The following is a 61501-nucleotide window of genomic DNA, read 5'->3' as shown; positions in this document are numbered from 1 at the left end:
TGTCTACACTTACCTCCAAAGTGATCAGTCCAGCGGGGGTCGATTTATCGCGTCTAGTGAAGACACAATAAATCGACCACCAAGCACTCTCCCGTCAACTCCAGTACTCCACTGGAGCAAGAAGCATAGGCAGAGTCGACAGGGGAGCAGCAGCAGTCGACCTACCACAGTGAAGACACCGCAGTAAGTAGCTCTAAGTACGTCGACTTAAGCTATGCTATTTTTGTAGCTGAAGTTGCTTAACTTAGACCGACTTAACTTCCCTCCTCCTCTCTTTTCCTCCCCCCGCCCCGTAGACCAGGCTTGTGTGTGTGTGTGTGAGAGAGAGAGTTGCTTTGCCCCTTTACGTAGGCTGACACCACTCTAAGTACACTGCCTTCTTAAGTAGATCAACAAGTTGAGACAGCAGCTGCTGCCAGCAAGCTCCCTGCATCCTGAGCCCTGTCCTGTCCTGTCCCCACCCCCTTGCATTGTGGAGATGGGGTCAGGAGTGGGGGGAGAGGGACACCCCGACATCAGCATCCCTCTTCCCCACCCCCTGCGCAGCAAGCAGGAGGCTCTCAGCAGCAGCTCCAAGGCAGAGGACAGGAGCAGCACAAGGCAGTGAGAGGAGGGACACCTGAGCTGGCAATTGATAGCCTGCTGCGTGGCCGTGACACAGGGAATTAGGGGAGCAGGGAGCTGATAGAGGGGCTACTGGTCCACTCTGGTTCCAAGCCCCCACCAGCTAGCTCCAATGGGCTGCTCTTCCTGCAAGCAGTGTACAAAGCAGGCGACTGCCAAACAACGTTATAAGGGAGCACTGCACAACTTTAAACAAGTATGTTCTCTAATTGATCAGCAACATCATCACGTTAACTGGGACAATGTTAAGTGAGGAGTTACTGTATAGCAGTCAATGAAGTCACTTTTAAAAACAAAAATCTTCAATCTATTTCTCATGGTGTCATGTTGCATAACTTTAGAAAATTTCCTGGGCAGGCAAACTGTAAAAATTCTCTAACTGCTGTTGCTGCTTAGCAGAGATTGGATGCTTTCTGGGATTGGGGCCCAGTGCCTTTAATTTACACTCATGATCAGCATTTCACTGTATCGAGTCCTTCGTGCTCATTGGCCTGGGGACTAAGATTCCATCGATTTTGTCTCTTGGTTTAATAATGCAAAATGCTTACAATGAGGATTAACTACACTAATTCTCGCATCAATTCATTTTGTGGAAAGGAACGAATATCCTTTTTATCATGTTGTGTTAGCTATAGCTACAAACCTTAGCGTTTGACTACTCTCAATCTACTTCAGATCTGCCACTGATTACAGTAGTAGGATTACACACAAGTTTAGGATTGAATATGGCCTTTCTGTATCAGCTAAACATTTAGTTCCTGATTTCTGCATTCGCTTAAACCAGTTTCAGGGTAGCAGCCATGTTAGTCTGTATCCGCAAAAAGAAAAGGAGGACTTGTGGCACCTTCGAGACTAACAAATTTATTTGAGCATAAGCTTCCGTGAGCTACAGCTCACTTCATCGGATGCAACTTAAACCAGTGTAACTCCACTGCCATGACATTAGTATAAGTGATATAGGAGTTACTTGTCTGTCTCATTTAAGATACGAGGTAAGGAGAATGATGCAGGGTGGTATTACTGCCTGTTAGGTAGAATAAATAAGATTAACGATTATGTTTAATTCACACACATTCGTGCATCTAAGTTGACAATTTTGGCCCTAGAAGTGTTTTCATTGAGCTTCATAACAAACATCTTTTAAAGAGAAGCTGGAATAGTTCGCACCTCTCTGCTGTTTCATTCTGTCAAAGTCAAAGACCTCTTCCACACTAGTAGGTTGTACTGCTTCCTCTATACATGTACGGTTATATGTCTATGGATAAAATGGTACAAACCTCCATAGTGTGGATGCAGTTATATTAGTATAAACCTGCTTTATCCCAATATAGCTATTCCTATATGGGATGGGAGATAACTACCAGCAGGAGTCTTTTTTTATATATATATGATGGTATAGTAGTGTCCAATCTAGTACTTGGACTGGTATGACTGTAGTGGTTTAAAAAAAAAAAAAAATCCAATCCCTAACAGATACAGTTAGTTATGTTGGTACGACTTCAAGTATAGACCACTCTAAAGTTTACATTGGTTTGCAACAGGGCTGTCAAGTGATTAAAAAAATTAATTGCATGATTAATTGCACTGTTAAACAATAATAGAATACCATTTATTTAAATATTTTGGATGTTTTCTACATTTTCAAATATATTTCAGTTATTACACAGAATATAGAGTGTACAGAGCTCACTTGATATTTTTTATTACAAATATTTGAACTGTAATAAACAAAAGAGATAGCATTCACCTAATACAAGTACTGTAGTGCGATCTCTTTATCATGAAAGTTGAACTTACAAATGTAGAATTATGTACAAAAAAACCCTGCATTCAAAAATAAAACAAAAACACTTTAGAGCCTACAAGTCCCCTCAGTCTTATTTCTTGTTCAGCCAATTGCTCAGACAAACAAGCTTGTTTACACTGGAAGGAGATAATGCTGCCCCCTTCTTATTCACAATGTCACCTGAAAGTGAGAGCAGGTGTTCTCGTGGCACGGTGGTAGTCAGCGTCACAAGATATTTACATGCCAGATGCACTAAAGATTCATATGTCCCTTCATGCTTCAACCACCATTCCAGAAGACATGCGTCCATGCTGATGACGGGTTCTGCTCGATAATGGTCCAAAGCAGTTTGGACCAATGCATGTTCATTTTCATCATCTGAGTCAGGTGCCACCAGCAGAAGGCTGATTTTCTTTTTTGGTGGTTCGTTTTCTGTAGTTTCTGCATCAGAGTGTTGCTCTTTTAAGACTTCTGAACGCATGCTCCACATCTCATCACTCTTGGATTTTAGAAGGCACTTCAGATTCTTTGGGTCAAGTGCTGCAGCTATCTTTAGAAATTTCACATTGATACTTTCTTTGTGTTTTGTCAAATCTGCAGTGAAAGTGTTCTTAAAATGAACATTTGCTGAGTCATCATCCGAGACTGCTATAACATAAAATATATGGGAGAATGCGGGTAAAATAGAGCTGGAGACATACAATTCTCCCCCAAGGAGTTCAGTCACAAATTTAATTAGTGCATTATTTTTTTAATGAGCGTCATCAGCATGGAAGTATGTCCTCTGGAATGGTAGCCAAAGCATGAAGAGGCATATGAATGTTTAGCATATCTGGCACATAAAATACTTTGCAATGCTGCTACAAAAGTCCCATGTGAAAGCCTGTTCTCGCTTTCTGGTGACATTGTAAATAAGAAGTGGACAGCATTATCTCCTGTAAATGTAAACAAATTTGTTTATCTTAGCGATTGGCTGAATGAGAAATAGGACTGAGTGGACTTGTAGTCGCTAAAGTTTTGCTTAGTTATGTTTTTGAGTGCAGTTATGTAACCAAAAAAAAATCTACATTTGTAAGTTGTACTTTCATAATACAGAGATTGCAGTTTAGTACTTGTATGAGGTGAATTTAAAAATACTTTCTTTAATCATTTTTACGATGCAAATATTTTTACAAATAATATAGAGTGAGCAGTGTACACTTTGTATTCTGTGTTGTAATTGAAACCAATATATTTGAAAATGTAGAAAAACATCCAAAGATATTTTAATTTTCATTTGGTATTCTATTGTTTAACAGTGCAATTAAAACTGCAGTTAAGCACAATTAATTTTGTTGAGTTAATCGCATGAGTTAACTGAGATTAATTGACAGCCCTTGGTTGCAGCCATTAGGCTATATCTACACTACAGACTTCTTTGAGCATAGCTATGTCTGTCGGGGTGTGAAGAGGTATGATCCCTGACAGAAGCCCCAAGTTTGGATGCAGTTCACGGAGTGGGAGCTGGTGACAGTTTTACTCTTCTGATCCAAACAGCTTTGCCAGAATAACTGGGTCCATACTAGGAGTATTTTGCCAGGATAGTATACCAGTAAAGTGCTCCTAGTATGGACAGAGCCGAAGAGGAAGATATTGTGCAACCTTTAGGCTCGGGGAAGGGGGAGATGTAAATGAAAGCTTGCACTCTTTAGCCACTGAATCTTACATAAATTTATCAAAAAGTAGTAGGCTGAGGGTCAGAATTTTATGTAAATATAACTTTAAAAGAACATATAAGTGCACTTTCATTAGTACCTTGACTCTAAGACTCTCTAAGCAAAGTACTTTAAAAAAATTTAATAAAATATCTTACAGATTATTAAAACTCAAAACATTAAACCAAGTTCAATTTGCACTAATTATGATGGTTGTTTTCTTTCTCCATTTTTCATGGACAAAGGTAGACAAGTCCGCTCCATTTTATATACAAAAATACACTGTGATTTCCTGTTGTGTTTTGTCTAGACTGTAAGCTACTTTTGGAGCAGGATCTGCCTTATCTTTTGCCTGTTACTGAGCTGAGTGTCTTATTGGTACTTAAGTCCGTTTTCCTTTCAGGTTCTCGAATGTTATCCAAACCTTCCTCCCCTTATCCCCCCAAACAAAAACCTGCTAATAAGAAAACCACAAGATTGTAAACCACTTTAGATGGTAGGTGGTCAGGCTCTTTCAAATGAGGAAACAATCATATTACCACTTCCTGAAAATGCTTCCCTCTGACTGTTGTCAGTAGCTACCGGTGAGGTGCTCTGCTCTGGTTCGATGATAACAGCCAGCTGCATGCGTGTTCCCTGTGTGCTGCCCCAGCTCTGCTCAGATAGCTGACACAGCAGACCCCGAGAACCCCCAAAGACCACAGACTCTAGTAAGGTAGGAAGGCACCCAGCCAGGTTTATTGTCAAACGAAGCACAGTAATAGTTTCCTATAAACTCTACAGGACATACTACGAATATGTGCCCCCTGGCAATGGACACAGCTCAGTCAATGGCGGGACACTCCACTGCCCCCTAGGCTGGACAAAGATATGCACTCCAGGACCTATTTTTATACAGTTGCAGGACAGATTACTCATCCCTACTGACTTATTGAGGTACAGCCCCTTGACTCATTAGGGTGCTGTCTCCCCCTTTGATCGTGTTGGTTCAAACAAACAGATCTGTCCATCATGCTGTCCTTTTGACCCTGTCTTTGGGATGCACCTGGCTGTTCCTTGTTATATCTGTGAAGTGTCCTCGTATTGGGATGTCCAGGTGCCATCTTGGCACACATTCCTCTTATTACTACTTATATCATTAGCGCGTGCTTTCTAGGAGCCCTTTTCTTGCCAAGTTCTGCAATTAGGGCCTGCCTCTGGCTTACAGCCCAGCTTTGCTTAGCAATGCCTGGAAGTACTTTGGTTCAGGCTTTAGGCCTCAGACCAGGCCTCTGATACAAGGGTTTATGTTTCAGGGCCTCTTACTACACTGACAACTGACATACTTCTTCTTATCCAGAGCTTTCTTAAATCAAGCCTCTGGCTTGCTGTCTCTCTGCTAGATGTTTGGTAAGGTAAGGCACCACCTGGATCTTAAAGGGCTTGAGATGATTGTCTTCCAACATATTGATGTTTGTTAGCTTTGTTGTTTCTCTCAACAGCTTTGTGTAAACATGAAACAAAGACTGGTAATTCTGCACCCTGTTCAACTCCACAGCCAAGGTCCTTGAAGAGGAAAGGCAGTGTCCTGTTACCTCTCTCTAGGATCTGACTGGAATGATAAGAAACAGTAATTCTCTTCATCCATTCTAACTCCTGCTGGCCTTTGCAACTGGCCACTCATAGTTGGTAATATTGAAGTCTATTTAAAGATCTAGCAGTGTTAGCAAGGGCAGCTGTCCTGATTGGCTAGTGTCCATAACTTCAGGATGCTGAAGTGGCTGGCCAGCCAATTCTTCATGCTCTTCCCCAAATAGCAGGTCATGGTTGCATCCCACAGTTGATGCCCTGACACCTAAGTGGCTCTTCCACAACCTAGACAGAGTATGTTGCTTTTACTACAGGTAGAGCATATTCAAGTGCTGGTGTTGAAAAACATCTAGGACTTTGAACAAGCGATAGCATAAGGAGTTCTTACATTACAGCTATAGAAGAAGCTAAGAGATCCTTCTCCAGTGCTCTAGTGACCACATTGCAGAGCCAGCAGAGGACAAAATTGGGAAGGCCAAAGGAGAGCAAGTTTTCTGAGAAGGGTGAATGCTAACATGTCAAGTAGGTCCCAAAATACTTCTCTTCCCTCACCCTAAAAATATTAATACCTTTTAAAGTCTGTGAATGAAGATTATCGAGATTAAAAATGTTGCGATAGAATTGATGCTCTGTGTGCAGTGGAATGTAAGAATTTAAGGGGTGACTTGATTACAGTCTGTAAGTATCTATATGGGAAACAAGTTTGATAATGAGCGCTTGAATGCAATGGAGAAAAGTATAACACAATCCAGTGGCTGGAAGTTGAGAGAGACAACCTGGAAATAAGGTAACTTTGTAATGGTGAGAGTAATTGATCATGAGTACAATTTACTAATAGACATGGTGGATACTTCATCACTGACTATTTTTAAATCAACATTGGATGTTTTTCTAAAAGCTCTGCTGTAGGAATTATTTGGGAGAAACTTCTTTGGCAGATGTGATAAATGAAGGGGGGATAGCTCCCTTTGATGGACACCCAGCCAGCCAGTTAGCTGTAAAATCCCTCTTGGTAGCTGTTCTCTTACCTGTAAAGGGTTAAAAAGTCCCCCAGGTTTAAAAAAAAATTGGGAAAGAAGCTGTCCCTTTGTTGTCTGTTGTTCTCTCTGGGCTGAAGAGACGGGGCAGCAGAAATGCTGTGGAATGTAAGTAAATTAGGAATGTTTAGAAAGACGCAATTTAGGTTTATTTCTGTTATTTTTTTAAGGTTTGTGGACTCCTCTGGGCTAACCCCAGATGCTTTTGTTTGCTTGTAACCTTTAAGCTGAACCCCCCAGAAAGCTATTTCGGGTGCTTTAATTTTTGGAATTGCTCTTATTTAAAATCTAGCAAAAACCTAAATTCCAACTGTATTTTCTTTCTTTTTGTTTTTAATAAAATTTACCTTTTTTAAGAAGAGGATTGGATTTGAGGTTTGTGCATATGTTGTTTAATTAGCTGGTGGCAACCGCTAATTTCCTTTGTTTCCTTTCTCAGTTCTTCCCTGGGGGAGGGGGGAGTGAAAGGGCTTGAGGGTACCCCACAGGGAGGAATTTCCAAATGCCCCTCCTGGGCCCAAGGGGGTTTTTTTGCATTAGTGGTGGCAGCGTTTACCAAGCCAAGGTCAGAGGAAAACTGTAACCTTGGGAGTTTAATAGAAGCCTGGAGTGGCAAGTATTAATTTTTAGAATCCTTGTGGGCCCCCACCTTCTGCACTTGAAGTGCCAGAGTGGGGATTTAGCCTTGAAGGTCAGACTAGATCATCACAATGGTCCCTTATGACCTTGGACTTTACGAATCTAAGTTTGTTTACTTGCTGCACCACCTAGTTTCTTGTTCCTGTTCCACACTCATCTCTACTCATTAAATGGAGCATCTGTGTCTGGATGTAGTGCTATGTTAGCTTGCTGTGGGTGAAGCCTACATCTGGATCAAATACGCCTCCCCTTTTAACACACAAGTAAGTTTTTAAGATTATAAGAGAAGGTTTCAGAGGTTTAACTCTTTGGTATTATACTTTGTTTAATATATATATATAGAATATATTTGTGTTTACTCTGAGTTCTGACTCCACTTGTGTGAGTGATGAGGAATTTAACTCTTCTAAAATTCTAGTGTAATTAAGTATTTAACTCTTCACCTGTCCCTCACCTCTTGGCAACAGAGAGCTACAGGGAGATTTCTTCACAAATGATGTATATTAGAGCTATGGTGTTTTCCAGTGTTAGTTAAGTATGAAGGTTTCTTTAAGACAAGATCGGCTGTTTGTTCATGCCTGAATCTAGGTCTGTCAAGTACTTAGACTAAAATTAGGGAGCGGGGATTGTGACGCTCTGGTATGGGAAGACGGGGGTAAAGTAAACTTCCATATTTATGTTCCTGAAGTTTCCTTACGCTGCCAACTGTTTCGTTTATACAGCCAGAATTACACTTAAGAATATGTCCCTTGAATCATTTTGGCTATATGTTTCCTCTGCTTCTGTGGAATCTAAACTTGGGCAAACAGCATTAACTTCTCACTGACTTAACCCACTAACAGGCGTGGTGATCTCCCTTTATTTTTAGAATCGCTTGAGCATAGCTGCTAGTTTTAAAGGGCTCTAAGTTTTTGCATTATCAGTATTAATTACCCCAAAACATTTTTATGGTCCGTTAATGGACAGGGGTTCAATCGTGCAATGGCCATGCCTCTCCAGACCACAGGGCTTACGGAGGGGTCCTCAGGAAGTCACCCTTATAGCAGTCTTCCTCATTTCTTGCAGGGAGACCCCTTTATGGGCCTGGAACAGGAGTGAGGATCTCACTCTGATGCCAACCCTGCTTCCCTCTCTTTGGTCTCATGTGATTATGGTGATTAAATTGCCAAAATGCCCTCACCTAACCTGTTTGCGTAGCTGTCCTTTGCCTCTGGTTTGCTGCTTGCTCTATGCAGGGCTTGGAGGCATTGTTAGCAGAAATCCCTGACAAGGTGTTGTGTGAGGGATATGGGTGTTAGAGGCAACTAGGAAGCAGAGTTTGGAGGGAGCTAGAGTAGGGCTTTGTTGAACCAAAGACCACCTCTGGTTTGGTGTTTCCTCCCTGTATCAGATACCAGTGAATCAGGGGTAACTTACTAACAGGCTTCGGAAGTGGCTTGCTGCCTTTATACGTGGAAACTAAGGGGAAATGGTACTAGACAGTATTTAGCAAAAAGGCAATTGGGGAGCAAGACTGTAGGCCACAGCAGTGGGTGTTGATAAGGAGACTAGAGAATCTTATATTTCCCATTCCTTACTCCTTTCCATGCAGCATGCACTTCTGTTCTCCGCAGCCCAGCTGCGGAAGCAATGTTTTATGTTTCTGAAAGCCAATATTGTCAGGTGCTTGAGCGGTGATGGTCAGCATGTGCATAATCTGCAGAGGAATAGCTGTGCAGAAATTTTCAGCTGTAGAACACAATCAGAGATGGCCTCTTAGTTCCCTCCTCCTCGTGTCCATCTGCTAAATGGCATTGTGCCTGTTCATGCATTTTGACTGGTTTACTACAGCACAGGCTCCAAGGATTTAGACAGGCAGCCTGCATAAAACTAAATGGCCTCTTGTGTCCCACAGGAAGGTCGTCCTCTGCACTGAACTGGCTAGTGTTACATGTCTCTTCTATATTTTGATCTTTACTTTTATTGCTTTATCGGTCAGTATGGCTCTTTCTTGTTCTCTTGCAAATCCAAGGGAGTCTTTCACTCCAGGCATCCCTTCCCCAATTTAATATATTGTTACCCCTTAATGTCTGAGCTGCAGCTGCTTCGCTACTACAAGACAGCATGACACAAAGAGGGCAGAACAACGCTAAGTTCTGAAGCACCCTCTATTCTGCTATGGGGGTAATCCAAAGCTGTGCAACAGAAAACCTTCTCCCTGGCTGGGCTAGGAACATCATTCCTGTAGCCCTCCCAGCCTTTTCCTTGTCTAATGAAGGCTCAACTCAAGCACTGGAAGCTGAAGCTAAACAAATTCAAACTTGAAATAAAGTGCAAAATTCTAACAGGGTAATTGATCATTAGAACAACTTACTTAGGGATGGAGTGGATTGAAATCAAAACTGGATGTCTTTCTAAACGATATGCTCTAGCTCAATGAAACATTATGGACTTGCTGCAGGGAATACTGGGTGAAATTCTATGGTGTGCATTATGCAGGAGATCAGACTAGATGATCATAATGGTCCCTTCTGGCCTTAAAAATCTATGAATCTCCTACAGGGCTGCAAGTGTGGTCACCAGCTAAGCCATGGCTGAACAGCTTAAAAAAGGCAGAGACCAAAAGGCATCCTTTAAAAATTGGAAGTCAAATCTTACTGAGGAAAATAGAAAGGAGCATAAACTCTGGCAAGTCTAGTGTAAAAGTATAATTAGGCAGGCCAAAAGAAGAATTTGAAGAGCAACTAGCAAAAGACACAAAACTAACAGGAAAAAATTTAAGTACATTAGGAGCAGGAAGCCTGCCAAACGATCATTGGAACCACTGGACGATTGAGGTGCTAAAGGAGCACTCAAGGAAGACAAGGCCTTTGTGGAGAAGCTAAATGAATTCTTTGCATCAGTCTTCACTGCAGAGGATGTGGGGCGATTCCCACACTTGAGCCATTCTTTTTAGGGGACAAATCTGCAGAACTGTTCCCGATTGAGATGTCAGAAGAGAAGGTATTGGAGAAAATTGATAAAATCAAGTATGAATTTGCAGAACTACTCACTGTGGTTTGTAACCTATCACTTAAATCAGCTCCTGTACCAGATGACTGAGGGATAGCTAATGTGATGCCAGTTTTTTAAAAAGGCTCCAGAGGCGATCCTGGCAATTACAGGCCAGTAAGCGTAACTTCAGTATCAGGCAAATTGGTTGAAACTATAGTAAAGAACAGAATTATCAGACACACAGATGAACACAATTTGTTGGGGAAGAGTTGACACAGCTTTTGTAAAGAGAAATCATGCCTCACCAATCTATTAGAATTCCTTGAAGCAGGTGACAAATGTGTGGACAAGGATGATCCAATGAGCACAGTGTACTTGGACTTTCAGAAAGCCTTTGGCAAGGTCCCTCCATCAAAGACTCTGAAGTCATGGGATAAGAGGGAAGGTCCTCTCATGGATCAGTAACTGGTTAAAAGATAGGAAACAAAGAGTAGGAATAAATTGTCAGTTTTCACAATGGAGAGAGGTAAATAGTGGTGTCCCCCAAGGATCTAGTACTGGCGCCAGTGCTGTTCAATATATTCATAAATAGTCTGGAAAAAGGGGTAAACGGTGACGTGGCAAAATTTGGAGAAGATAGAAAATTACTCAAGATAGTTAAGTCCAAAACTGACTTTGAAGAGTTACAAAGTTTCTTATGAAACTGGGTGACTGAGCAAGAAAATGGCAGATGAAATTTAATGTTGATAAGTAATGCACATTGAAAAACATAATCCCAACTATACATATAAAATGATGAGGTCTAAATTAGCTGTTACCACTCAAGAAAGAGATCTTGGAGTTTTAGTAGCTAGCTCTGAAAATATCTGCTCAGTGTGCACGAGCAGGCCAAAAAGAGTAGGAATCATTAGAAAAGGGATAGATAATAAGACAGTAGATATAATGCCACTATATAAATCCATGCTATGCCCACCCCTTGAATGCTGCCTGCAGTTCTGGTCACCCTATCTCAAAAAAGATACATTAGAAATGGAAAGGGACAACAAAAATGTTTTAAGGGTATGGAATAGCTTCTAAATGAGGGGAGATTTAAAAAGACTGGGACTGGTTAGCTTAGAAAAGAAATGATTGATGGGGGATATGACAGAGGTCTATAAAGCCATGAATGGTGTGGAGAAAGTGAATAAGGAAGTATTATTTAACCTTCACATAACACAAGAACCAGGGATCACCCAATGAAATCAACAGGCAGCAGGTTTAAAATAAACAAAAGGAAGCATTTCTTCACCCAATGCGCTGTCAACCTGTGGAACTCATTGCCAGGGGATGTTGTGTAGGCCAAAAGTATAACTGGTGTGACAGGGTCAGGCCAGATGGCTACAAGAGAGTGGTTGAAGATAGATACATTAGTTCCAGGTTAAGCAGGTCCCTTTTCCCTGGATAAGATAACAGGAACTACTACAGAATACTCAGGAACTTTCTGGAACTAATTAAGGCAGGCAGGCTAATTAGGACACCTGTAGCCAATTGGGAAGCTGCTAGAATTAATTAAGGCTAATCAAGACATCTGGTTTAAAAAGGCTGTCACTCCAGTTAGTGAGGTGTGCGTGTAAGGAGCTGGGAGTGAGAGGACGTGCTGCTGGAGGACTGAGGAGTACAAGCATTAACAGACATCAGGAGGAAGGTCCTGTGGTGAGGACAAAGAAGGTGTTGGGAGGAGGCCATGGGGAAGTAGCCCAGGGAATTGTAGCTGTCGCACAGCTGTTCCAGAAGGCACTCTAGACAGCTGCAGTCCACAGGGCCCTGGGCTGGAACCTGGGGTAGAGGGCAGGCCCGGGTTCCCCCCAAACCTCCCAACTCCTGACCCAACACAGGAGCTTCCACCAGAGGTGAAGGTCTCTGAGCTGGTCCCCGACCCACAGGGTGGATCAGCAGAAACTGCAGGGATTGTTCTTACTCTTTTTTCCCCAGGCTGGCCAGTGATGAGGTTATCTGAGTGAACAGCAGATTTGAGCCATGAAAGTGGCCAAACTGAGGGTTGCCGTGAATCTCTGAGGTGAGCAAAATCCCCCAATAAGCGCAGGACCCACCAAGGTAGAGCAGGAACTTTGTCACACTGGGTTCAGAAAAGAATTAGGTAAGTTCATGGAAGATAGGTGCATCAATGGCTATTAGCCAAGATGGTCAGGGATGCAATCCCATGCTCTGGATGTCCCTAAACCTCTGGCTGCCAGAGGCTGGGACTGGACAACAGGGGATAGATCACTTGATAATTACTCTGTTCTGATCATTCCTTCTGAAGCTTCTGGTATTGGCCACTGTCGGAAGACAGGATACTGGGTTGGCTGGATCATTGGTCTGACCCAGTATAGTTATTCTTATGTTCTGAATGCAGAACTAGAAGACTGTCCCTGCCCTGAAGAGGTGACAGTTCCAAATGCTTTATTGTACTGACTAGTAGGAAGTGCCTATGGACAAGTGGTGGTCCATCAATCCAACTGCTGGCCTGTTGGATTTAGCTGAGATGCAGGAACTCTAAATTCTAATCCTGCCTCTGACACTAACTCACTGGATGGGCTGGGGAAAGCCACTTAAAACTAGGTTGATGACATTGAGAGTTACTTTGTATCCTCCTTTAGGTCACTGAGGAGTGATACTACCGAGCGCAGAAGGACAGGGACCAAAAAGAGGTGTGAAACAGAAAAAATGGGAGGAAGTCTGTATCTTTTGGGTTTTAAATATAGATGTGGCAGAGGAGCCACTGGTCCGAAGGAAACATCCATCATGTGGCTCAGAGCCTCAAGTGGTCTTCATACATAATTGCATTGCTCTCACTGTGCACCACAGCCAGCAAATGCTTGTTCGCTAAGAGGAAGATGGGCTGTGCAGGAGTGTTGCCAGCCTGCTTCTGAGAGGTCATCTCCTGTCTTGATCCTCATGATACGATCTTACATACATTAGTAAACAGAGGACAGGTCTTTCTTGACCTAACAAAGAGAAAGGGAGTGTTTTCTAGGGCTGCTGTTCCAGAAGCAGCATGGTGAGATTTTTCTTGTACCAATACATCTGAATTTTGTTCTGTCACAATAAGCTACTCCAAGCAAAACTAGAGAACTCCGGTTCCTAGCTTCAGAGTACGTCAGCTAACCACTTGAAGAATAAAATGTCCCATTCAGGTTAAGATGCACCAGTCATCATGGTATTTGAGTACCCAAATCCCTGCAGAGCTGCCAGACCAGAGAAAGCTTGTGCAGGGGATTCTGAACGTCAACTCCATTGCAGCTCTCTGGGCACTTTGCAGGGGTGAGACAAAGATATAGCCAGACGTTCTGCAAAGTGTACAGAACCATGTATCAACCCATTTATGCAGGACCTAGTAAAACTGATATTTCTGCTATGCCCACATAGCTGAAACATGCCACCTGCTGTAGATTGGGGATGAAGACCATTCCTCAGCTCCACATGGATTTGTCTGGACTGTGCACTCTACCTGGATTTCAGCCTTTAACAGCAGCCATGATTCATTTTGGAAGCAACTTCCCCTCTATGATGGGCATGGTGATGCTTATCTATAGAGTTTGTAAAGGTGCTGTGTAAATGTAAGACATTAATTACTACTATTGTTACTCTCTTCTGCGTGATGTGGGCTCATAGTAATTTAGAGATTGGCAACTGTATCTGTGCAAATTCTTAATAGTCCTTTGTCAAACCAAAAGTGATGCATGTATCTGTATTCTGGCCAATGAATGGAACAGGTTGGGTTATTTTTCTTTTTTCTGTTTGCAAACCGCATGACCAGATAATGAGTTTTATTCATTATCTGGCAAACAGTTTGTGCATCAGTTTCAGTCTGTGGCTTGCTCGTGAGCTGCCACTGGTCCAAATTTTCTGTTCAAACTGTGATTGGTCACATAATTTGCATATTCTTGTTTCTTGGTCCCTGATTGGATGACTGAAACTTTGGAAAGTACCTGGAGCCCAGTTTTGCTAGGTGCTGAATAAACCAGCAAAGTAGAAGGCAATCCCTACTCCCAAAGAATTCAGTTATGCAGGACCTTAAAGGGGAGCATAATGTTTACAAAATGATTTCAGGCTTTAAAAAAAAACAATAGTTTTGTAAATCTTTTCAGTAGATCAGATGTATTTTGTTTGATTTTAAATTCTCCTAAGTAATATTTATCTGTTTTCAAAAGGAAAGTTAAAGTCTGTTGATTAATCAGAGATAATCCAGGATTACTGGACATCCTGCACTTTTTTTTTTTAGTAGCAGGGAGTGCTTTAATTAGAAAGGTACTAATGTAGATTAGGGCATTAACTGAACTGGACTCCTCCCATATTGCCAATGAAATGACGACTGCATTGGGAGAGCCATTTTGATGATCAGAGCTCAAAAATATTTCATTAAACAGTACCCAATAATCCTCGGTGTGATTATAAAAATACTCCAAAGTGTGCAAGGCATTTGAGACATATAAACAGTTTCCTGTCCCCAAAGAGTTTGCAATCTTAAATGCCAGCTCCTGCAAACCCTTATATGAGTATACCCAAGTCACACAACTAATTCCACTGAAGTCAGTGGGCTCATTCATGTGAGTAAGGGTATGCAAGACCAGTCCCAAGAAGACAATTTTCAGACAAAGGATAGCAATGCTGTAAGCTAGCTGAACAAAATGCATTTCTTCTTACCTGACTAAGAACCTTCCGCACTAAATATTCCATGCAGTGCCAATCAAATGATGGTCTAGAGAGAGTTTAGTGCCATAAGTAAATCAAAATGGTGGAGAAAAATGGGAAGATATAATTTCTTCCCTCTATTTAAAAAAAAAAAAAAAGTTCTGATCACACTAAGGATTCGTTCATCTGTCCTAGAAACCAACCATTTAAAAGGCTTGAAAAAGCAGATGAAGAAAACCCCCATTGTACTGTACTTTCTGTCCAATGGGATAAAAATATTAATGGATAAAAAGATTGTTTTTGCTTAATGAAGAATCCTACTTTTCAGATCTCATTGGACTGTGTACATCCAACAGAATTTGCTGCTCAGTAGCCTGAATTTTACAATTCTGCTGTGATCATGGAATCAACCATGTAATTGTCGATTTTATTTCAGATACTGTGTGTTCTGATTAAGGCTTTTTGGTCTCCATGTACTTGAGAGTTTTAAGACTAAAATCAAAATGCTATTGTGAACTATGTGAATTTTTCTGTATTTACAATTAGCTTAAGGTATTAATATTAAAAGTAGGTAGCTGCATCTAATGACTTTTTGGAGTAATCTGAACCATCTGCCTCTAGATACTAAGGAGTTCACCACTTTAATCCAGATTATGGCTGACGAACTGTTTTTGGCATCCACTTCTCACTAGCATTGTGCCCTTGAAGAGCTGCTGAGGCTGTAGAAATTCCTTTGCTGACAAACGTATTGTTATCTTTCAGGAGCCTGTTTGGTTTGGTTTGGTTTTTAAATTTTCTTGGGAAGAAAATGGCTTTCTTAATGAAAAGCATGTTGAGCAACCAGGTCAAGAATTTAGGACTTGGTGGTGGAGGTGAGGAAAGCAAAGAAGAAAGTGGTCCTTCCGACCCAGCTGCAGCAGCAGGAATGACTAGAGAGGAATATGAGGAATATCAAAAGCAAATTGTTGAGGAGAAGTGAGTACACATTCCCTTATTATCAATGTGTGACTAATTCATGATGACTTGGCTCATCTGAGAATAACCCCAGAAAAAGCCAGAACATTGTCTCCTTACCCCACATTCCTATTTTTAAGCATAGGGAACATTGCTTTCTGAACAGCCTCTCCAAAACAAAAGCTCATCTAGTTGAAAATTGTAAGATGTTTTGTATCATGGTTTCATCCTTCACCCTCATTTCCACCCTCCCCACCTCCCCACACACTCACCTACACATCTTGTGCTGGTGTTGCTTTCTGCTTCCTTATGGGCAAGATAATTTCTTTCAAGTTTATTTCTGTAAGTTTAATGGTGTAAATGCTGGTTGCAATCTAAGAATGCAGTGGTTAATGCTGAAAATCATATGATTGACCCACTTAAAACACTAAATCTGATATGCTTAAAATATTTAATCTCCCCCATTTATTATTGCAAAAATTGAGGACAGGGAGGAATGAAGAATGTAAAGCTGGTAATGTTTATTTGAAGGATGCTTGACTAATTTCAAAACTATAAATTTAAACCATTTTTTCAGTTGTCCAAACTCTCTATTAAATGAAGCAGAGAGGTTTTGCTCTCTGTTTACAGCTCAGGAATTTTATTTGGCTGATAATTGCAATCCGTAACCACCTTCTGACAAATAAAATGCGTAGGCATTGTTTACATAGTAGATATAAAGTAAAATAATGGGTTTCAAGCAGATAGGAATTTAAACCCTGCATAATAATAAAGAAAGACAATTGAATTCTAAATCTCCACTGCATCTAGTTCACTAACGATCAATTACATAATGGTTGTATAAATCCTACATTTAAGATGATTATAGGTGAAAGGTTAATGACTTATGGAATTTAAGAGGTATCCAGGTCTATATTTAGCAGCAGCAACTTCAGTCATAAAATTCTGAATAAATATAACCTGTTTGTAAAAACAATTCAAAATGTTACCTTCTTTTGTGGTACATTACATAGGGGGAGATTATTTTTTTTTTTTCAATCAGCCGGCCAAAAGATGCTGTGCTGGAATAGATAAGCAAAGCAAGAAATCTGGAGAGGAGAAAAGATTTGAAAGAGAAGAACATGTTATTTCAATAATGTTTTGAAGTCTGCTGTGTTTTTAAATATGAAGCTGTGCTATAAGTCAATAACTGAACAATTTCCCTTCCAGCACAGGTGGGGATAGGGGAACTGTAATGAAAATGGTTAAGTGTTTTTGCATAGAAAAACTGAATGATGGAATTGGACACTGCAATTAGTTCTGTAATTGTATGTCAGTTCATCCTGGAAACATGATCACAGATACAACATCTGGTTTTAGTGACCTAATTTTACTCAGTTTTACGGCTGCACAGCCTGAGGATCAAAGAGGTTAAATGACTTGCCCAAGGTCACACAGTGAGTCAGAGGCTCAGACTGGATTAGAACTCCTGACGTGACCCCGTTGTCTCCACTATTTTTGTTTAACCTCTAACCAACACTGCTTAGGTTAAAAATGTGAAAATGCATCAGTCACCATTCATCAGGAAGGCATGTAAACGAGCAAATGAGAGACTTGTTAACAGCAAAGGGGTCCTCTAATGAGTCACATAGTCCATTCTCCTGCATTACAAGCAGGTTGATTTCACTATTCATGATAGATGGGCATCAATTCTAGCCTTGATTTTCTAGAACTTCCTCTCTGAAATCACACTTTGACCCCATCTTCTTTGTAAAGATTTGATGATAGCAATAAATAAGTGGGAAACGACTATCTACAAGTATGTGATGGATGTAAAAATGCAGAAAGAGAATCTCTTATTATTGTACACGGGCAGGCTACCTAGAGTATTGGGATGACATTAGGTGAGAAAATGTATGGTGAATATCAGAATAAGTTCCTGAGTGAGGTCTACTTCAGCTGTGGAATAGCTTTTCAAGTGGATGCTTAAAACTAGTTTACATGAAACTCTAGAATATGTTCCACAGAAAATAATGTTGCAACAGCAAGAGGTGGACTACACGACCTAATAGATATGTCACAGTTTGTTATGAATCCACAACAGCCCATTAGCCTCTAGTGGACAGGAACAGGAAACTGCATGGCAGGCAATTGCACATTATGTATGCAGGTTTTTAACTTTAAAGGAAGTTTTTCTGCTAAATCCACTATATTGTTCTGAAAGCTTATGGTTAAGATTTGATCAAACCACTTTTGGGTTTTGTACAAAAACCAAACATGTTATGAAAGAAATTCATGAAAATGAAGAAGTTTGGAGAATCGTGGGGGGGGAGGCGCGGGGGATATTTCTCAACCAGCTGTAGCGTTATTAACTTTACAGCTGAAAATATAAACAATCTAACCAAAAATCACAGTGAATGTTTTTGAAATCAATTTAAGTCAGATTTTTCCTTGATTCAGTAAAATGGCCATTCATAAATTTGGCAGTGACGAATGTCTGTTTACCCCTTATTTGGCTTCAGTCTCGGAAGACATTTGATAGGAATGGCCAAATCCTGGAGTTTTGATTAAGGACTGTTGCATTTGGCCCAAAAGTAGCGTCCCTATAAAATATCGCTTGGAAGCAATGGTCATGTGAGAGGTAAACAGACCTATGACCACTTTTATTTTATTTTATTGTTTTGCTCCCATTAAATTTGTGGTGATATAGCTGCCTCCCTTGAACAGGCATATTTTTACTGAATGGAGGGTAAGAGTCTCCTCTCAGATTATCAGGGAAAGATTTGAACTTTCAGATTCTGTTGTAAAGAGCTCTCCATTGATCCCAGTGATAATCAGTGCAAGATCCAGCCAAGCAGAGAGAACAAAACTGGAGGAGAGACCAAAACATAACTTACATCATTAGACTTGTCCTTCATTTCTTACAGAGATTAATGACCTACTAGTTTGAGCACAGGCCTGGTAATCAAGGACTCCTGACTTCTAGTGCAACCTCTAACCGTGACTCCATTTCTAGCTTTGGACCAGTAACTTAACTTTGTGTCTCAAGTTCCTCTGTAAAATGAGCATAATACTAACCTATCTCCTATAGGTGCCATGAAGCTGATTAGTAAATGTCTGGAAAGAGCTCTGCGTGTGTTCGTTGTTGTTTGTTTAGTCTGATACAGACTATGCTGTGTTAAAGCATAAAATGGGATGAGAATGACTTCAGCCTTTAGTTTTCTATAGCTGAGTAATTAGTTCCGTGACAATGACAAGTTGTCACATGATGGGTTTCTGGTTACACTCGTCTTATTTTGATTTCAGGATGGAGAGAGATGCAGCATTTGCACAAAAAAAGGCAGAGAGAGCCTGTCTGAGGGTTCATCTAAGAGAAAAGTACAGGCTGCCTAAGGTAAGACAAAGTCATAATCATGACCTAGTTCGCAGGCCAATTTTAAAACAGCTGCAATCAGACCTGCTGTCTGGCTAGGGAGATTTCCATACCCATGTCATCTTCCAGCAAATGTGCACATTGAGACTGTCAAGTCTCTTGGCCAAAGAGATCCCTATGCTATGCTACACTAGACTTCACATAACACAAAAATGGAGGAAGGCTGGGCTCTAGGTTCTCAAAAGCGGGTAGTGATTTTCAGGTTTCAGAGTAGCAGCCATGTTAGTCTGTGTCCGCAAAAAGAAAAGGAGGACTTGTGGCACCTTAGAGACTAACCAATTTATTTGAGCCTAAGCTTTCATGAGCTACAGCTCACCTCATTGGATGCATCCGACATTATTAACAGCCTGGGCAAGCTGTGATGGCATCAGAAGCATTGTAGATAGCATGGTTAACCCTTAAGACAGTGACATTTCCTAGACTGGTATCCAAATGAATATGTAGAAAGATGTGTATATGTCTGTCCATAGAGTTAAGTTAATGAGAAATCATAGTATCTGAACTAGTTGCTCCGAAAATTGACAGGGATTCATTGAGACTCCATCCTGTTCTTTCTGAGTTCACGCCTGGCCTCCTCCAGCAGCTGCCAATCTGACCCAAGTATGTGATTCATCTCCACTAATCAGAACTTGCAACCACACCTCCTTTTTCTTTTCTAGTCACCTCCTTTTTCTTTTCTAGTCACTTCTGAGTTCATAGTTGTAGCATTTTGCTATGGTTTCAGCCTGTGGAAAGTAGCAAAATTTCCTTCTACGTTTCTCCGAGACAAGGCCTTAGAGACCACTGTGGAATGTTGTGGACCATAACTCACTGCCACGTGTTGAGGTGGACAAGGCTGGGTTTTTCCGCACAGTACTTGGGCTAACTGAGCTACTAATCAATTTTTTCTGATACTGAACTTATTTTTTTCTCTTATTAGTGGACTTGCCTGGTGGGTTAGGAGAGCTCTGTAGCAAGATTGCTTTGGTTAACTTCATTTGCCAATTCTCTGCTTGAAATTTCAGCTTTTATTCCATTTCCTCTAAAAGACTGATTTGTCCTCATCGATAATATGTCTTTTTCCCCCTTGATTCCCTACTCAACCCTCTTTTTGAAGGCTAAGAAGCCCTGTGAATAATTCTGGGCCATTCAGCCTTCCTGGGAAGCTAATAGCTCTGTGAGCAGCTACACTAGACTAGGTATGGACGTATTTAGGAATGCTTAGTCTCTTCACAAGCCTCTTCATAAGGTGGGTAGAAAGCTGGCTAGATTGTCGGGCTCAACGGGTAGTGATCAATGGCTCCATGTCTAGTTGGCAGCCGGTGTCAAGTGGAGTGCCACAGGGGTCGGTCCTGGGGCCGGTTTTGTTCAATATCTTCATAAATGATCTGGAGGATGGTGTGGATTGCACTCTCAGCAAATTTGCGGATGATACTAAACTGGGAGGAGTGGTAGATATGCTGGAGGGCAGGGATAGGATACAGAAGGACCTAGACAAATTGGAGGATTGGGCCAAAAGAAATCTGATGAGGTTCAATAAGGATAAGTGCAGGGTCCTGCACTTAGGATGGAAGAATCCAATGCACCGCTACAGACTAGGGACCGAATGGCTAGGCAGCAGTTCTGCGGAAAAGGACCTAGGGGTGACAGTGGACGAGAAGCTGGATATGAGTCAGCAGTGTGCCCTTGTTGCCAAGAAGGCCAATGGCATTTTGGGATGTATAAGTAGGGGCATAGCGAGCAGATCGAGGGACGTGATCGTTCCCCTCTATTCGACACTGGTGAGGCCTCATCTGGAGTACTGTGTCCAGTTTTGGGCCCCACACTACAAGAAGGACGTGGATAAATTGGAGAGAGTCCAGCGAAGGGCAACAAAAATGATTAGGGGTCTAGAGCACATGACTTATGAGGAGGGGCTGAGGGAGCTGGGATTGTTTAGTCTGCGGAAGAGAAGAATGAGGGGGGATTTGATAGCTGCTTTCAACTACCTGAAAGGGGGTTCCAAAGAGGATGGCTCTAGACTGTTCTCAATGGTAGCAGATGACAGAACGAGGAGTAATGGTCTCAAGTTGCAATGGGGGAGGTTTAGATTGGATATTAGGAAAAACTTTTTCACTAAGAGGGTGGTGAAACACTGGAATGCGTTACCTAGGGAGGTGGTAGAATCTCCTTCCTTAGAGGTTTTTAAGGTCAGGCTTGACAAAGCCCTGGCTGGGATGATTTAACTGGGAATTGGTCCTGCTTCGAGCAGGGGATTGGACTAGATGACCTTCTGGGGTCCCTTCCAACCCTGATATTCTATGATTCACCTTAAGCCCTTTTATACTGGACATTTCTGTGTACTGTATGAGCAACTAACTCCTTAAAATTTAAAAGCCAGCCTTACATCTTCACTTCCTCGTGCAAAGGTCTGAGTTTACATAATAAAGTATATCTGCTCTTCCAAGACTACCTTGTAATAAAAGTATTTTTCTGACCACAGTTTAACCAGACCAGGAACCAACTAGGTTTCTTATATGGAATCAAACATCTGCTGCATCAATTAGTACTACAATGATTGTCCTTGAAAATCTTTACACTTTTGCCTAGTGCAAAAAGATAAATGGTTCTCTGGCATATTCCATATACAATGAGTACATGTACAGTGGGTGGTATAGCATACGACGGCAATATTAATTACAATTGTCTTTGTAATTTTAACGTCAGACCCTTTGAAATGAATATATTAATCCTCATTATACTTACCATAATTGAGTCACTGTTTCCTTTTGCTCCCTACATCTGTTTGTTATATCGACCTGTTGTCTCTCATTTTATTTTTTTTTTTCCCACCTAGAGGGCCTTGCAGGATCAGATCCGTTAATTGTGCCTCATTATATTTGTCTATGCCTTTGTGCTTAGCACATTTAGAATAGAATGAGATGAAGCAGGTTCAAAAATGCTGTTGATATAGAACTTGGTCCAGCAGTTTTTGATCATGTATCTCCAGTGGGGCTCTTCATGTAATTTAAGGCTACATGGTCAGGCCCATAATAGAAAGGGTATTGGGGAGCCATGTAAAAATTAGAGCGGGGTGGAGTCAAATCATGTTTATAAGTGCAGAGATAGTGTTTGTCCAAACCCCTCAATCCTCTCCTGTGTTAACTGAGTTTCAAGTTTTCTCTTCCCAGGTTCAGAAATGCATTAAACACTCTGGGCACAATGGCAACACCTCAAAAAACGAAACTGATATCTCTGAATCACCAACACACTTGTTGAATATTGTATTTCTGTAGTATGGTCCTGATCCTGCAGCCTGTTGTCAGATGGACTGCTTTGCTACACACAGCCCATGAAGTTGGACTTAAATGGGGCTCCATGCAGGTGCATTGGGGTCTAGTAGTCCATATTAGTTGAGAGCCTAACTGTGGGAAAGTGGATAGAAGGTTAAAAATGGTTAAAGTACCTGTAACAGGCAGAGTTGGTCATTTGTTGCCTTTTCCCATCAACATTTATTTTATAGATGATTGGACCATTTTATAAACTTCCATCCACTTTCCCACAATTAGGTTCACAATTCCGGCAGGCCTATGAGGCTCCAATAGGATCACTTCACAGCATTTTAAAGATTCCTTGAGAGATTCTCTTTCCAGGTTGGATAAAATAGCCACTGTGTACAAATACAACATACAAGGGTGTTTGGTCTTCAACTATACCGAATTTCTGAGATTTTAGATAGACTCATACTCTCAGATTTGAAGGTCAGAAGGGACCATCATGATCATCTAGTCTGACCTCCTGCACATTGCAGGCCACAGAATCTCACCCACCCACTCCTGTAATAGACCCATAACCTCTATCTGTGTTACTGAAGTCCTCAAATCATGATTTAAAGACTTCAAGTTACAGAGAATCCACCATTTACACTAGTTTAAACCTGCAGGCAACCTATACCCCATGCTGCAGAGGAAGGCAAAAAAAACCCAGGGTCTCAGCCAATCTGACCCAGGGGGAAATTCCTTCCTGACTCCAAATATAGCGATCAGTTATAGGTATATTCCTTTGTCAAGAGTTCCTCTGGATGGCATTGACTGACACCTTCTTGGAACAGGTGGCATTGTCTTGAGTTCTCTGCTTGGTGTCCTCCTCTGGATCCCTTGTTTGATCCTGTGATCTGCACCCCATCCCCATTTTTTATTCTTTGTCTCTTGTAATCAGTTGAGTTTCTGGCTCTGTGGTCCCGCCCTCACCTGAGAGGGTGGGCTTTCCTTTGTTTTGGTGGACTCTGTCCCCTGACCAGGATTCAAATAGGCTGAATCAAGATACATTTTATCGAACATATGACTGCCGAGTCAAGGCCTTATCAGTAAAGCTCTAGTAACTAGTGTAGTGTATATAAACTTGTGGTTATTGTAGCAGTAAACTCGTAGCATTTTCCTGCAGTCTTCTTTTACTGGGTGGAGGCATTTATCTGGGATGATGGCCCTATTAAATGTTGAGAAGTCTCCATGCAACTTTGTTCTCTATATTAACTAAGCAGCAATAATGAAATTAACAATCCACAGGGAGTTCAAAACATTAAAAATGCCCTCAACTAACGAATTATTAATCCGCCAAGGTACTTCATTCATAATTGCTCAGGGTTACTATCACAGAGGTTATGTAACAGCAGGGAATAAAGAGTCAACCATGGACCCATCGGCAACTACCTTATTAAGGCCCAACTTAAAGAAAAGTTAAGAAAAAAATCTTCCCATGAGCTGTCAGCTCTTGTAATTTTAACTTTGCCACAGCATAGATTTGGGAATGGATTTTTCTGGGAAGAAAAAATAAGTCTATGGCATCTTCTTTCCTGTGCAAAAAGAATGTGCTAACTACTGAAATGGGTAAGGAAAATGTAGGGTGCCAGCAATAAATCTAACAGTTGAGCCCCTCTTATATTAACCCCTCTTATCTGAATGCTTCTGTTATCCTAATTTAGATTACATTCTTCTGTGAGCATCACTTACCTGGAAAAACTCCCATTTTTACTGACACTTCCATTGACCACAATAAATTCCATGACCTCAGTTTTTATTCGGATAAATGGGGTTTTTACTGTAATAGCATAACCATGGCTGAAGGCTACCGATAGAGCTGGTCAGAAAATCCAGGAAAATGTCACACTTTAAAAAAAAAAAGTTCCATTTTGCATGATTTCGAATGGATTTTATCAAAATGTCTTATTTACGAAAAACAGTGTATTATTTGTGGCGGGGGGGGGGGGGGGGGGAAGAAAAGGGGTGTCCATTTTCTATAATGTCTTTTAAAACAATTTTAATAAAATTTGTCTAAAATATAGATTAAAGTCATGACAAGTTTCACCCCAAAAAATGGAAAAAATCTGTCGTCAGTTTTTCTCAAAAATGTTTGTAAAAAGGCCATTTTTTCATTAGAATATTTTTGGGTCGAAAAATTTCCATCAGCTCTAGCTAGCAGTATAAAACCTTTTGCCATGAGTTTTGTTCTTGCTTATTTGAGCACAATAAGAAGGATTTAACCTGGTCAAAGTTGATAAAAATACTGAAGTCACTTGGTGTCCCTTCTTTGCTTTGATCTGGAAGGTGGTGGAGAAAAATAAACATACTAGAGTTAGACAAGGGTGTTTTTAGCAGATTTTTGTTGGGGGCATTTTTTGTTGCCCAAACTTATCTGATTTAAAAATAATTTTGAAATTTAGTGGGAATCGTGGCAGTGGAGTTCAATGTAAATATATGCCTTGTTTATGTATTGTTCAGGTTACTCCAATATATCAATGAGGTACAACAAGAAGTTTCTTTTTCTGGCAGAGGTGCATTTTGATATACTTCCTAAAATGGCTCTGTGGTACCTTGGCTAAAATGCCAAATGTTGTTGTTGTTGTTGTTATTGTCATTAATTATTTGAATTGTGGTAGTACCTTGGAGACAGTTATTGTCCAAGATCCTATTGCATGGAGCTGGTTGGAAATTTTTTGACAATTTTTTCATCAAAACCTGCCAATTCATCAAAACTGAAGCTTTGTGAAACAGGGACACTACTGGTAGCTGTCTGACTCCCTCTAACAACTCTCTGCGGTATTCACAGGAGTCAACCCGCAAAACTAAACTTGTCGTGCAGATTTCTTAAAACAGTTCCATTTTTCCATTGCATGTCAATAATTTTCCTGTACATGAGTGTTGATTGCTTTAGGAGGCCCATCACCCATCTCTGTGCTTTTAACCATTGTTACTTACAATCGTAAGAGAACTTTCTGCAATAATCTGGCTTAATGTGAGTAGGTGAGCTATCTTGTTTAAGAAATTTACTGTTGCCACTTCTCAGTCTCCCTGAAGAATATTATAACATTCATTAAACCATCACACAGCCACAAATTCGTCAAGGCCTTTGTTGGCTCTTGTATCCTTAAGCAGTCTCTGGAGGGCAGCCTGTATGTCTTCATTTGCTTTCTTTCCCAGGGGGTGACCCTTTTCGGTAGGTCTTTTGTGTGCCACTGTCTCCACCCTGACTCTGTATTTGATGGCACTACGGAGGTTGGAGGGAGTTGTACTGTATAGTGAAAAAAAAATCAAAATAATTCCCTAAAGCATTCATGAGCACAAAACATTTTAAGGAAGTTGCAATCTCTGGGCTCTACGTAGTTACCCAGTGCTGTGTATGGGATTTTGCAGAGTCTTGCATCATTCATATATCTCCAATGGTCTGCAAGAAAAATAAATAAAACCCTACTGGTGTACCATCACACTGTCTCAGAGAAACGGTACCCTGACTATTGAAATAGTCTCTTTGAGAGCCTTCCCAAGGCAAAAATATTGTAAGGAAGTTTTCATTCACTTCACACGGCCAGCTTCATCTAATATTTTAATGTCATTCAAAAACTCTTCTGTTTTTTGCATGAAAACCTGAGACTGCTGGTGTGTGAATTAAATGGAGAATTTAAAAACATGTTGCCTAACCTATAGCCGAACTATATTTTACACATCTACCTCCTACAAAAAACATAACTTAGTACTAAAGTAGTTACAGCCACCTCTGCCCAGTAATTTAAAGAATTCCCTTCCGAAACATCAAAAATGTTAAAAAACAAAACGAAACAAAAAAAGCTGGGAACCTAACCACAAAGTAGTTAAAACTGATCTATCAGTTAGAAAACAAAACCACATAGCTTCAGAAAATTATGAACACACACACATGTATTATTTAAAAAGCAAGTATAAATCTGTGTATTGTATGTAGCGTAGTTAGATATTCTATTACTAACCTTTAGCCATTAAAGGCCCTCTGGTGACCTTTTCATAAAATTACAATACTCTTACTTTAAAGCATAACCAACTCTACCTAAAACTCATGAGCTTTAAAAGCAAATAATAGCCCTGTTTAAAAAAAAAAAAATCAAACTTGCAGCTTCATAAAATTATGCCATCTTTCTTTAAATGACTTGGCAAACCTTGTTCATTACCAGATGTAAAATAATTTTTTTTTTTTAGTGATCCAATCCATCATTTAAAATATACACCCTTCTCCATAACTGAAAATGTGCTGACTGACTTTAATTGCTCTCCGACATCAGTGAAAACTGCCGATATCAGATGTGGTAGGATTATTTTTAAATAACACTGTAAAAATGAAATTGGCCTTTGTTTGTCACCTACTTCCTTTCAGTTCTTCAGTTTTGAATAATACATCTGTGAACTATTAGAAAGTGAAAACAATTTTATATTAGCCCTTAGACTGGGATATTCAAAGACTCCTAAACCTAAAATCACAGCCTAAGAGTCTGAGTGGACACACTTTTTCTTTTGCAGTTGAAAGTTATCTCACTTGTGGCTTTCCATTGGATTTCTCCATTGTAATAGCAGCACTAATGCTTCTTAAATCTTAGATTAATAGTTTCCAAGGTCAGAAGGGACGATTGTAATCATCTAGTCGGACCTCTTACATAACACAGGCCATAGAACTTTCCAAAAGTAATTCCAAGAGCAGATCTTCTAGAAAAACATCTAATCTTGATTTAAAAATTTCCAGGGATGGAGAATCCACCATCATTGGTAAATTGTTCCAATGGTTAATTCTGCTCACTGTTAAAAATGTATGCCTCATTTCTAGTCTGAATTTGTCTAGCTTCAACTTCCAGACATTTGATTATACTTTTCTCTGCTAGATTGAGGAGCCCATTATCAAATATTTGTTCCCCATGGAAGTACTTGTAAACTGTGACCAAGTCACACATTGACTTCTTTTTGCTAAACTAAATAGATTGAGTTCCTTTGAGGCTATCACTACAAGGCATGTTTTCTAATCTTTTAATAATTTTTGTGGCTTTTCTCTGAACCCTCTCCAATTTATCAGCATCCTTCTTGAATTGTGGACACCAGAACTAGACACAGTACTCCAGCAACGGTTGTACCAGTGCTAAATTCAAGGTAAAATAACATCTTTACTACTCAAGATTCCCATTTTTGCTTCCAAGGATCGCATTAGTTCTTTTGGCCAAAATGTCACACTGGGAGCTCATCTTCAGCTGATTATCCACTGCCACCCCCAAATTTTTTTCAGAGTTGCTGTTTCTCAGGATAGAGTCCCTCATCCTGTAAGTATGGCCTGCATTGTTTGCTCCTAGATGTACACATTTAGTCATATTTAAAACACACATTGTTTGCTTGAACCCAGCTTACCAAGCTATGCAGACTGCTCTGTATCAATGATCTGTCATCTTCATTATTTCCCACTCCCCCAGTTTTTTTGTGATCTGCAAACTTTATCAGAGACGATGTTATATTTTCTTCCAGGTCAGTGATAAAAATGTCAAATCATGTAGGACCAAGAACCATTGCTGTGGGACCCCACAAGAGAAACACCGCTTGATGATGATTCCCCATTTACATTACACGTTGAGACCTATCAGTTAGCTAGTTTTTAATCCAGTTAATATATACCATGTTAATTTTATATGCCAGTTTTTCAGTAAAAATGTGCAGTACCAAATCAAATGCCATTCAGAAGCCTAAGTATATTACATCAACACTATTACCTTTATCAACCAAACTTGCAATCTCATCAAAAAAGGTATCTAGTTAGTTTGAAATGATCTGTTTTCCCTAAGCCCGTGCTGATTGGCATTAATTATATTACCCTCCTTTAGTTCTTTATTAATTGAGTCCTATATTAGCTGCTCCATTATCTTGCCTGGGATCAATGTCAGATTGACAGGCCCATAATTACCAAGGTCATCCCATTTACCTTTTTTAAATATTGGCTCAACATTAGCTTTCTTCCAGTCCTCTGTAACTCTCTCAGTGTTTCAAGAATTATTGAAAATCAGCATTAATGGTCCAGCAACCTAACTTGCATCCAAGAGTTTTAAAAGAGCTGGCTATCTGGACCTTCTGATTTAAAAATATCTAACTGCTGTTTAACATCCTCCAGAGATTTTAGTGGAATGCAAAGAGTGTTATCAGATTATATGACTGCATAATCTGTCCTCCCCCCCTCACAATACAGAATGGAAATATTTATGTAATGTTTCTGCCTTTCCCTGCTTTATTATTGATCATTCTACCATTTCCATCTAGTAATGGATCAATACCACTGTTAGGAGTCTTTTTGTTGCTAATATTCTTTAAAAACTCCTTTTTATTGTCCTTAGCTCTGCTTGCCATAGATTTCTCCTTGTGTCCCTGTACTTCCTTTATCGATTTTCTACAGTTCCCTGGCTTCTGATTTATATTCATCACTATCAGCTTCACCTTTCTTCCTTTTGTTGTACTTTTTTTTTTTTATAGCTGCCTTCACTTCCCCTCTAAACCAGGTCATTTTTTTAACCAGCACGACTTTATTCCTCAATTATGGGATTGTCTCTTTTGGGGCATCAAGTAAAATGTTTTTAAACAATTATGAATTATTAGTCACATTTTTCTGATTAAATTCCTGCTCCTGACTGACTTACCTCATAATTGTTTTCAACTTTATGAAATTGGCCCTTTTAAAGCACTAAGTACATATATCACTGGTCTGGACTTTATTCTGTTTGCATATTATAAATGTGAACAAGTCATGTTCACTCATACCTAAACTATCATTAATTTTTAGTTTTGTGGATCAGTTCCTCTTTGTCTGTCACAATGCATTCTAATATAGAATTTCCCCCTTGTTGAATACAACACTTTTTGAGTAAGGAAATTGTCAACTATTATATTTAGAAATTCCATGGATGGCAGCATGACGTTTTCTGATATTTCCTTGGTGATACCCCGGGTGGAAGGTACCTCGCTACCATCTACCATACACATGAGGAAGCCTTGGCTGTACTTGCCCTCCTAGTCTGTCAGCTCCCCAACTCCACCCCTAAGCGCCAACTTCTCCTGGTGCTGGTGGGTGCTTGCCCCGCCCCGCCCAGCCCAGCCCTGCCTCCACCCCTCCCTGCCCCCATTCCAACCCCTTCCCCAAAGTCCCGCCCCAACTCTGCCCACTCCCTGTCCCTATTGGACTCCTTCCCCAAATCCCCGGCCCCACCTATTCCCCTCCTCCTCCCCTGAGTGCGCTGTGTTCCCGCTCCTCCCCCCTCCCTCCCACAGCTTGTTACGCCACGAAACAGCTGTTTTGCAGTGGCAAGTGCTGGGAGGAGAAGCAGGGAAGGCGCGCTTAGGGGAGGAGGCGGAGGTGAGCTGGGGCAGGGGGGCAGGGCGGGGCGGGGAACTGCCGGTGGGTGCAGAGTACCCACCAATTTTTCCCTGTGGGTGCTCCAGCCCCGGAGCACCCACGGAGTTGGCGCCTATGACTCCACCTCCCATAAGCAAACACAAACATTCCCCTCTTAACCTATGCAGGCTCTGCTGTCCCTCTGCAGGCACACTGCAACCCCAGGACCCTCTGAGCATCCTGCTAGTTTCAACCTTAACTAAAAATGTCTGTGCCTTTAATTGGTGTAAGACAGACTCTTTGTGTAATTAATACATAGTGTAATAGTTTTATGATAGGCTTTAATAAGTAAGCTCACATAGTTTCAGTGTTCCCAAAGAAGCAGTACACACCAGATTACCAGTTTCACCTCAGATCACCACTCCGTTTAATATACAGCACTTAGATATGCTTATAGTGAAAACCAATAAAAGTAAACAAGTAAAAGTTTATTTAAGAAAGTACAGAGATTTGAGAAGTAGCAAGTCAAAGTATTGGAAACAAATGGTTACATGTCAAATAAAATTATAATACACGTTCTACAGCCTAGACTTAATTAACCAGATACTTTCCTGTCTAATGAAGTTTAGCTCCCCAAAGTCTTTGCAGTGTTTTCAAGCCAGGTTGGCTGTGACCTTCCTTTCATAAGACAGAACACATTGACAATTCATCTCCTCAGTGAAGGATGCCAGATGTACCTCAGTACTCCAGGTTATACCCTAAAAATCCATTGTCTTTACCCGTAAACGAGATGCTCCCTGGCAGTTTTTGTTTTTTCCTGCAGGTCGCCTCTCATGTGAATTCATAATCTCTTCATTAGCATCAGGCTCAGTAAGACACTGTGAGACATTGACTACACAATGACCAGCCAGAGAGATGCGGGTCTACTACTCGCTCCCTGAACAGAACCTGTGTATCACCTTCTGGTGACCTGTCAGCTCACATAATTTAAGGACATAGTTTTCAGTATGAATGCATAAGTCCTTAAATATTATCTGTACATACATTTCACAATGATCATGATAACTAGTAAGCTACTGGGTCTTGGTAGACACCTTACATGCCGCTCTTTAGTGAACTATTATATAGATACCAGATCCAGGGGACCCCTGTAAACCCCTATGTACATACCCTTTATTCCTTCTGCCAGTTTGCACCACCGGTTGTCTGGGTCACAGAGACCTCCAGCACATGTAGCTCAGGTTGATCATACAGCTTTGTTTCCTACACATTATAGATAGGTGCGTAAGAAGCTGGTCATCCTGTTTCTCTAGTGTGATTTGGTGGTCTGTAGCAGACACCAATTAATTCCCCGTCTAGTGCATTATCTGTCAGGATGTTAATCCATAAGCATTCAAGATGATTTTCCTCTGAGTTATCAGTGACATGGAAGCAAGCGATGCTATTTTGGACATAAAGGGCTGCTTCCCTTCCCCTTTTGCCACTAGATCTTTCCTAAATAAGTTATAACTATTGATTGTAACATTCCAAAAGTGTGAGTCATCCCACTAGGTTTCAATAATACCAACTAGATCAAATTTATGCTCACAAACAACCAATTCCAGTTCTTGTTTGTTACCCAGGCTTCTAGCAATGGCATAGTCAAAGAATTTCTTTTCTTCATGTCCTTTGATTAAGTTTGTTCTCAACATCTCAATTTTGTGCTAAATGACAGCTCATATCTTCCCTCATTTCACCCTCCCTTTTGTTATTAGTTTAACTCCCTCTAGTACACTAGTCAGCCTGTCCCTGAGGAGATTGGTTCCCCGTCCACTGAGGTGGAAGCCATCCAAACTTTTTTTGAAACTGTTTGTTGCCCCCAAACCTGGCACTTATTTATACAGAAAACTTTTACTTTTCTGTCAGTGGCTGGAAAGAGTGGGATTTAGATGGGCATTGACATAATGCAAGGGGTAGAGCTTATCCTTAGCTATCCACCAATGTCTTATCCATCCAGCAATCTCAGTATGACATTTGTTGGGGTCAACATATTATGCATTCCCCTAAGGCCTGAATACTTCATTCTTGGAGAAATGGATTTTGTAACATTGGTAAGTAATGAAGAATAAAAAAAAAAAATATTGAGGGCAAATTTAATTGCAAAAAAGTTCATTCTGCCACCATAGAACTTAGAAGTAGAGATTGGGTCACAGGCCTAAATCTGTAAACAAAAAAAACAACCTAGCATTTAAATTAATGGATGAGTAGAAAGAAAACCCACGAAACTTTGTTTTGCCTTCTGGGAATGTGTGATGAACCAGCTAATGTACATTCCTTTCCTGGAGCAATATTTTACTGCTGTTACTTCTGTGGGGCTAAATCCTCAAGGAGTGGTTTTCAAAGGCACTAGCGTAGTTAGGGGCCTAGTCCATGGCAGTGCCTGACGGTGATGTTGAAAATCTCCCCTGTAATACTAAGGGTTTCTCAGGGAGTCTCCTGGAATCTGGCTCTATCTCCCGGAGGCTACTGAAGCCAATCCGGGAGATTTTAACTCACTTAAAGTCCAGTGGTGCAGCAGGGCTAAGGCAGGCCCCTGCCCCTGGCCCCGCACCGCTACCAGAACCAGCCAACGCATCCCTGCAGCCCCAGGGAGTGGAGAGGGTACAGGGAGTCTCTGCACACTGCCCCTGCCTGCAAGCACCACCCCCACAGTCCCCATTGGCCGGGAACTGTGGCCAATGGGAGCTGCGGGGGCAGTACTTGTAGGCAGGGGCAGCACTCAGAGCCCCCTGCGCTCCCCTCCCCCGGGACGTGCTGGCTCCTTTCACAAGCGGTGTGGGGCCAGGGCAGGCAGGGAGCCTGCCTTAGCTCTGTTGCGCTGGCAACTAGAAGCCACCCGAGGTAAGCACCGCCTGGCTGGAGCCCGCACCCCTCACCCCCTCCTGCACCCATACTCCCTATCAGAGACCCCATCCCCTGCCTCAGCCCTGAACCCCCTCCCACACCCAGACTCCCTCCCAGAGCCTGCACTCTGCACCCCTTCCTGCACGCCAATCCCCTGCCCCAGGCCTGAGCCCCTCCTGCACCCAGACGCCCTCCTAGAGCCTGCACCCTGCACCCCCTCCTGTACCCAGGGTGCTCAGCTCGGAGCCAGCTCCTACACTCTGAAACCCTCAGCCCCAGCCCAGAGTCAAAACCGCTCCCGCAACCCAACCCCCTACCCCAGCATGGTGAAAGTGAGGGAGGGATGGGGGATAGAGTGAGCAGGACAGGGCCTCGGAGAAGGGGCGGGGCAGGGATGGGGCCTCGGAGAAGGGGCGGGGCAGGGCCGCAGGGCAAAGGTGTTTGGGTTTGTGTGATTAGATAGTTGGCAACCCTAGTAATACTTCGGCCCTGATGCTGCAATAATCTCTACACAAGTGGTCTCCTCTCCCCAAACACACACACACCCACACCCCTTTGTCCAAAATCCCAGTGAGCCCTATGGATTTGTCCAGTGCTCATTGTAGTATTCTGGCCTCATTTTTCATTCAGTCCTCTGATCAAACTTCCAATGACAATAGTGGGAGTTCTGCCCAAGTAAGGACAGAAGCTCTGAGCTGGCAAAACAGTTAAGCACGTGCTTTGCTGAATTGGGGCCCAACTGGATAAGTGTTGCAAGATTCACCATTTTGGATTTGTGCATCTATATGATCTATTATTTTCTTGGTTGTAACCTAACTTTCTTCCCTCTGATCATAGAAAAAATATATAAATTATACATTGAAAAAAACAAATAATTAGATTCAAATTATCTCCCCCACAAAAGCATAGCTCTTCATTATCCTTATAAAGCACTGCATAATACTCTCAAAAAGGTAATACAGCAACCCAAACTGCATTAACCATCTGGAAACGTTGGCTTGAATCTAAATAACAGGCTATTGAACTGAAAGGCATAAATGTTAACAATATCAGAAAGAATCCTAAGGTGTAAATACAATAATGAATGTCAGAATTAAAAAGGGCCCCCACATCAGTGCAAAACCTAAAGATCCATGCTATTTGGACCAGATTTATAGGAGAAAACAATTCCTTAATGAACCTTAATCCTATTAACAGCATTGTCAGCTTCGGTTTGTCATTGAAAAGATGTTTTCATCTATGAGAGGTATGATTTGTTGACAACTTTTGCCTCTCCACAGTAGTCAGCATATCACCTATTTCCAAGATAAGATCTGTCTTTACTGCATGTTTTTAATACAGTGAACTGGATTCAGCTTAATAATTTATTTTTTACCCAACACTGGGCTTGACCTCAGTTGAATATTTCTTACCCACACACATGGTCCTGTTGAAGTCTCAAATTTGTAGGATTAGGCCTCAAAAAGAAGGTGAAACTAAGAGATATCTCATGAGTTGCATTTAAAAAGCTCATCTGGGGAAAGTTCCTGTTATCCTAACTTAGGTTATGACCTCCAAAATTGTGTATTAAATAGTGTGTCATTTGAAACGTCATCTATATGGGACTGTTAGGCTAGTCTGAGCAATTGATATAAATGTACAGCTAACCTGAGATATTTTATCAGCCAAGGTAATTCGAAAATCAACCATGAAATGCCAGTAACAATAGGAAATTATTTTAAAGATGATCAACAATGAAAACAACATTAGGTCTACTATTGTTTCTTTATGATGTATTCAGAGAGCCTTTTTTTTTTTTTAGAAAGAGGCTGAATGAGAAGTTGCTGCTTGTTACTTACATTAGAAAGACAGGTCTTGTCTCTTGGTTTTCTTCGAAGACTTAATGGATGACTGGAGAACTGTGAGGACTATGTTATTAGAGAAAGCATGCAAGGTGGAAACCTTGATAATGTGTGAGGGGAAGTGATTCTTATTCAAACTGTTTAAAATGTTGTTGTCTGACACCTGTCTAATTCAATGGACTGAATAAGAGTTTAAAGAAAAGCTCTTTTGGTAAAAATTCTATAGCTTCCCACTTCAATTGAAGGATGAGAAAGTTCCAGATTTATATGTCTGGCTCCTCTAAGAAAGACTTTGAGCAAAATAGAGAAGATGGGACTTGGCTTTCCTAATATTTATAAGGTAAAACAACAAAATTAAAGCACCTAGCATGATGAGACCCCAGTCCTGGTTGGGGGGTTCTGGGTGCTAAGATATAAATATTTAATAATAATGATGATGCACTTTGGGACTGCATGCACAGAGGAGCCAAGAAACATAGAGGTGATTGCCCCTCTCTGCACAGAAAAAGAAAGCATAATGGTAAGGGAACTAATCAGTAATCAGCAAAGCATTCTCTGCGAGATATGGGAAGAGCACAGCTCTCTGCCTTAAACATTGCATTTGGAGACCTGATTCATCTTTACCTAACTTCAGTGTTATGCTGGTGTAATAGTGGAATAACACTGTGGATTCAATACCTTGACAGGTAAACTTTGTTATACCTGTAGATATGTTTCTGTGTTCTGCCTACTGTGATTTGTCTAAAAAAAATAGATTGAAAATTCAAAGACATTGGTGAGACTAACATTTTAATTTTAAATTATTACCAAATCTGATTCTAAAAAAATTTGTGCATGTGACGTATCTCTGAATTTGACACCTGAGCTGCACCTGAGATGTCAATTTTCAATGTTATGTTCCAGTATTTGATTTATAGCTGTTAGACAGACAGAGATGGTATTGCATTATTATTTTTAATAAGTCATAGCCAGGGATAGAATCCAGCATACTGAGTCCTGTGCGAAATCAAGAGATAGCCATAGCTTTGCTTCTGTTGGACTTCGGTATCAGATAGGGTTTGTTTTTAAATGTGGGCCTAGACTGTGTTCTGCTTTACACCAGTGTAAATCAAACTAACATGATTATCTTTTTGTCATAGTGGTGCCTAGTGGCTCAACTTGAGATCCCGTTGCACTGAGCTGCACTGTACAGACATACAGTAAAAGACTATCTCTACCCTGCAAAGTTCTCAGTCTAAATAGATGAGAGACAGAATGGGAAAGGATAATGGAGATGAGAAGACAACCTGCCCAAGATTAGTGGTAGAGCTGGGAATAGAGCCTGGGTGTCCTGAGTCCCAGTCCAGTGCCTTATTCACTGGCATCTCTAGCACTACCAATGGCAAAAGTCTTCATGAAGTCTGGATTTACACTGTCGTAACTGGGATCAAAATATGGTTTGGAGTCGTCATCATCCATCCCCCTTATCCACTGGTGCAAGGTGCACCCTGTCTCCTTACTTCCTTATATTTAACCCCTCCCCCCACCCCAAAAAAGGGGCCATTCTTTCTCTGTTTAGCAGTCAGTTTCTCTCCACTTTGTAATAAAATCAGAATGTACCCTGTTCTTCATCTCTCTCTGGGAGTATAATCTATGCTCCGAAAAGTCAACTGGTTTATTTTCACCTTGGACGGTGCTGCTTCTTGGTTCCCACCAGAGGTGAAAGTAAGCCTGGCTTCCCCAGGGACCAATTTAAAGGGCCTGCGGCTCCCAGCCCTTTAAATTGCCTCCAGAGCCCCACTGCTATATAAAGGGCCCGGGGCTTTAAAGGCTCCCCTGCTTCTACCGCCCCGGCCCTTTAAATAGCCTCCAGAGCCCTGGGCTGCTGCTGCTACCCTGTGGGGGGGGGGCGCACTTACCTTACAGGGTGGGCTGGGGCTGGCTCTGACCCCCTCAACCCCGCCCCTGCCACCCTAGGCCCCGCCCCTTCCGGGGGCCAGGGCTGGCCCCAGCGTACCGATAAGTCTTACTTTCACTCCTGGTTCTCACCTGTGTTGTGCTAATGAATGCCCAATAATAAGACCGTGGAATGGAATTTTTAGCTCTGATTTTTTGTGTTTATCTCTTGCACATTTAAAGCCCAGACTGGCATACTTAAATCAGTAGCTCTACATCTCACTGCTTATTGTGCCCAGGTCATTTGGAGGTGGCTAGAAAATCTACTTTCTTGTTGCCTTACCAAAAAAAAAAAAGCCAGGTAAGGGGGAGAAGATAACATCTCTCTAGCTGTACATGAATGGCTTATAGCTTCTTTAAAAAGAAGGTCTGAGATGGCAGTGAGGAACCAGGTAGAAAAATTGCAGGAAAAATTTTAGGAGATCTGGGCAAAATGTCAGAATGAAATGGTCAAGGGAGAGGGAAAGAATTGTGGGACTTTGTCAGTTTCTTGAATTTTTGTCATGAATATTTTTAGAAGTGAAACGTAAATCCCCCTCTCCCCTCCCCCCCCCGGCAGCTTTTATGTAAGACTTTGCAAAATATCATTCTAAACACCATCTGGTCTGCAGCTGAAATGTACAGTATAATCTAATCTCCCCACTTTCACTGTCCATTGACATTGCTTTGGCAGATTCCTGGTTGCTGTAAAGAGTCTCAGTCATTGCCATTTGAAGGAAAAAGTTTACAGATATCATCATCCATATAACGGGCTCATTATAAAATGATGCACTTACATTCTCCTTTTTTTTAAAAAAAAGTTCAAAAAGGAATACATTCTCCTCTTACAATGCATGAGGAACAAAAGAAACATATAATTAATTATATGCAGCCTCATAATCCCTAAATACTTTTTTGTATTTTGGAGCCAGACTATCACTGACTCAATTTAATAACTGCACTATTCTGAAAATAAGCGATTTGCTAAACGTTACGCTGCATGCTACATAATCTCTTTCTGCCTCATAGATATTGTCAAAGCACAAAGAGAAACTTTTCCTGAGGAGAATTTGGAACACTGAGTTTTCAGAGAACTGTCTGTACAAAACATATACTGTACTTTCTTACAAGGCCAAATCCTTTGTCTGCAGGCCCTGACCTAGTAGAACAGATGTAGCTCCACTGTAGAAAGAGGAGTACGATTTGGGGATTCCATGCAGGCTCCACATACCAGTTGTGCACCATGGATCTCTACAGGGGTGGGAGGTGAGATCTTTCTCCATTGCGAAGGGAGTTTTTGGGGAGAAGGGCTAGTGGATCCATAAAGCTGCTAGGCATTCTTCTCCACAAAAGTGGGAGTGCACTGCACACAGTGTAACTGCCATCCTGAGGCTACAGCAGTGCCATAGTGCCTAGGGTTGCAGAATTGCTTCCCCTCGGTGCACCATGGCAATCCCAGCACACAGCCACGGCCCTAATGAAGTCAGATTTTGCAGGCAATTTTCATTGTAGGTGCAGATTCACTCTAATTGGAATTGCCATCTGCCCATTGCAAAGCCCTGAAACAACCCTGAATTCTGTTCAGTGTCACCATATCCAAATACTGTTGTACATTAGGCACAGGCAAATCACATGATAAAATGATAAATCTAAATGTAGTCTGTTGCTTAATGATATTGAGGAGATCGTTTGGCTCCTATATGGATTAGTCTGTGATCTTTCATTCCTTTGGCTTTGATTTTAAATAGAGTTGATCAGACTGAATGGTTAGACTAGATGATTGCTAATTACACTGATGTATAAGGTCCACAATCAGGGCTCTGGCTTAGAGCAGATGCTGCTTTAAAGGAACTAGGCTAAGGCAAAACGGTGGCTAATGTACTCTATACTCTCAGAAGTGCACGTCCTCAAGCGAATGTTGAAAAGCACTTGCAGAGTCACGTAGAAAGTAGAGTGTGATTCATCAGTAGGCCACAAGCCTTCAAGTAACATTATGCTTTCCTCAATGGAAAATAATATTTAAGTCTGTGCTCTCCTCAGCAATGAAAACAATATTTCCACCTATCTACCTTGGGATTTTATACTGGTACCTATTCATAGTGTCTGAGCACCTTCCATTTAAAATCATTAACAATAATTCGCTGGCTGGGATTGGTGGGTTTTGGTATAAATGTATTACAAAGGATATTTTAATGTTTTTTCCAGCAGCCTCTGAAATGAATTTGATATTAAGGCCAGGACTTTCAAAATGGGGTGCTAAAGTTGGCCACCTAATTCTGTATATAGGCAGCTGAATAATAGAACTGATTTTTTTTAAGTGTTGGGAACCAGCTAGCTCCCACTGAAAATTTTGGTCCGATTTTCGAATAGAACAAATCCCTTATTATGTCTATCAGGCTTAGGCAAATCAATAAAATCCAGATATCTAAACTAAATTTCCATTAAACAGTCAAAGTAGGAAAACTGGAACTGGAACTCTGAGAAGCTGCCTCGAAAGGAAGCTTGAGGTTTATATTCTTCTTAGTTTACCATTGGTAGTCTGTTCCCTACTAGAATTCTTGGCATGATTAGCAGTCCAGGATCTTTAGTCCTGGGATTTTGGTTCAACCCCATCATCGACCATGGTAGTGGTGGGCCAAGTGAGTACTGTGCATGTATGGATTTAATATACAGTAATTCATTATGTAGTAGTGTTAATGTATTTATTGCTACAGTTCTAAAGGTTGGGAAATCTATGGCTGACTGGTTAATGTGAGTTTGTCTAATTTGTAGGGTAACTTTTGTTATCTTAAGTCCGCCCTCATCCATCTGTACTACTGGTTGGGAAGAACCTCAAGAAGAGAAACTCCTTTTGTAGCAAAAGTTTCCTTATTAATGCATTGTTAACTCTATAAAGAATATTTATTATAATATTGTTGCTGTCTTCAACAGATCAAGTGGTAGCAAATCCTATTCCTATTGTTTCTTGCAAGCAGCTGCGGGATGGCATCTTGATTTTATTTGCATCATATTAACTCTGGTATTGCCCAGGCTATTTTAACAGCATATGAAAAAAATCAGATTTGAGGTAAACAAAGCTATCAAATATACTGTCACGTGGAAACCTGTAACAGTAAATAATGATTAAGCAGTCGGGTAAGCCAATCTGACCTCCCTTGCTATAGAACTGAGACTGAATGTCCACTGCACATGTGCATTCTTGCATTCATTCTTACATTGATTCATTCATACAGTCATTCGGATACCGGAACCCTCTCATTCTCTGAAACACCTCCTGCTGACCGCATTACTGCTTATTCAGATTGGGCCTTAGCCACTGTCATGCTTCATTTTGGAGATATAATGAGGCATTAATGCTTATCTTTGATGTGTGAACTGTGTCAAAATATCCTGCTCTTATGAATGCTGGACCCATCAGAATTCACCATAAAATTTGAACAAAATGGCCATTGTTTGAAAAATTGACATAGTCCCATCGGCAGGGCTTTTCAGCAGGCAAGCAGGAAACAAGCGTGTATAGTATTTGCTGCATTTTGCTCCCTTTAATTGCTTAACTAGTTCCTTCCCTTGCCTCTCGTTTGCATTCTCAGACTCATGCCCAGCTTCCATCCTCTCTTTTGTTGTCTAAGTCCTCCCATTACCTCACTTAACAATGCTGCAGCCAGTGCTTTGATTATGCACAATACAACCCCTCACTTTCAGCATGTCATAGACAGACGCTGACTGGAGACCTACATATAGTTTCTGTTTTGTATGTTTGGTTTAAGGAAGATGGAGAAGAATTTGTCCAGTTATTTTATCCTATAAAGAATCTCATACCACGCTCGTCACTGTAGTAGGTGAGCACCTTCTCATGCTAACACACTTTTTTGAGGAGCCTTTGGTGGAAGAAGTTTTGTTCTTAAGGCTTGTTTACCCCGATTAACTCCATGTATGGACATTCTTATTCCAGCATAAGAGTACCGTGTTCCTGTTTAGCAAACACTTAAACTCCACGTGTTGACAATCCCTAAAATTCCTTATTAGCCACCAGATTCCTTTTAAAGTTAGTTAATAAATGGGGCCTTTCAGAAGTTAGCACTCACTACATATTATTTACACTAATACTCTGACACACCACTCTAGCAATGAGAAGGGTTTTGAAAGTGGGTATAAATGTAATTTGCTCCCATGTTAAGACCCTTTATGTTGTTAGAGAGACGTAAAAGGGTCTTAGTGTAAAACTGAACAGGGCCAAAGTCCAAACCCTCCTACACCAAATAACGAACATTGCCTTCAGGTAGCACTACCTTCTTTTTAAGGTTGCAGAATAGTTTCCATTCTACTGCACTGTTTTCATATGCTTCTGTCTTCCAAAACTTTTGCCATTTGAAATGATATATATCTTTATGGTGATTTTTTTGTACAATTTAAGCAGAACCTCTTTAACCTACTTTTCGGTGAATAGAATATTTTAAAAAGCAACAAAAATCTTCCCACTGTCAATAAATTCTAGCCACATGGGAAGAGAAGGGATTTAAAAATACTTTGTGGAACTAATAAGATATATGTACTGAACATCACCTCAATCACATTCTTGTGTGCTTAGATACTTTCTCCCAGATCTCTATTGTATTTTGGCTACTTAGATTGTAAACTCTACAAGATCTCTCTTCTCACATGCTTGTAAAGTACCTAGCACAATTTTAGCTGCTATATAAATTATCTGTGGGAACTAGCTAGGGGTTATGGAATAGTGGTAGATAGCTGAGGCTTAGGACAGGAGAGTCTTGATCATGACCCATAGGCCTGTTCCTTCCACTGTATTTCAACAGAACAAAGTATGTGTACAGTGTGAGAGTTTGCCCTCCAAACCACCCTTTAATACAAAAGATGGTTAATCAATGAAGTAGTTCAATTAAAACCAGGCACTGTTACCTGGGGTTATCTGAACCCAAAGCTATGCTAACTAATCTCTGTTTTCCAGATGGGGGACAAAGCACCCTCATCCGATAAATGATTGGTACATATAAGAATGCTTCCACTAAAAAACCCTTGTTTTGACTGAGTACAAAACACACATCAAAAATAGCAGTAGTCTAGAGAGCACCGCAAAGATAGCTACCCAAAATCTGAGGTGCTGTCAAGTGGCGGCAGCAGGTCTCCAGTGGCCAGCCGTCCTCCTTGCCAGTGGGGACATTGTTGTCAGTCAGTTTGCTCATAGAAAATCCAAACTTCTCCAAAATGCACACTCTTAACTAATCTTTTTTAAGTAGCTCAAAACAAAGCATAACTCAAAGTAACTTCTAATAGACTAACAATTTCCCTAGCAACAGCAAAAAAATCCCTCATAATTTCTACTTATCAGCAAAGAAACTTTCAGCTAAAAACTTACAAATACAGGCACCTAGACCAAGGTCAGCTATTCTTGTTATAACTACAGCTGTGCAGATGTTTTTGTTCTGTCTGCCAAGGCTAAATTCTTCTGGACTATGTGGCGTTCCTGTTTCCAGCTTATGATTGCTGGGTATACAAGGTGGCTGTGGTAATATCTAGGCAGAGGTGAAAGTAAGCTGGTATAGTCCGGTACAGCATACCGGCAAGAGCCAGCAGACCGGACCGGACCGGACCGGACCGGCTTCCCCAGGCTGGTGCTTTAAAGGGCCTGGGCTCCCCGCAGCGGCCAGAGCCCCTGGCCGTTTAAATCGCTGCCGGAGCCCTGCCACCACTACCCCAGGGGCTCTGGCAGGGGACTCGGGCAGTGCTTTAAAGGGCCCAGGGCTCCGGCCGCTGCAGGGAGCCCCAGGCCCCGCTGCCGGAGCCCCTGGGGTAGCGGTGGCAGGGCTCCAGTGGCGCATTAAAGGGCCTGGAGCTCCATCTCCAGGGAACCCCAGGCTCTTTAAAGCGCCACCCGAACCCCGCAGCGGCCGGAGCCCCGGGGTAGCAGCAGCAGGGCTCCAGTGGTGATTTAAAGGGCCAGGGGCTCTGCTGCGGTAGTGGCGGCCGGGGCCCTTTAAATTGCCCCTGAGCCCCAGGGCTCCCAGCTGCCTCTGCAGCTGGTAGCTCCGGGGGTGATTTAAAGCCCCCGGGGCTCCCAGCCACAGCCGCAGCCCTGGGGCCTTTAAATCTTGATTTAAAGGCCCCACCTCTTCTGGTCAAGGCCATGCCCCCTTGCTCAGGACTCTGGAGCACCGGTAAGTCCTTTAAGTTACTTTCGCCCCTGTATCCGGGTTATGTTAAGTCCAGTTCTCTTGTAACTGGACCATTAGCCTGGTATTATAAATAGAACACTGTTTGACTCTAGGCATAATATATGTAATTTAGTAGCTCAGATTCACGCTTTTTAAAATAATTGCTGATTATTTTACTTCTCTGTATCAAGCTTACTCCCCATATTCTGATTTAGTGGAAACATAAGAACAGCCATACTAGGTCAGACCAGAGGTCCATCTAGTCCAGTGCTTTTCAAACTTTTTTTCTGGTAACCCAGTTAAAGAAAATTGTTGATGCCCACAACCCAACAGAGCAGGGGATGTTTGGGGTGTGGGAGGGGCTCAGGGATGGGGCAGAGGTTTGGGGTGCAGGGGTGAGGGCTGTGGGGTGGGGCTGGAAGTGAGGGGTTCAGGGTTTTGGAGGAGGCTCTGGGCTGGGGCAGGGGGTTGGGGTACAGGAGGGGGTCAGGGCTCTGGGCTTGGGGTGCAGGCTCTGGGGTGGGGCTGGAGATGAGGGGTTTGGGGTGCAGGAAGGGGTTCTGGGTTTGGGGGGGCTCAGGGCTGGGGCAAGGGATTGGGGCATGAGGTTGGGGTGCAGGCTTACCTCGGGCAGCTCCCAGTCAGTGGCGCAGTGGGGGTGCTAAGGCAGGCTTCCTGCCTTTCCTGGCACCACAGACTGCACTGTGCCCCAGAAGCAGCCAGTGCCGGCAGGCACGGTCCCCCCCTGCTCCCATTGGCTGGGGAGCTGGTGCTAGGGGTGGGGGCAGCACGCGGAGCCCCGTGGACCCCCAACTAGGAGCCGGACCTGCTGCTGGCTGCTTCCAGGGTGAAGCACAGTGTTGGAACAGGTAGGGACTAGCCTGCCTTAGCCGGGCAGCACCGCTGATGAGACTTTTAACGACCCAGTCGGTGCTGTTGACCAGAGCGGCCGTGACCCAGTGCTTTGCATTCCGCTCTGGTCTAGCCCAGTATCCTGTATTCCAACAGTGGCCAATGCCAGGTGTCCCAGAGGGAATGAACAGAACAGGTAATCATCAAGTGATCTATCCCCTGTCGCCCATTCCCAGCTTCTGGCAAACAGAGGCCAGGGACACCATCCCTGCCCATCCTGGCTAACAGCAACTGATGGACCTATCCTCCATTAATTTATCTAGGTCTTTTTTGAACCTTGTTACAGTCTTGGCCTTCACAACATCCTCTGGCAAAGAGTTCTACAGTTTGACTGTGCATTGTGTGAAGAAATACTTCCAATATATCTTTTTTGAGAAGGGGCGACCACATGTGCATGCAGAATTCAAGATGTAGGTGTACCATGGATTTATATAGAGGCAATATGATATTTTCTGTCTTATTATCTATCCCTTTCTTAATGATGCCCAACATTCTGTTTGCTTTTTTGACTGCCGCTGCACATTGAGTGGGTGTTTCCAGAGAACTATCCACAATGACTCCAAGATCTCTTTCTTGAGTGGTAACAGCTAATTTAGCCCACATCATTTATTTGTATAGTTGGGATTATGCTTTCCAATGTGCATTACTTTGCATTTATCAACATTGAATTTCATCTGCTATTTTGTCGCCCAGTCACCCAGTTTTGAGAGATCCTTTAGTAGCTCTTTGCAGTCTGCCTAGAACTATCTTGAGTAGTTTTGTATCTGCAAATTTTGCCACTTCACTGTTTACCCCTTTTTCCAGATCATCTATGAATATGTTGAATAGGACTGGTCCCAGTACAGACTCCTGAGGGACACCAATATTTACCTCTCTCGATTCTGAAAACTGACCATTTATTCCTAACCTTTGTTTCCTATCTTTTAACCAGTTACCAGTCCATGAGAGGACCTTCCCTCTTATCCCATGACTGCTTACTTTGCTTCAGAGCCTTTGGTGAGGGACCTTGTTAAAGGCTTTCTGAAAATCTAAGTACACTATATCCACTGGATCCCCCTTGTCCACATGCTTGTTGACCTCCTCAAAGAATTGCAGTAGATTGGTGAGGCATTATTTCCCTTTACAGAAACCATGTTGACTCTTCCTCAACAAATTATGTTAATCTATGTGTCTAACAATTTTGTTCTTTATTATAGTTTCAACCAGTTTGCCTGGTACTGACGTCTGACTTACCGGTCTGTAATTGCCGGGATCACCTCTGCAGCCCTTTTAAAAAATTGGCATTACATTACCTCCAGTCATTTGGTACAGAAGCTAATTTAAATGTTAGGTTACCTACTACAGGTAGTAGTTCTGCAATTTCACATTTGAGTTCCTTCAGAACTCTTGAGAGAATACCATCTGGTCCTGGTGACTTATTACTGTTTAGTTTATCAATTTGTTCCTCTAATGACACCTCAATCTGGGACAGTTCCTCAGATTTGTCCCCTAAAAAGAGTGGCTCAGGTTTGGGAATGTCCCTCGCATCCTCAACCGTGAAGACTGATGCAAAGAATTCATGTAGTTTCTCCACAACGGCCTTATCGTCCTTGAATGCTCCTTTAGCATCTCGATCGTCCAGTGGCCCCATTGTTTGTTTAGCAGGCTTCCTGCTTCTGATGTATTTAAAAAAATTTTTGCTATTACTTTTTAAGTCTTTGGCTAGCTGTTCTTCAAATTCTTTTTTAGTCTTCCTAATTATATTTTTATACTTCATTTGCCAGAGTTTATGCTCCTTTCTATTTCCCTCACTAGGATTTAACTTCTGCATTTTAAAGGATGCCTTTTTTGCCTCTCCCTGCTTCTTTTACTTCGTTGTTTAGCCACTGTGGCTCTTTTTTGGTTCTTTGTTTTTTAATTTGGCGTATACATTTAAGTTGAGCCTCTATTATGGTGTCTTTAAAAAGTTTCCATGAATCTTGCAGGGATTTTACTTTTGGTGCTGTACTTTTTAATTTCTGTTTAACTAACCTCCTCATTTTTGTGTCGTTCCCCTTTCTGAAATTAAATGCTACAGTGTTGGGCCGCTGTGGTGTTTTCCCCACCACAGGGATGTTAAATTTAATTATATTATGGTCACTATTGCCAAGCGGTCCAGCTGTATTCACCTCTTGGACTGATCATGTGCTCCACTTAGGACTAAATCAAGAATTGCCTCTCCTCTGGTGGGTTCCAGGACTAGCTGGTCCAAGAGTCAGTCATTTAAGGTGTCAAGAAACTTTATCTCTGCATCCCATCCTGAGATGACATGTACCCAGTCCATATGGGGATAGTTGAAATCCCCCATTATTATTGAGTTTTTTTATTTTAATAGCCTCTCTAATCTCCCTGAGCATTTCACAGACACTATCACCATCCTGGTCAGGTGGTCAGTAATATATCCCTACTGTGACATTCTGATTATATGAGCATGGAATTATTATCCATAAAGATTCTATGGTACAGTTTGGTTCATTTAAGATTTTTTTACTTCATTTGATTCTATGCTTACTTTCACATATAGTGCCACTCCCCCACCAGCATGACCTGTTCTGCCCTTCTGATATATTTTGTACCCTAGTATGACTGTGTCCCACTGATTATCCTCATTCCACCAAGTTTCTGTAATGCCTATTATATCAATATCCTCATTTAATACAAGGCACTCTAGTTTACCCATCTTATTATTTAGACTTCTAGCACTGGCATATAAGCACTTAAAAATGTGTCCCTTTTTAGCTGTCTGCCATTACATGATGTAACTGAATGAGACTTTTTTCATTGGACTGTTTCTCATCAGATCCTACCCGTATTTTATCATCTTCCATCCTCTCCTTACTAGGACAGAGGGAATATCCATTTATAGATACTCCCCCTAAGGGATGTCTCGTCTGAACCACGTGCTCCTCCGCACCTGTCGATTTTCCCCAGAGAATTGATTGTATGGTAACTGCAGATATCGTTTACAGCTTGGAAAGAAACAGATCAGAAAAAGTGACTTACTGAGTTTCTATTTTGGGGGTAGGGATGTGGCAGCCCAGCATAACATTACAATGGCCAAATTCTAAAAGGGCAATCCCCACCCTCAGCCCAACCACCACCACCATTCCTTTGATCGGAGGCCTTTTCCAACGGTCCGAGGAAATCCATTTTTTTCCAGCTTTCACTTACACTGCGCAAACTGACACATTGGCTTTGTTTTCAGGATCTGATAGATATTCTGTCAGCGTTCCGACAAAAAAAAAAACAGCAGCACAATTTCGCTAAAGCTAATGCCTTCTGGACCACCTGTACAATCGACTTCTTAGCCTCAAAAATATTGCTTCATGGTTATCTGTAGGTCACAGCTGAAAGAATAAGCTTCCAGAAGTGAGTTTATACTGCAGGTTAGCTCCGGGAGTTGCAACAGGTTGATTTTGATGTTGTTGTTTGTTGTTTATGTAGCTAGATCACACACACAGAGTACCAACTTGTCACCACAATTAATAGTGATGACCAAGATTTTCAAAAGTGTCAAGTGATTCTGAGTACCTCCATTTTTGGCAGTGTTGTTTGAAACACCCTAAAGGAACCTGATTTTCAGAGGACGTGTGCTCACCACTTTCTGAAAATCAGACCTCTTAATGGTTTGCCAGGCTGGGCGCCCAAATTCACTTGTTGTGTCTAAAAATCACCCTCAATAGCTGATAGGTCAGGTTCTATATTAGCAAAGGCAGTGTGCTGTCATAATGGAATAGACTATATTTGTTTTTCTCACAGAGTGAAATGGATGAGAACCAGATACAAATGGCTGGTGATGATGTGGATTTACCAGAAGACCTTCAGAAAATGGTGGCAGAAGATCAAGTAGAAGAAGAAGACAAGGAGTCTATCCTTGGACAGTTACAGAACATTCAGAATATGGATATAGACACTATTAAAGAAAAAGCTCAAGCCACTTTCACTGAAATAAAGCAAGCAGCTGAACAGAAATGTTGTGTCATGTAAACGAGAAACCAGGGCTTGAGAGTTTTTTGCAAACCATATGAATTTAATACTGTATCATGGGAGTTGCTGCACGGTACAAGCAAAATTGATGGAATGCCATATAGTTCCAAAGCAGTATGTGTACATATGAGAGAGCGAGAGAGAGAGACTTCTAAACCTCCAGATTTAAATCAATGTAGGAGATGTACCTGCTTAAATCACACTAACCTAGAGCTGGTCAGCATTTTTCAAACAAAAAATTTTTCCATGGAAAAATGGCATTTTCCAAAACAACATTTTTCATGAAAAATTGTCAAATTATTTTTTGCCAAAAGTGCTGCCTTTTCCCCAAAATTTTTTATTGAAAAGATCAAAAAGCGTATCAGAATGGTTTTCAATTTTTTAACCAGAAATTGGGTCTTTGGTAAATGAAAAATGTCCATAACCACTGTGATATTGTTTTCAGAAAAAATAAATCATGAAAAAAATGTTAAAAATGAAAATTGGGTCCGTTTCAAACACTTCAGAACAAAAATAATGTTGAAATTTTGACACATTTTGCAAAACTAGACTTCCCTTTTTTGACCAGCTCTATGCTAAGCATAAAAATAAAATCCTGAAATGTATAACACTGCATCTTAGGACAAATGCTTTATGGATTTACAACTTGCAGTAGATGCTGCACAATCACACGGCTCTGAGTGAATATAGTGATTTTTGTGGTGAGTCAAAGATAGGTGGCTAGCACTAGAGCCAGGAATAATGAATAATGCAAACTTCCTCCAATTACTTTAACTGCTCCTCAGTCCTGAACTACAACACAAACTTACTCTTACAGTAGTGGGTCTCTCCTGGACTGCCATTTGTGCCAAATGGTGTGGGTTTCTGATGTTGATAAATATCCAGCATAGGCTAAACTGAGAGAACCAAATTCATTTTATTTAATACTTATTCTACAGGTGAAAGATGCTGTAGAAATGCAAAGTATTATCATTGTTATTAGATCCCAGATCTCCAGAAGTGACAGGTGAGTATTTTTAACTCATGGTGTCACCTTGTACTCCTGCAGTTATCTTTGTTGTGCATCTTATACTATATACACATGTGGTGTGTTAGCAGTGAATCTGACAGAAGTCTGGGATTTGCGCAACTCGAATAGTAGCTTTGTTTCTTTTTCAGCTGTTGTTTTTTTTTTCTCTCCACTATTTCTCATGCTTTTCTGTAACTCTAAATTACAATTATTAGCCACTATAGAATATATTTTACTTCTCATGAAATGTGCTATTTATAAATCTCAGAACAAAGAACCAGCAAGATCAGGAAAGAAGAACTAATGCAATTGTTAGACACGAGTATTTATCTTACCTGCAGTTTTAAAGGTATTTACAGTGGGCTAAATCCTAAATTCCTTTCTCAAGACAAGAGTCTGATCAGCTACACCAGTGTCAATTCTAAATAATTCCACTGACTTTCTTCTCATTTACACTGCTGTGACAGCAGAATCTGGCCCTTAGGTTTTAGTCTTGACTCAAGCAAAACTTTCATCAATGTCAACCAGAGACTTGCCTGAGTAAAGCCGAAGTAAATGCCAAGAGCCTGATTTCTCCTTTCACTTACCCTGATATAAAGTGGGAGTGACCGTAGCATAAATGGGAAGAATTAAGTCCTGAATAAGGTCTTTGGGATTCGGTCCTGTAATCAGGTGAACACTAAGATATGATTAATCATAATTTGATTGGTTTAGCCCTTTTCATCCCAAACGTTCTCAAAGCACAAAGGTATGCAATGACCAGCTTCCCGCTGAGACAAGCTTGGCACAGTCTTTGCTGGCAGACATGAGGCATTTTTTTTCTAAGAGAGGCTATAATAAGAGACATTAAATTAGGGACTATGAGATAACTTGTCGATAGCTAGTGCAGAGCGTAGTCTTGTGGTTAAGGCAGTGAACTGGGACTCAAGATCAGATTCAGTGCCTGGTTCTGTCACAGACTTCCTGTGTGCCCTTCAGCAAATTATGTACTCGTTCTCTGCTGGAGTTCTCCACCTGTAACAGAGGTAATAACACTTCTCTGTTGTAAGAATACACTAATTAACGCTCAATACTACGGTGACGTGGGCTGTGTAATTCCTTGGACAGATAGACTAGGATGAAACTGACTAATATTCTACAATGTGTGTACCTGGATTAATGCTCTTTGAGAGGTTTATATGTCTCTCTCTCTCTCTCTCCCTCCCCTCCCCCTTAGTTTACATTGAACAAATGCATTAAAATATGGTCGCTTTTTCATTGTGAACACACAGGCCAAACCTGGTCTCGCTTATCTTCCTTGAAATGGCCAAAGGCAGCTTTAAAGTGGACTTTAGATATGAGATCCATGAAGAGTTCAACACCTCTGCCCCCAGTCCTCCAGTTTTTAATTACTTCTTCCCAACAGCTTCCACCTTTAATATTGGACTAATGGGTTTATTTGAGATAAGACTGGCCTCTGGGGGGTCAGCCCCCTGAACTCCCTAGGGGAGGGAGTGCCTTGTATCTTTCAGGATCTACAAAAGTGGTTCTCAAACTTTTGTACTGGTGACCCCTTTCACATAGTAAGCGTCTGAGTGAGACCCCCCATTCCTAAATTAAAAACACTTTTTTATATATTTAACACCATTATAAATGCTGGCTGCAAAGCGGGATTTGGGGTGGAGGCTGACAGCTCGTGACCCCCCATGTAATCACCTCACGATCCCCTGAGGGGCCCCGAGCCCCAGTTTGAGAACCCCTGATCTACAACGTGGTCAGTGAAGGAGCTTTGTTGAGAATTTCCAAAGGAATTCCTGTTTGATGGTCTTCAGAAAGGAGATGTGGTTGCTTTGAAATGGGACCTTCAGAGGGTGGGTATAGTGTGGAAGTAGCTGGGCATTCTCAGAGTCCAACGGTGGATACAGAGAAACACCTGCTTCTCTATTATTGAACATTTAAAGGGATTCTGTCAACTTAAACCAGGTCTGCCACACGCATTCCTTTTGCTATGTTACTAATCATACCCTAGGTACTAAATGTGAAAGACCCTTTAAAATCTAGTGTACCTGTCTTTGCTGATGCTCTCTCTTTACCTGTTGCATATCCCTTGGCTTGGCACTGAATATCAAAAGAAGCCAGTTTCACTTTCGGGATTTGGTGCTGCAATGATTGGATTGCAAAGTTTTTATTGATTTAAACACAATGGTTTTCACTGGAATTTAAAAGCATTGAAGAGACATTTATATTGATCCTAAGCATTAGTTTTATAAAGTCTTGCTTTCACAAAATGTATATTTTGCTGAATTTAAGAGGGCAACATCCCCTTGGAATATAAAGTTCTTCCCCCTTTATTCCAGCCCCCTACTTGAATAAATGAAATAAAAATGTACTTCACTAGCTTTATGAACAACAGCGTATAACATTTTATTGAACCAGAAAACATTCAAGTGAATGGCTGCTGCCAGTTTATTCATCCCATGTATGTAAGAAAGAGGAATTAGAAGATCTCAGTAGGGGATTGATCCTGCACCATTCAGGTCAATGGGAGTTTTCCACTCATCTGAGTGGGAGTAGGATCAATTTCTAAGGATGGGTCGATTCTCTAAATGTAATATATTCACCCGCCTCCCCCACCACTCCATCTTGTTAGCAATGTCAAGGCTTTGGCTTAGGTGTTGTATCAGTGCTTGCATTTAGCCTTCAAGCTTTCCAATATGATGCTCAAGAAAGAAGCAATATCTTAGGTGCTTTATCACAGGAAAAAATAGACTGGATGAGTTCATCCAAAACTTTTACCTCATCAACAATGTGTCCCCCATCCACAGTGCAACTCCAGTTGCTCAAAGGGATTGAGAGCACTATATGGCTTCAAATGTTCATTATATATCATATCAAGGGCCATTTTTGTATTCATTTGGGGGAGTATATTCATCATTTTAAACTGGTTACCCTTTTGTGTGGAGTGGGAAAACGTAGGCAATCTTATTTAAAATCTTTGTTTGTTTCCCAGCACTTGCTTCAGAAAATATGCTCTTATTAGCTAAGGTTATTTAGAGATTTTAGCAATGTTTATGTATTTAATACATCAGTCCTGGCTGTTGAGCAGTTAGGAAAGATTTGAATGTCAGGGATGGGTTTATGGGGGAAGAAAGAGACTCAGGATATTGTGTCCGGTCTATTTTTGCTAGCATTACGTACATAATATTGTTTCTGTGGTTGCTTTGAAGGTAGATAGTAGCAGCTGTAGCCCCACTTTCAGACCCTCCCATCAAAGTAATTGTAGTTCAAGCCACCAGCTGTATTACTCCTTTCACATCAACTGTCCCTATCTCTGTGGTTTTCTCTCTCTCAATCCCTCACCAAGCAGAGAAAAAAACCCTTTAAGGTTGTGGTTATCAGTCCCAAACTCCCAGGCAGGTGTCAATCAAGTACAAACACACACCACGGCGGCATCAGTCTGATGTTGGCTGGCTTCTCAGAAGGGGCACTTCAGCATTATAAAACAGTTAGAAAAATCGACTGTCAACTCTGATATTGTATAGTAATCAGTTGATTACAGATACACTGGGTGTCATGCAGTGTGTCTCCATTATAAACATGAAAGAAGACTAAAACAGGAACATTTAAAGCCTCTTAAAATGTATTCTTCTGATGGGAAGTTGCCCATGCTTAACCCTGTACAGTTAATCAAGCTGTTGGTAGCAATTTTGTCTCTGAGTCAAGTGTTGCTGGTTCAAGTACCAGTACAGGAACGTTGGCTCACATCCCCTGTGGCTACTGTAGGAGGTGCTATAGTGCTAGATGAGGGATGAAACATCTAGCATGTTTAAACTGACTGTCCCTTGGGCCTCCCAAGGTGGAAGTTAAAAATCCAGCAGCCATGTAGAAAAGAGGAAAGGAAAACCTCTGGCTTTGTGTGACAGGGTGGACTAGGCCCAGAGGCCCCCTGCTGGAGACCTCAGGGTCCTGCTATACTCATCCCAGGGAAGAAGCAGTGGAGAGGTCCTCCAAGCAGACCAGAGTGGCTGCAGGGGAAGCAGCCAATAAGGGCCCAGGAGGGCCCTATAAAAAGGAGCTACAGAGCTGGAGACAGGCAATTCCTTGCTGGAGCTAGAAGAGTGCAGAGAGGCTCCTGGCTGGCAAAGGGAAGACCAACACAATGGACAGCTCAGTGCTAGCAGAGACCAGAGGAGCAAGGAAGAGCTCTTGGCTGGCTACTGGGCCTGAGCTTAGAAGAGCCCTGAGCTAATGGTAAGGTATTGGTGAAGACTGGGGCTGCAGGAAAGTGGCCCAGGGAACTGAAGATAGTTTTACTAAAGGAACACAGTGGTGCATGGCTACTATTCTTTGAATTCCTAGGCTGGGACCAGAGTAGTGGGTGGGCCTGCCTGCCCTCCTCCCCACACTGGGGAAGGGCCTACAATTGGACATCAGTAAACCCCCAGAAAGGGACTGAACTGTCAGGAGGCCCAGGTGAAGACTGGGGCCAAAACAGGCTAAGAGAGCAAAACCATTGCCTCCAGGGAAGAAGCCCTGGGGGTACAGCCTGATGGCAGGGCTGGGACTGGTTGAAAGACCGCAGACACACCCAACCAGAGGGGGCATTCATGAGAGGCGGGAGCTGACCCCATTACAGTGTGCTCGACATTTCCTCTCTAAATTTCTTGAAGAGAGATGCTAACGTCTATGGCTGTAGGTCAGCTATTGCTAAGCTCCTAATAGCTACTTCATTTGCCTTTGTATTCAGTGCAATACCAGTAACTAAGGGCCTTGTTCTTCGGGGGGCTTAGAACCCTCAACTTCTGCTGCAGCTGAGACCTGAGCTTAGTAATGTTCCACCTTTCAAACATGGGGGATGAATATACTAATTAGTTCTCAAAACTATCCAACACCCTGATCCTCCCTGCAACTGATTCTCCCTCCCACTGAGGGAGCTGGCTCGCTCCCAGCCTCTGACCCAGCCCCACCCTAACCACCTAGCAATCCAATCTGACCCCTGATGAGAGTTATTGCCTTCTTCTTAAGTGTTGCCCTGTTACCATCTGCTCCAGCTTCCCACCAGTTCCTTCTCTTTGGAGAGGCATACATCATCCAATCACCTCCCAACTGCCAATTCCTGACCTAGTGGTACAACCTGGGCAAGGGCAAGGGCAAGGTAAGTCACATGGAAAGCACTTGCTAGAGATAGAAGTAACGCTGATCAAAAAAAATGGACAAACCAGTTCATGTGGAAATCTCAGAGCTGTTTCCACTGTGCAGGGTTTGAAGCAGAACCATTTTTTGATTTTGAATATCTTCTAGGGCTGTCAATTAATAGCAGTTAACTCACGTGATTAACTCAAAAAATAATCTCAATTAATTGCAGTTTTAATCACACTGTTAAACAATGGAATACCAATTGAAATTTATTTTTAAATATTTTTTGATCTTCTACATTTCCAAATATATTGATATCAATTACAACACAGAATACAAAGTGTACAGTGCTCACTGTATTACTTTTGATTAAATATTTGCACTCTAAAAATAATTTTTCAATTCACCTCATACAAGTACTGTAGTGCAATCTCTTTATCATGAAAGTGCAACTTACAAATGTAGATTGTTTGTTACATAACTGCACTCCATAACAAAACAATGTAAAACTTTAGAGCCTACAAGTTTAGTCAGTCCTACTTCTTGTCCCCAATCACTAAGCGAAACAAGTTTGTTTACATGTACGGAAGATAGCGCAGCTTGCTTTTTATTTACCATGTCACCTGAAAGTGAGAACAGGTGTCTGCATGGCACTTTTGTCACTGGCATTGTAAGGTACAGTATTTATGTGCCAGATATGCTAAACATTCATATGCCTCTTCATGCTTCAACCACCATTCCAGAGAACATGCTGATGATGCTTGTTTAAAAAAATGCATTCGTTAAATGTGACTGTCCTCCTTGGAGGAGAATTGTATGTCTCCTGCTCCATGGGTTTACCCTCATTCTGCCGTATATTTAGTGTTATGTTAGTCTCAGATGATGACCCAGCATATGTTCTTTGATTTAAGAACACTTTCACTGCAGATTTGACAAAGCAGGTTCCAATATCAAATTTCCAAAGATAGCTACAGCACTGACCCAAGGTTTAAGAATCTGAAGTGCCTTCCAAAATCTGAGAGGGATGAGGTGTGGAACATGGTTTCAAAAATATTAAAAGAGAAACACTCTGATGCAGAAACTACAGAACCCGAACCACCAAAAAAGAAAATCAACCTTCTGCTGGTGGCATCTGATTCAGATGATGAAAATGAACATGTCAGTCCACACTGCTTTGCATCATTGTTGAGCAGAAGTGCAAGCATCCAGAGGCCTCAGCCCGTGTTCAAGACCCCATTGTGCTAGGCTCCCCATATTGTAAACTATGATTTGGATATTCTCATTATTATCTTTAGATGCAAAATTTAAAAATAATATAAGCCTAAGGTTCCGTCCTTGATTTGGTTACAGGTAATTTATTTAATTCAGTCTAAGAACCTTTAGTGACACAATGAGTGATGAAATTCAAAATTTTATTATGATAAAACTAAAACATGCATGTATAGAAATTAATTAACGCTACATTTATACTCACATTGCTGAGATGAAATAACACCACAGGGTGATCACTCCTTTGCTGAAGGAATGGGTGTAAGGTCCTTCCTTTTAAGCTGTGTATGGGGCTCTACATAAATTGGTAGCTACCCTGTTTATAACAAATTACAATTAGCTAATGAATAGTAAATAGTATATCTCTTCTTCCACCACTATAGTTATTCTGTTTATAGTGATAGATGCCTGAAGGGGTTTGATTAAACAAATTATTTTTAATTCCTTACAAATGGGCTAGTCCATTTAATGCCAAAGTTGTGCAATATGTGCATGTGAAAAGCAGGGTGTTTGAACTCTAAGACTTAAGTGTGTGGGTGTATATAAGGGTGTGGTTGTAAAAAGACATAGTTTGATTTGGCACAACCTGTTGTTTCCACCAAATTAGCCCTATATGTAATGCAAATTTGACCCTGATCATGCCTAGGTTGACAGATGTTAATATGGGCCTTTTTTGTGTTTCCTATATAATATTAAGGGGCGGGGAGGAATGGACTCGTGCCATTTTAAAAAAAGCTGGATTTGATTTTTTTTTGTTTGTTTTATAAAGTCCATTCTTGTCTCGCCTAGAAGACTGGAAGTCTGGAGGACTGAATAACTAGGAGAATAACAGCCTAGATACCAAGGATGTGAAAGCTGGTTATGTCCCCAAATTCTCACTTGTGCTTTGCTGCACTACAAGTGTTCTTACTGAAGCCAATGGGTTACTAATAATAGTAAAACTAAGCACATGCGTGAGTTTGGGCAGGGTATAAATGAAGGCTCAAGTGATTTTTTTTTTTTTTTAAAGACTGTTTAAGTTCTTGGGCCAGAAAGTCGTCTTTCACTCTTACAAAAACCTGACAGCCTAGGTTTTTGCTTTGTCGTCTTTGCCATGTTTACACTGTATCCACAGCTATTGGCCAACAGATTCCTGAGTGTTGAATCAAGCCATTTAGTTTTAATTCAGAATCCCCTTATTAAAAAAAGGGCTCCCAGTGCCTGTGACCATGGGATCATAGAGTTAGTGATAAGAAAGTTCTGTAGATCCATGCAACTAACTTCACCATCTAGTATAAGGTAGTTCCATGTGGTATATTTTCTAAGTTTTTTAATCAACTGCGATGCAATTGAAGCTGCTCTGTATTAATTTATGAATACTGTGTGTAGACCTGGTTATTGAGATATTCACTGTATGAATATATTGGTTTAATTTTAATAGGGGACTGTCAGGAAAGGAAAGAATGACTCAAGATAAGCCACTTGAGCGTTGTTGAGGGACAATGCCAGAGGAGGATCCTGGCTCCATCTCCTACTGAGCCTACAGGCTGGGTTTGTCCAGAAGGCCCAAAGCTCAAGAATGCAGAACAAAAAAAGAACTCTGGCTGTTTAAAAGGAGAGTGTCTCTTAATGGAGTGAAGAGCTGTTCTGGGAAACCAGACTGAGAGACAGGAACTTGCTGGCATGTCTGAAGAAGTTAGGCCTGCCTAAGTTACCATAAGGGGATGGTATCAACTGTTTGGTTTTTAAACCCTTTTTTCCCCTAAATGCTTTGTTCTTACTACAAAAGAAACAACATTTTTAGTTTAAGAAGGCTGTCTCGTCACTGTGTTTACCTGTGGACACAGGCTCCTGAAGGGAAGAACTGCAGGTGCCACGCCCTGTCAGATCTGGTGGGTAAGCGTGGTGGATCCACAGGGGACTATAGCCCCAGGGCCTGGTCTAAGAGTGGAGGAATTGTGAAATTCCATCCCAGAACAGGTGAAGACATGAGGTCTGGCACCGGGAAGATGCATTTGGAGATACCAGAGTGGGGCAGTGGTACAGCTAGCCCTGTAACTGTGACACCCATTGTGTTGTATCTCTGGGCAATTATTGTTTCGAAGGTGAACTGCAATGGATTGCCAATAACTGGATTTATTATAATATGGTTCTCCTCTAAGCCAGGTACAAGCATGGGGCCTTCCCCCCAAAAGGGGGGGTTGTTTTGGGTGTATGTTTGCTTTTTCACCTTAGAAAATAGCAGGAATATCAAGTTTTGTTCTTCCCTTCTTTTTCTGAAAGGCTTCTGGGACATCTCGAAGGTGTGTATTGTGAGTACTCACATCTTAACTGAAGGGGTGAGGATAAGCTTTAATAAAGACCCCCTTTCTCCAAAGAGTACTTTAGACATCAGAGTTTAATGTGTTTTCTGCTTGAAAATCCCACCCCCTTGCTTGAGTTTGTCTCTTGTGGTGTCATCATGTCACCAGTCCCCACAGAGTTTTTTCCAGAATGTTTTTACTTAGGTTAAAAACAAAACAAAATAAAACAGATTTGTGTTAAGCTAAAAAGTTTCAGCCTGCTTTTCTACATCACCAAGGGGGGAAAAAAGTCACAAGCCCAATTTCAACTTATCTTTTAACTTCTGGTGATCAGTCCATGCCTCCATTTGTATTTTTTTCCTACATCAACCCGATACTACCTCCAAACCTTTGTCTAGCTTTGCAGATTAAATTACCTTATCTAAAAACACCACAGTAAACACATCTAAAGCATTTGACCTTTGAATTAAAACGTGACCGGAACATCTTGAAAATCTTATTGAAAGCATCTAGTGGTTTCAAGCAGCTAATTAAATTCGTCAGTACATATAGGATCAGCATTTTCACAGTTTAAAGGGTCAAAGGAGAAAGTACAAACGGAATCACTACACAAGTGATTAATGAGATTCCATAAAAATTAAGGGTTGAATGAAGCGAATAGATTTGAAGTGTAATGACAGAAGTCACTGTTAGAAAAGACTTTTCGCTGTACGCTGTCCCGCATTACTAAAAAGTAATGTCTTTTTTAACGTATGGGTGATCTGTGCCGAATTATGGAGGTTGGGGGAAGCTATATAAAAATTCAAAGCAAATGGGTGCTGTCCCAGGGCTGATATTAACAAGAGTGAAGTGAACTAAAATGCCTTTTGAAAGGGATCCGATTATTCTATGCACCATTTTAAAAGATAAGCCAAGGACTTAAAACAAAAACACACCAGCTAGAATTTTGAAACTTGGGTGACTAATATTCGGTACCTGGATCTACGTTTAGGCCCCTAAGTAAGTGGCTTGATTTTCCACTGGAATCTGTAGGTGTTCAGCTCCTCTGGGAATCAAATCACTTATCTGAGACAAGTTTCAAAATTGTATGCGGAAGAGATGGCACTTTGCTGAAAGAGGCATGGTGCTGCCTACAAAAAACACCCCCGAGGACTTGTGGACTTGTGCATTTTGCGGAGAAATCGGTTGAGATTTCCAGCCGGACTTAGGTTAGCAAAAAATCTAAAAGCAGAAGCCAGAAGAGAATGAAAAGCAAGGGGCCTGGCCAGTAAATCCTTCCGGGCTGTCACTTAAAGATGATGACCTCATGCGCCGCTCGTTAAAGGGCTCGCGTTTTCAGAAATTAGCTTACCACTTTCTTCAACAGCATTTACAAACCTCGACAAATACTGACGGGGAGGAGTTTCTGGGTAATGGACAGGAGTTTTTTTGGGTTTTGTTGTTTTTGTAATGCACGAGTCAAATATGGGAAGACATTATTTGCCCCAGTAACTGTGAGCACTAGGTCCACTGCCTTCAGTGAGATCACGGGCAAGAGATGGTTAAATATGGGTGCACATCTTTGAAGAATCAGTGTCTTAAATTGCCTCACGGGGAATCTAGCAGTTTATTACCAGTAAAAACTGACAAATTCCTTAATAACACCACTTCTTAAATAGCACTTTTCATCTGTGGATTTCAAAGTGCCTTACAAAGGAGGGAAGCATCAGTAATATCCCCATTTTTCTGGTGGGGAAATTGAGGCACGGAAGTGAAGTGACTTGCTGAGGTCCCTCAGTAGGCCAGTGGCAGAGCTCTGAACAGAACTGATTTTACACACAAAAAGAGCTCAACCATCCCACCTGCATAAATCAGAAGCACAAGCCCCAGCGGGTACCATTGGTGGTAACAATGGGGGAAGGGGCAGGGTGGACCTGAGCCTGTCTGGATGACGGTGTTTAAACACAGCTGTGACTGATCTGCACCGATGCTCCCATGAATGGCGCTGCGCAGGTGCTCGAGCAAACGTGGGAGAAAATCCTCAACGCAGACCAAGCCCTCTACATTTCCGCCAGTTCACCTTGCATCGGCAGGTGTCTGAGCTTTGTGGAGGTGGCCCTGGGCGTGTGGGACTCAGTCCATTCCTCCGAGTCCCCACTGAAACTCATTCAGGGGGAGTCAAGGCTGAGCCCTGTGTCGCTCACCTCTGCTCCCCCTCGCCCCTGTTATTTCTCAGAGAAATGATTACTCTTATTTCATGTTTATATAGAGGAAGTGCCTAGAAGCCTCCGCGAGGTAACACACACACACACAACATATAGTTACGCTTGGTCCTTCCTACTCCCAGGTCACGTGTAGTAACCTACAAGGGGTATCTAACCTCTTCAGCGAGCGCAGTTCACGATGCACGTGTGTTTCAGCTGCACTGGGCTGAATAGCAGCCCGGGAGTGAAATGTTTTATTGTCTTTGTTTGTATTATATGTGAAACTCCACAATTTACTTGGTGCTACACAAGACACAAAATGAGAGAGTCCCTGCCTCCAAGGGGTCCCCTCTAGTAGCAGCTTTTGGTTTGCTTTGGTCTATTCTATGTTTCTTATTGGCACCTTGCTCCATTTTAAAGGCATTGCAGTCTTAGGCGGTAATCTTCATTAGCTGTGTCTCACCCTGAAAGTTGTGGCACTGGTGGGCTTTTTAGAAATAAAGCTTGGGATTGTCCAAGGAGTTTAAGAGATTGAGAGTCCTTTGATAACCCAGCCCAAATGATTCTTGTACTGCTTATTTATTCGTGCATCTGGACAGCAGGAGTCTTACTACAGCTTTGCATTTACACCGCACCTAACACCGCTTCACAAACGTGAATTCACTCTCTGCATGGCTGGAGGTAGGTACACGTCTCCCCTTTACAGGTGCGAAAAACGGAGAGACGGCAAGTCCAAAAGAATGTCATAAAGAGACACTAGTTGTGAGCGCCTTGACGGGCGGTGCCCGGTTGAGACCCCCTATTACCAGCAGGAGAGTGGAGTGGGGGGAGAGAAAACCTTTTGTAGTGGTAAACACCCATTTTTTCATGCTTTGTGTGTATAAAAAGATCTTCTATACTTTCCACAGCATGCATCCGATGAAGTGAGCTGTAGCTCACGAAAGCTTATGCTCAAATAAATTGGTTAGTCCCTAAGGTGCCACAAGTCCTCCTTTTCTTTTTGCGAAGACAGACTAACACCCCTGCTACTCTGAAACCTTGATTATCATACACATTGTAAGGAGAGTGATCACTTTAGATAAGCTATTACCAGCAGGGGGGGGGCGGGAAAGAAAACCTGGATTTGTGCTGGAAATGGCCCAACTTGATTATCATACACATTGTAAGGAGAAAGAAAAGGAGTACTAGAGTGATCACTTTAGATAAGCTATTACCAGCAGGAGAGTGGGGTGGGGGGAGAGAAAACCTTCTGTAGTGGTGAACACCCATTTTTTCATGCTTTGTGTGTATAAAAAGATCTTCTGTACTTTCCACAGTATGCATCCGATGAAGTGAGCTGTAGCTCAGGAAAGCTTATGCTCAAATAAATTGGTTAGTCTCTAAGGTGCCACAAGTACTCCTTTTCTTTTTGCCAATACAGCCTAACAGGGCTGCTACTCTGAAACCAATAATTAATAAATGATCTTGCTCTAAGATCTTTCTCTCAACGTTCTCGCCCCCATTTCCCGCCCGCAGGGGGCCGCCTACGTGGGGGGGGCGGGCCCGGGGAGACAGCAGATTAGCAGGGGTCTGTCACATGGGAGCTGCTGCTGCTAAAGGGACTCCACCTGGGATTTGCATTCTTACCGCTAATAGGATCGCTAGAGCTCAGGGCCGTCATCCCTTCAAGCTAAACGTCTCTGGTGCCCACTTTTAAGCAATCTGAATTCAATTAGGCTAATTGGAAAACAAGTAAAGAAGGATTGCATTAACATAGCTTTGCTGCATGAAACTCACAGCTCCGCCCTCTCAGGAGAAATCACTGGTGCAAGGGGCCCAGGTCTCAGAGTGGTCACACACCTGGCTTATTCACCGAAGGGAGAAGCGACACACGGTTATTTATCCTTTAACACTGCTCCTATTCGGGAAGCACCTTGACGCTTTAACCAAATGGGGTGACTTG

At 41.7% G+C, this 61501-nt stretch overlaps 1 protein-coding gene and 1 long non-coding RNA gene across 2 annotated transcripts; both read left to right on the top strand.

Annotated features, from left to right (window-relative positions):
* Positions 1-15664: 15664 nt before the first annotated feature.
* CPLX4 (complexin 4) lies at positions 15665-47937 on the top strand. The gene is made up of 3 exons (XM_037903167.2): positions 15665-15971; positions 19236-19323; positions 47474-47937. The coding sequence occupies exons 1-3, from the start codon at positions 15805-15807 to the stop codon at positions 47699-47701; spliced, it is 483 nt and encodes a 160-aa protein (XP_037759095.1). The 5' UTR covers positions 15665-15804; the 3' UTR covers positions 47702-47937.
* Positions 47938-52775: 4838 nt separating this feature from the next.
* LOC122465785 lies at positions 52776-57625 on the top strand. Its single transcript, XR_006290836.1, has 3 exons — positions 52776-52940; positions 53741-53844; positions 56515-57625. It is a non-coding gene; the product is annotated as an uncharacterized LOC122465785 (long non-coding RNA).
* Positions 57626-61501: the final 3876 nt, after the last annotated feature.

This window comes from Chelonia mydas, chromosome 5, assembly GCF_015237465.2.
Source record: "Chelonia mydas isolate rCheMyd1 chromosome 5, rCheMyd1.pri.v2, whole genome shotgun sequence".
NCBI lineage: Eukaryota > Metazoa > Chordata > Testudines > Cheloniidae > Chelonia > Chelonia mydas.
This window is presented reverse-complemented; position numbering and strand designations above follow the sequence as displayed.

Coding starts and splice junctions, on each gene's coding strand:
- CPLX4 (XM_037903167.2), top strand. CDS start 15,805: ATGGCTTTCTTAATGAAAAGCATGTTGAGCAACCAGGTCAAGAATTTA. Junction 15,972..19,235: donor AAGCAAATTGTTGAGGAGAA/GTGAGTACACAT, acceptor TTTTGATTTCAG/GATGGAGAGAGATGCAGCAT. Junction 19,324..47,473: donor AAAAGTACAGGCTGCCTAAG/GTAAGACAAAGT, acceptor TTTTTCTCACAG/AGTGAAATGGATGAGAACCA.